This window comes from Camellia sinensis, chromosome 5, assembly GCF_055761805.1.
Source record: "Camellia sinensis isolate YWXY chromosome 5, ASM5576180v1, whole genome shotgun sequence".
Classification (NCBI taxonomy): Eukaryota; Viridiplantae; Streptophyta; class Magnoliopsida; order Ericales; family Theaceae; genus Camellia; species Camellia sinensis.
The window spans coordinates 87103568-87175656 of NC_138965.1; the positions used below are offsets into that span (position 1 = coordinate 87103568).

The following is a 72089-nucleotide window of genomic DNA, read 5'->3' on the forward strand; positions in this document are numbered from 1 at the left end:
GGCCACTTGAGGGGGTAGTCCCGCTGGATCTGATTGAGGACATGTTCCATGGGGGAGTTGAGAGGTGTGTACCGCTCAAACCGACCGGGCGGTCGGGTTGAAGTCGATCGGTCGGCTCGGAGGGGTCGGTCATTATAGTGGGGTGTTTGGCTATTATACTAGGCGGTTCTGGGTTCGGAGTCTTTCCTCTTGTCTCTGGGGGTCGGATTTTTAGGGGTCGGCTCTTGCCGAGCGGCCAGGGAATCTTCAGCATTCATGTATTTCTGGGCTTTGGATAGTAGGGCTGCCATGGTGGTTGGAGGGTTCTTGGAGAGGGAGAAAAGGAAATCCGACGACTGCAGGCTGGCCATGAAAGCTGTGAGGATGACCTTGTCGTCATTCTTCGCTACTTGAAGGGCCTCGGTGTTGAAGCGGGTGACGAAGCTGCGGAGCGACTCCCCCTCGATCTGACGAATGTTTAGGAGTTGGGTGGCTGGGCATCTCTGACGCTGGGCTCCGATAAAATGGCTCAGGAAAGAGTCACTAAGGTGTTGAAAGGTGGAAACAGAGTCCGCCGGTAACTGGCTAAACCACAGCCGAGCTGATCCCTTTAGTGTCACTGGAAAAGCCCGGCACATGATCTCGTCAGGGAAAGCATGGAGGATCATGAGGGTGCGGTAGGTTTCCAGATAGTCGACTGGGTCCGTCGTGCCATCGAAGGAGTCAATGGTAGGCATTTTGAACTTGGCGGGCAATGGTTTGTCGCGGATGGAGGCAACAAAAGACGAGTTTGCGGTGACTGAGGGCTTGTGCTGAATGTTCTGCATGACCCCTTGTAGTTGGAGTTTCATAGCTCGGAGTTCAGCGTCCCAGAGGGGAATGTTGTCGCTATGGTCAGTCAATGGGGGCTGGACACTGCCGGCTTCCCTCTCAGGGGCTAGTGGCACGACTGGCGGGCGTGGAGGTGGAGGTGGTAGGCTCATATGTGGAGGAGGAGGGGGTTGTAAACCTTCTGGGTTGAGGGGAGGGGGTTGTGGAGCAGTGTGGCCCGGGGTTCTTTCTTGGTTGGGTGGAATGTCTGGAGGTTGAGCAGGGAGGTTTCTTTGGAGTAAAGCATTGATCAGGGCCTGGTTTTGCTCGGCCATGCGGTTAATACTGTTAGTAAGTTCGATGATGTACTGTGGTGGGTTGTTTGGATGGGAAGGGTCTGTTTGATGATCGGTGGTATTATGGTGGGAGTCCATGGACCTAGTCGTGACCATACACCTGGACGGGTGAGAGGAAAAAGGTAATGGTGAGAAATGAGGGCTCCAGCGATAGTGAACACAACTAGCGCACGAATAAACCACAAGGTTCCCACAGACGGCGCCAACTGATAATGCTGTCCGTCCCGGGTGGATGGGTCGGGCTGGTCCAAGCTCTTCAAGTTCCGGTTCAGGGTGATGATTCCGCCAAATGACCTGCAAGCAAGTCCAAAGGGGAACGAGGCAGTCCCCCAGTGAACCCTCCGGCGAGAGAATCAGTAGAGGAAGAAGGAAATGTAGAGAGAGAGAGAGAGAGAGAGAGATAGAGAGATAAAAAGCTTAACCTCCCTCTTGTCTTTCTATTCTTGCTTATATCCTTTGGTAATCATTTCACTGTCCCTTGTGACGTGCCCCCTTCCGCCGAAAGCCTGTGTCGTAGCTTACCTTGTTCAGGGTGAGGGGGCTCTGTTCCGACGGGGAGGTGTTGTCGTAATAAATGCTGTGATGGGCTGCATTAATGGTGATGTGTTGTGGTAATAACTCTGCAGATCTTTGTCTGCTGATGTGGCTTGTGTTCCACCTGCCATGTGCCCGAATGCCATTGGCCCCCCATATCTAGATGGCCTCCAGCTGTCCTGGGCTTTGCCAACCGGGTTATGCTATTGGTCCCAAGCGATGGGTTTGGGGTGGTTTGCTGTGGGCCGTATGCCTTGTGGGCCTATCCGTGTCAAAGTCTATTTATTAGTGACATTTTCAAAATTTTGTCGCAAAAAATCTTATTTTTGACTTTTTGGGACGACTTTTTAGTGATTATTCTTGTGATGATGAAAATTGCTCCCTAACACTGTGTTTGGTTGGAAAATTTGGAAAAGGAAAAGAAAAATGTATGTGAAATGTGAATAAAATCTATATAATAAGGCACAAAGGTTTTTGAAAATATGTTAGAAACATTTGTCCTACTAGGACATTTTAATGGTCTTGATTCATTTCTATATTTAGATGGACAGTTGAAATGAAAACCTTCTCTCTCACCCTACCTGAATTTCCCGCCCAAGAGCCACAAACTTTGTAATCACCCATCCTTATCATATCTGTCGCACCTCACTTTCTACATTTTAAATTTCAAAACACACTCATCCACTCCCTACAAAAAAGGAATTTTGGATTAAGAGAAACCAAAAATGTCGTTTTCAAAACTCTCACCCTTCCTTGCTCTATTCATTCTTTTCTTTCTTTTCTTCCAAACGCCGATTTTTGCAGCCAAACTGGTAATTTGGCTTCCTCGAAATTTTGAAACCCAATATAGTTGAAAAGTTTTACCTCACAATTCAATGTATATCCCATAATTATATTTTTATTGTTTCTTTTAATATCCAATTTATGGACATTTTTTTTTCCCCTTCTTTTTTTCCATCTAATTGATGCTTATTAACATATCAAATACAATCATATATAGTGTACATGGGAGTGCATTCACATGGACTAGAAGATGCAGAGGCTACTGTTAGCAAGGTGAATGATTCACATTGCCAATTTCTTGCATCCTTCTTGGGAAGGTATGGAATTTGGTATATTATATCTCTACTTCTGTATATGGGAACAACTATACAAGTCACATTTTTTTTTTCAAATTTAAAAATAATAAAAAATACAATAATGACTTGGACCTTATTTTTTTCCCACCCCCTTGACCCCCTTTTCACCTGATTGGTCACTATTTTTTTTTTTTTATCCCTTCTCCTCCAATCACCACCCGTCACGTGTGTGTGGAGCGTGGTGGGGTGGTGATTGGAGGGGGTCTCAACCATCACATTAAAAAAAACTTACAATTTTTTTTGAATTCTTTATTTTTATTTTTAATGAATGCTTAAATACGTAATTTTTAAAAAAAATATTTTTGGTCAATCTTGTGTAGATGAATTTTTAAATAAAAAAAAAATTGAAAATGCCAAAATAATTAATTGTATTTTCTGAATTTTTAAAAAAATTTCAGTTCATCTCATCAAGTAAAATCTAAAAATTTAAAACTTTTTAAAAAATATGAAAAAAAAAATCACTAAAAAAAAATAATTAAAAAAAAAAAAACTAAACTAAACGAAACAACCCCTTATAATGTTGGTGCAGCAGTGAGAAGGCCAAAGAGGCAATATTTTACTCTTACTCTCGAGATATCAACAGTTTTGCTGCAATTCTTGAGGACGAGGAAGAAGCAGTAGCAATTGCAAATATGTACAAACATGATAAACTCTTGATGATGACGACGAGACAGATGTATTTGGAGGTTTTTTTTTATGATGATGATGGCTTTTGGTGAGAAAGAATGAGTGGCATCAGAGGCTTTTTGGGTTGTGTGTTTCTAACCTTAAGATGTGTTTTGTTTTTATTTTTTTATTTTTTATTTTTATTTTTTTAAGTTCTGTTTGTTCTTTATTTATATAGATTTTTTTTTTAATGTAGGGTTTGGATTTAATTTTTTAAAAAGTTTTGGATCTGAAATAATATTTGATTTTCATAAAATGGGTTTTGATTTTAGTTTGATTTATGAAATGGATTTAATTCCTTAATGGAAAATGAGTGTTGATTTTTTATGATTTTGAAATAGTTTTTGAAATGGGTGTTGAAAATATATTTGTTTGGTTTAATTTTTCAGAAATTATTTTTAGACTGGTTTTCGTTTGTTATTACTCAATTTTTTTTTTCCTCCATATTTTAGTCATTTTTTTAGGGGTACTTTTTAGATATATCAAAATTAGATGCATTTAAAAAGTAAAATACGAAAAAAATTCATTTAAAAAAAGAAAAATCCAAATAAAAATGCACAGATTTTTGTTTGAATTTTTTTTATTGTTATAATTTTTTAATATTTTAGTCAATTTGTTTTACTTTTCAAATATATTTAGATTAGGCGCATTTAAAAAGTACAAAAAAATGAGTAAAATACAAAAAAAAAAAAAATCCAATAAAATAAATGAAAATACCTTTAAAACAATTTTTGAAAAATCAAACTAAACAATTTATTTTTGTCAAATTAATTTCTATTTTTTCAAAAAAATCAAAAAATAATTTAAAAAATCAAACCAAACCGCTATATCATGTATTATTTTTAATATAAATTCAATAAAATTAATAATTTTAATAAAAAATATTCACTTTGATATTAGAATAATTTGAAGACATTTCATCATAAAATACTAACATTTAATTTTTTAATAAAAATTTAAATAAATTTAATACTAAACTAAACATCCCCTTATAATGTTGGTGCAGTAGTGAGAAGGCCAAAGATGCAATATTTTACTCTTACTCTCGAGATATCAACGGTTTTGCTGCAACTCTTGAGGATGAGGAAGAAGCAGTAGCAATTGTAAGTACGTACAAACATGATAAACTCTTGATGATGACGACAATGTAGATGTATTTGGAGGTTTTTTTTTTTATGATGACGATGGCTTTTGGTGAGAGAGAATGAGTGCTATCAGAGGCTTTTTGGGTTGTGTGTAATCTTAAGATGTGTTTTGTTTTTATTATTTATTTATTTTTTGTAAGTTCTGTTTATTCTTTATTTATATAGATTTTTTTTTTTTAGTGTAGGGTTTGGATTTAATTTTTTAAAAAGTTTTGGATCTGAAATAATATTTGATCTTCATAAAATGGATTTTGATTTTAGTTTGATTTATGAAGTGGATTTAATTCCTTAATGGAAAATGAGTGTTGATTTTTTATGATTTTGAAATAGTTTTTGAAATGGCTGTTGAAAATATATTTGTTTGGTCTAATTTTTCAGAAATTATTTTTAGATTGGTTTTCGTTTGTTATTACTCAATTTTTTTTCCCTCCATATTTTAGTCATTTTTTTGGGGGTACTTTTTAGATATATCAAAATTAGATGCATTTAAAAATTAAAATACGAAAAAAATTCATTTAAAAAAACAAATATCCAAATAAAAATGCCCAGATTTTTGTTTGAATTTTTTTTAGGGGGATGCACCAATAAATCCCACATTAATAACTTATGCACTGTTTAGTCCTAAAAGTTTTCTTATAGACTAAAATGTCCCATTACAATGTTAATAACATCAGATACAATGTTAATAACATCAGAGTCATGTTACAAACATTGGATTTCAAACATCTAATGTTCATCAAATTTCAATAATGTTTGAAAATATAGGATGAAAAACATCTAATGTTCATCAGATTTCAATAAATTTTGAAATTATAGAATGAAACATCAGATCATTTACATCATTCACATCATGTTGATGTAAAAATGGGACTAAATGGAGCATAAGAAAACTTTTAGGACTAAATGGTTCAACGTTTCAAAAACTAGGACTTATGGGTAAATTTTCCTTTTTTTTATTGTTAGAATTTTTTAATATTTTAGTCAATTTGTTTTACTTTTTAAATATATTTAGATTAGGTACATTTAAAAAGTGCAAAAAAATGAGTAAAATACAAAAAAAAAAAAAACCAATAAAATAAATGAAAATACCTTTAAAACAAATTTTGAAAAATCAAACCAAACAATTTATTTTTGTCAAATTAATTTCTATTTTTTCAAAAAAATCAAAAAATAATTTAAAAAATCAAACCAAACCGCTATATCATGTATTATTTTTAATATAAATTCAATAAAATTAATAATTTTAATAAAAAATATTCACTTAGAATAATTTGAAGACATTTCATCATAAAATACTAACATTTAATTTTTTAATAAAAATTTAAATAAATTTAATGAGCTGAATTTTTAATACATATAATAACATTATAGTAGATATTAAAATTTACTCATAAAACTTAAGAAAATTTGAAAAAGTTTTTGAAATAGGTGTTGAACTAAGGGACTCATCGCCACCTCCGATCTCTGGTTGTCCACCACCATTGAAAAGGAAAATCTTAACATTATGTTTTAATAATTTTATTTTGATTTATATTTTAATTCCATTATTAATTGCACCGTGCCTTCAGGCACGGGTATACACTAGTATGTTTATATTTCACCTAATTTCACATATCTTTTCCTTTTCTCTTTTCAAATCACTTCTCAAATCTCACAATCAGACACAACATAAATGTCTTTTGCAACCAAATTTTTACTTCTTTGGTCTCTAAAAACCCTTATATGTTATAGTGTATTTTTGTTTCATTTATGATTTTTGTGTGTGTGCATAGAACTCTCTTTCATTGTTTCCTTTGCTTTATTAGATGAATTTGAGAAGAAAACTGTATCCAATCATGCTTGTAATTTAGGAATTTAGTAACATAAATAACAATATAATAAGAATGATTTATACTTGAGAAACATTGGGGCACCAACAATAACAAGGTTAGAGCCTCATCTTTAGGTTCACAAACACAAATTCTAATTTCAAAATCAGATATAAAATATAAATGAATGAACAAAATTTTAGCCCACCCTAACATCATATTTAATTTAGTATACAAAGTCCAGTCCTAAACAAAATACAATTCTTAGACTTGTCCACGGAACCATTTATACAGCTTTATTATTATTATTATTTTTTTATTTTAATTTTAATTTTAGCCCAACCCAACCATTTAATTTTATTATTTTTACACTCGTCTACGGAACCATTCATATTTAATTTTTTTATTTTGTACTCTGATCGAACTCTGAGTTTGTCTATAGCGTATGGTTGAGCTTCGTTGGTGTCTCGGTGGTGGGTCCCTTCCTTTGGGTTGGGTTAAATTAAGCCGACAACCAGTTATCCCGAGGCCTGGGCCCACGCATACAGTGATGACACCTTAGAATATCTTTTTTTTTTTCTCATTCAAAAAAAAAAGAAAAAGATAAGGACTTAGGTTTATACATTTTTCTTATTTTTTAAATAAATACCAGGCTGGGCTAAAACAAAAGTTCCAAATTCAATCCAAAAAATTAAGGGAGACTTATTTATAAGTTCTATTTCGGACACTTATGCTATGTTAAGTTCTGTGTAATTTCTTATAGAGTTTCAAGTCCTATTTAGATAAGAATGTATTCCACAAAATCCTATGAGTTGTAAATAAATGGTATTAATATACTATTATACACTATAATTGCAAAACCATATATAGGAAATTGAATGTTATCATAAATCACATCTATATGAATGTGAATTTCAAAATACACGAACAAGTAACATTTTTACATTCAATTTAAAAAATCAAAAACCTAGTAAGTTTGCGAAACGTAACGTCACACGTTACGTTACGTTTATGTAGGTGTTACGTCATGGTCACGTTACGTTACGTTTATGTACTTTTCACGTTACGTTTCGCAAACTTAATCTATGGATCATATCCATAGATCATATCTATATGAATGTGAATTTCAAAATACACGATCAAGTAACATTTTCACAATCAATTTAAAAAATCAAAAAGCTAGCAAGTTTGCGAAATGTAATGTGACACGTTACGTTACGTTTATGTAAGTGTCAAGTTACATTTATGTAGGTGCCACGTTACGTTATGTTTATGTAGGTGTCAATCTATGGTAACATTCAATTTTCTATATATGGTTTTACCATTATTTATGATATTAACAACTAATATTGAGGGTAAATGTGTTAACAAACTTCACACAGGACTTATGGGAACATAAGTTTTTTAGTAGAACCATATGTAGCACAAGTCTCCCTAATAGGACTTATAAATAATTTTCCCAAAAATTAAACTAGCCTAAATAAACTACTCTACTCGGACCAATACACTAAAATCTTAATTCCAGACCTTGAAAAAAATAGGGCTGAGCTGAGTGAGCTGGGCCGCGCTGGGCTGGGCCTTTCCCACTCCTCTTTGCTTTTACTATACTTTCCTTCATTTTGGGTGGATGGCCGATAAGTAGATTGGTCCATAGGCCCAGAAACTTGAAAAAATGGGACTTAACTGAGTGAACTGGGCTCGACCGTGCTCGCTTCTATATGTTTTTTACTTTGTAAATTTCACGGGAGATTCTATTTACACAAAAAAAAAAAAAAATGTTTAAGCGAGCATAGTTTTTCAGTACATCATAATAAATTATTGAGGGTTACAATTATTTCTTAGTACATTCTATTTTTTTTTTCTTTCCAAATTACCCTTTTGAAGTCACCCAAATAAAACAAATTAGGAATAACTGGTGGGAAGCTCTAGTACCCTTTTCTTTCCAAACAATACTGGTGGGAAGCTCCAATAGACAAGCTTGGCTTGCATAAGCTTGAAAAACTTAGGAATTCAATGGTGGAGCTCAAGAAGAACGTAACCAATCAGGCGAACAAAATTCAAGTCGAGGGCACCACAAGCCCTTGGCCATTTTTCTTAGTAAATGGCACCGGAATGGTTGATCACTTTGACGCTGTGTTTGGTTGGGAGATTTGGGGAGGGATTTGGAAAGGGAAAGGGAAAAGGTGTGTGAAACTATGTGAAATGTAGGCATGCTTTTTTCACATTTCACCTACCTTTTCCATTTCTCTTTCCAAATTCCTACTCAAATCCTTCAACCAAACACAACATGAGAGTAAAGCATCTCATACCAATGCTTCTTCTTCAACCACTCCTAATGTGCACAACTTTGGCTATTATGGTCATGGATGTTTTTAAGGTTTTCTTGTCCATTTTCATGTTGGTTCCAAGCTGGCTAGTACCTTACTAGCCTTAAATGTCAATACATAAATCTTTTTTCAGTTATGTTTGTCCATGAATTGTGATAATGATTTTTCATCTAATATTCACTACAAGAAAACAGGATATATAACACGGAACTTTTTGCGATGGTATAGGTGCCGTCGCAAAAAATGGTTTTTTTGAGACGGCGTTTGTTGCCGTCGCCAAAAATGACTTTTTGCGACGGTAGTGACCCCGTCGCTAATAAATGTACAAGAAAAATTCAGGAGCATTTGCGACGCCTGGTGTACCGTCGCAAAAAAAATTTCTTGAGACGGGAAAAAGTTATTGTCGCAAATAATGGACATTTTGTGACGATAAAAGTCCATCGCAAACTATGCCGTGTTAAAACGACGTCGTTTTATTTGCTCATATTTATCATTTGCGACGGTTTAAATATGTCGTCGCAAAAAGTGAAAATTCCCTCACCCGCTCATTTATCCCATTCGTGGTGAAATTTTCCCCTAAATCCCTAAAATACTTTTGAAAGCAAAATCCCCCAATTCCCTAAAACTTTTGAAACCAAAATCCCCAAAATCCCGACCTCTGGGTTCCAGCATTCAGCATTGCTAGTGACGGTGAACGACGATGAGGGTAGACGAAGGTGAACGACGACGAGCAACGAGTGGCGGCTAGCAGCGAGGGTGAACGACGACGAGGGTGGACGAGGGTGAACGACGACGAGCAGCAGCGAGTGACGGCCTTCGCAAACCCTTCCACTCTCAACTCCCTCCTGGGTATAACCTCCAGAAGACTCAGGCCGTTCCATAGGGGCGAATGGCTACGGGATGAGCTTCCTAACTTCAACAAGAAGGTCTGTTTATTCTCTATTACTATTTCATATTAATTGATATTTACAAAAATAACTACTCACACAGAAAGGACCTCTCTCTCTCTCTCTCTCTCTCATACACACATTCTTGATGATGACGGAGAATAAATCTAAGTACACTACAAAGTACCACTGCTCACGTGAAAGTACCACTTCGTTTTTAATTTGGTGTTGAAGGTTGTTAGAATATTTTGTTTAATGTTCTCTATTTTGTTTCCATTGATGGTATACTTTATTGAGGACTTCTCTAGTTGATCTATCATTTACTTCTCTCACTTTGAGTAGGTATGCAACATCAAGTGCACGCTCTGATGGTCTTCTTCTGCTCTGTGGAAGGAGGGATGCTAATAGTGTGGTAAGTTAATGTATTCTTTGCATGCTCGATGGATTCAAAGTATTGAGATATTATAAGCCATGTACTTAAGCTAGCTTATTGCCATTCTGAAACGGTTTAGTTTTTCCAGGGCATTGATGGACTTTTTGCCTTTATATGTTTTCTCCGCTTAAGTTGGTTGTTGGCTTTCTTTTTTACTTTGGGGAGCCGGCAGTAGCACTCGTTGAAAGATCTGTATTCTCTTGTATTTTGGTTCCTTTCAAGGAGCAGAACCTGGAGTGTTCAAAATATTCATTTTAGTTTGTCTATGAATGGTTAATTTGGCATTGTTCTGTGTCTACTTGATGGTGTCTCAGTTATTTGACTTTCACGAGCTTTCATTTTGGGCCATGCAGCTATATATAAGAAAAAAATTGGTACAGTTCTGGTTTAATATGCATGTCCTACTAATTGGGATGGATTGTCAAGTTGAATGCATGCGAGATAGTTTATCCTTGGGGTTGCTTTGGGAAGAGACTGTTGTCCAAGTTACTCCCACGTTCTACCATTTGTGAAACTTAACATTTTCTTCATGGTTAAGATTAGTTAAAATTTGGTTAATGTAAATATGAAAAATGTTATAGTTGATATTGAATTGAATGGGTCTAACCCATTATTTCCATGTCGAGATCAGGTAAGATTTGGTTAAGGCTAATATGAAACAGTTGCTGAAATTGAATTGGAGTGTGTTTAGCCCATTAGACTCTATGCCACCAACAGATTGGGTGATGGTGGGTGAGACTTTTTAGCCAAGAGAGGGTTCCATATCTTGAGTGTGTAAGGTCATCACCCATCAGTCATCACCATCAGTCATCACTTCCTCTATTTGGGTTCTTGGGCTTGTATCTGTTGGGGTTTTTATTCTGTTTTTCAATTTGTTTTTTTCTTTTGGGAGTTAAGTTTTGTCCATTTTTTTACATGTTGACTTGACTTTTTGGAAGATGATGTCTAATACACGCATATATGTGTGGTTGTGCATGTGTGTGTGTTTTTGGTGGAGTTTTATGGCAGTATGTTTGCTCTGAACACACTGTTATAATCTGCTATGAACATTATCTTTCAATTTTATCTATATGATTTATTCTCTCTAATGATATCAAGATAAATCACTTCCATTGTTGTTAATGCTTAACCTTTTACGTCCTCTTTGAATATTTTTGCAGCCACTGGCAAGTGCATATGGACTTGCGAAACATAGAGATGGTCGGTGGGAATGGGCAATTGCTCCTGGTGTCTCACCATCTCCTAGATATCAACATGCTGCAGTGAGTTTTTCTTTTATGTAAAAAAAAATAATAAAAAAAACCACTGTTGACTTCTTTTATGTGGCTAGAAAACCAATCTTTCACATGTGCTCCACTCTTGTAGGTTTTTGTTAATGCGCGGCTCCATGTTTCTGGAGGTGCACTTGGTGGTGGACTTATGGTGGAGGACTCATCAAGTGTTGCAGGTATGTTCCTTGAAACCTTGCAAGTATGTTGACATCGTTGGTGTAAAAAAGCTACACTTTTATATGACAGTTTTTAAATCACAAGGATCTTTATTTAAGTACACAAGGGTTTACCTTTGAAAATCAAAGATGGAGTGCCTACCTAATTGTGGTAAGCAAGAACACCAGAAAGCTACTCAATGCATAACGTTCATTTGTTCCTTATATTTGCTCGTATACTTGCACTGAGATTGAGCTTTTGATGTGGGTATTATCTAACGGAAATAAGGTCTGCAAGTGAACTCTTATATGCTTTGATGGGTGAGGCTGATTGGTTTTTGACGAGAATGTAGCAAATGGCAATAAAATGGTTACTATATATACATTATTTAGAGAAAATCTGTCACATAATCAAGTGCAACTCTCATGCTTTATACATTTTATTTGCCACTCAATGATATGATAACTGATCAGAAGGTTGGCTAGAATATTTGGTTTATAGATTCAGTTGACCTCCTCTACATATGATTGTGCAGAGAAATCATTATATACTGGATTTGTTGCTGAACTATTGGAATTTTCACTTATGGATGTTAGCTTGAATTTTCTGGCTGAGATATAGATTGGTCATTTGGGTCGTAGGTGGGCTGTTGATTATTATGAGACAACTTATATATCTTGGGAAAGTTGTCTTGCAATTCAAAAGCATAATGAAGGATGATACTAGGCTTAGTAATTTTATGTTTAGGCATTTACCCCCCCTCCCCTTTTTTTTTCCCTTTGATAAGATTTTATTAGAAGAAAAGAAATAACTGACCAGTTTCTCATTGTCATTGAGTGAAACCAAATTTATGAGTGATTCAAGAATCTTCTATTTTTAACTTTCTAGAAACACGAGGGCACATCATATGGCCTAAATCATGGACGTACATCACATCAACAGCTGGGTAATGTGTCTCTGCCTGCTGCCAACAGTCGCTTCGGAATTATACTGTATGGGTCGATCCTCGTCTCTCGTTTGTTTTAGCAATTTATCCTAAGGTCTCCTTGCCAATAGCATTCCAAATGAGAACAATGAGAATTTTTTGAAAATTGCATACCAGGGTGCCACCTTCTAACAAAAATTTATCTTCTTCCAAAGATAGTGGACCCTCATCAAGAATTTAACCAAGAGCTTCTTCACTTCTGATCTTAAAAATGAAAAAGCCGTTGTCAAGTGTAACCACTTTATCCACTAGAAGCAGTTTCATTTATGATTTTTTATTGAAAGCTTCATGGCATCAATTTCTCTCATATCTCTTGTTTCTGTTTGTCTAGTCCTGGATATTGCAGCAGGAGTCTGGTGCGATACAAAATCTGTTGTTACTACTCCCAGGACAGGCAGATACAGTGCTGATGCTGCTGGTGGAGGTGCTGAAGTTGAGCTGACGAGACGCTGTAGGCATGCCACTGCTGCTGTGGGTGACCTGATATTTATCTATGGTGGTCTACGTGGTGGTAAGACATGAACATGTGATGGAATTTCAATTTGTTGCATTTTGTTTTAGATTTCAAGCTGGCAAGTACTTTCTAGCATCTGATATGGTTTTGCATTCTGATACCCCAGCATACTATGGTGGATCTGTTCTAATTCACATTGTCCCAGCACAATATTCATCTATCCTGATTTGCACGTAGTAAAGTGATATAGCCTTTCAAAGTGCTTGAAGTTGTTGTCTATGATGCTCAATTGATGGCTCATCCTTCTTTCGAAAAATGTTATATTTGATCATAGTTGTTAAATAAAATTAAGATTTGAATCATGAATCAGAGTGGGATATGTATGGTTTAGAAACTAAATAAAGTGATTGGATTGTTTTAGAAACTAAAATATGTATGGTTCAAAATATATATATTCTATTAAAAGTGTCTTTGCATTCTTCGAGAATAAGTAAAGAAATTTATGTTTTCAAAAAACTACAATCTGGGTCTCTGTATCGGATAAGTGGATCCATGCAAATTTACCCATCATTAATTCATTCAATGTCTTTTACATTTCCATCATCTATCAATTTTCGGAATGGAAAAAAGAAGACCATCTATATCTATATCTATAAAGTGTACATACAAAACTTGGCACACACGACCGCCTAGGCACGAAAATTGGCACACAGAAGTATTGCTTGTCCCTTTAACGACTCCTAATATTTAATTATTAACACCCTTGCTGTCATCTTTTGAATACTTGAGAAAAACATGCATACTAGAATTTTATCTTTATTGTTTCTACCCTCGACGACAATAAGGAAATTTCTTCATGTGCTGAATCAGGATGTGTTGATTGCAATTGAATGGAAAATATATGTTTTTAAAACCACAGATCGTCTTTGCGGTGTCCTTGGATGAGATGTTTAGTGGAGAGATATCTGTTTCCATGGTATTTTCTCTTTTTTTCATTGTTGTTATCTAAAAATATGTGATATAGCCTTCTGAAGTTTGTAAGTGGTTTTGTTTCTTCAATTTAAATTTTCATTTAAACTTGATCTGGACTCATTGATTGATGTTTAAGGCCATTTAAATTTGAAATTATCATTGCGTTCATTAGAGACATTACAAATTGATCTCATCAAAAGTGTTGTTGGGGGTTAGAAATCTTCCTTGCTTGTTCTTAGGTCTTTTATTTCATTTTTTTTAATTGTCATCTTATTTAAAGGTTGTATATTAACCTCTATTTGATGAATAAAGGGTTGTAGTTACAACATTAGAAAGAACTATGTTTTTAAGAAGTCCGTTTTGAGTAGTGTATAAAAATTTGATTCTTCCAAAAGAGCATTTGGAGCTTGCTTAACCACAAATTAACATAGTTATGGAACTCCACGAATAAAATACTTGTTGTATATAGGTCTAGAGGTTTACATTTTGTTGTGTAGCATATAGCTCAATCTAGGATATATTTACACCTTTATGTGTACAAACATAATATATGCTTATATGCCAATTAATTGAAGGATGATGAACTTTTGTATAGATACTAGAAGACTGACATTTCTTTAAAGGTGTTATAACTTATTTCCATTGCTTAATTTTCTCAAAATTGCATCTATTCTCTTTGTTGATTGAGATGTTTAATTATCTATGTGGGATTTGATGACTAACAAAAAAAATGTTGTATTTGATGTTGTTGGGAGTTAGAGTCAGATTTCAGATATAATTTTTATATTTTTTTGTATTTGATGTTATAGTAGTTAAATTTTTATTTTTGTATTTGATTGAGATGTTTAATTATCCATGTGAGATTTGATGACTAACCAAAAAAATGTTGTATTTGATGCCATAGTAGTTAAATTTTTATGTTTTTTTGTAATTAACGTTAACACATAATTATATTGTCATTAATTATTTTTATTTTTATTTTTCAGATATTTCCCATGCAGGAGTGTGCTTCTTGTGGAATGCATACCTGTGGATAATGTGGATAATTTTTATTTTTGTTATCTACGAAGAATGATGAGAAAAACAATTAATTTTGGTTTATGTTATTTTGAATTATGAACAAAATCATGTATTTAAACATTATATATGTACTATGGAACATTATGTAGTGAAATAATTTTGTTGATGTGTAATTCTGAATGGAAGAATATTTTATTATGGAGAAATTGCTATTTTTATATAGAAATTTTTATATTATTTTATTATGGAGAAATTGCTATTTTTATATAGAAATTTTTATATTATTATGCAATTATATGGAGAAATTTTAATATTTTTAATAATTTTATCGCATGATGTTTTTTTATTTTTGGTGACGGCATTACATCGTCGCAAAAACCAGAAAATTTTAATATTTTTATTAATTTTGTTACAGGTTTTACTTTTTGCGACAACACTAAATTGTCGCAAAAAATAGAAATTTTATTATTTTTTTAATACTTTTTGCGACGGTAGTACACTGTCGCAAAAAATAGAAATTTTTATATTTTTAATACTTTTTGCGACGGCACCACACCGTCGCAAAAACAATGTTCTTGTCGTTGCAAAAAAAAGACTATTAGCGACGGTATTTTTTGCCGTCTCAAATAACATTTTTAGTGACGGTAAAATAGTGCCGTCGCAAAAAAGTCAAGAAATTTCGAACATTTTTAGCGACTGTAAAGTGCCGTCGCAAAAGGCAAAAATGCCGTCGCAAAACATTAGCGACGGCACAAAAACTTTTTTGCAACGCCCCTAATTGCGACCCCCCTCTTACCGTCGCAAAAAGTCATTTGCCGTCGCAAAATGTTTTTTGCAACGGCATTCGGAGTATTAGCGACGACATTTTACCGTCGCAAAAAACTAAAATTTTAGTAGTGATTCCTTTAGTGCCATAATAAATATTAAATTAATTCGTCTTTGGCAAGTTATAATAATCATAACTTTATTAGTTAAAATTTTACCTTTGTATGGATAGAATGGATTTAAGATGGCTTTCCAAGATGTCACTTTCACACCATTGAATGATTTTCTTTGGAAAATTATGCTTAATTTATATTTTCCTAGAATAATAATGAGCTCAATCTTAGGATTAATACGGATGCTTCGATCCTATTGTTATGGTAAGAGAAAATTACATTTTACCCTTAAAGTATGACTAAATACCATTTTATCACTCTAACTATGAATTTATATCAACGTAAAACTTCTATTAAAAAGTTCATTACATTAATGAAAATAATCATATGGCATGCACATGATAACTCTAATATTGTGATATGCCTAAATGACCATATCTTGAAAAGAAAAAATAAAATTTAATGGCATCAAAATTTATATATCCTTTTTCTAATTTTCCCTGGCCTAAATTTTTCATTGAATTTTTATTCTCTCTAGCTGTCACAACAACCAAACGAACCCTAATTCATCACACAACTAAAATTTGATCGCTTTGGTTAGGTCAGTACCTAAAATTCAACAAATGTACAAAACAATGAGTTAATTCATCCCAAAGCATGCATGGAAAATCATGGAAGAAAACATATTAATTAAAAGAATTGATTCACAAAATAACAAACATTCAATTTCGTTGCCAATTGGTCGAAGATTCAATGGAATTTCACTACCCTTTGACCCTCAATGCATGTTTAATTTTAGATAAAGTGACCATAGTATTAGAGAGAGAGGTGGGGTGGGTTTGTGGTTAGTGACAGGAGATAAATTGGAAAGGGTGAAAGATGGGGAAATGGTGGATATGGGCTTTGATGGCCCGTTAAACTTGCTTGAACTTGTTATGATTTATAAGGTTTGGGATAACAGTTCAGATCCATATGACTAAGTTGAGAATTTTTTTGCGCCCGTTTATAATGTGGGTCAGATTGTAGAAAACGCATCAAGCCCCTTTTGTCTCGCTCACAAATTATATACATATTTATGTGTTTGTTTTATATTGGTGTCTTTATGTTTTTTATTAACATAATTTACGTATTAGAGCATCTCTAACGCTTAGTCTCTTTATTTCATTAAAAAATTTGAATAAAGATTTGGGTTAAAAATTTCATATAATACTAATCGTTTTAATGCTAATTTTTCAATTTTTATCAAACAACTAGTCGAGCAAGAGGACGACCGGAAGGATGTCCAGGCTATCAACCGACTTGTGTAAATTGATAGGCAATTTTGCAAGCACATGCCGGCCAGACAACCAGCTGGTTGTCTAGTGTATTGTGATGCCCCAACGGCTACCCGCGACAATAGCGACTACCTACAATAATTTGATAAAACACTAAAGTCTCCCTCAATTTGATAAAAGTTTTGAGTTTTTCCTCATTTGATATGAGTTTGATGTCATGGTTAGAGCAGCAAAACTGTACTTATTTTATCAAAATTAAATATAATAAAAAAAAGGAGTAAATGTTGAATGCGTTTATTAGTTAGGGCATCTCCAATGGTGCATCAATTTTTTCATTAAATTTGAGTAAAAATTTGAGGAAAAGCTCTCTTTGATACCAAGTGCTCCAACAGAGGGTTTTGCAATTTCGTTAAACCACCAGTCGACTAGGCAGATGTCTAACCGGTCGACCGGTTAGTCCAAATTTTTCTTCTTTAGGTGGTCATCTGAAGGGTTGACCGACCAGCATAATTTTTTCACAAACTTTTGCCTTCAAGTGGTCATTCAAGAGGACATTCGGGCGGACATCCAGTAGTGAAAATTAAATGGTTATGAACAGTAATTTGAGTAAAGGTATATTGGTCATCAAAAATCCTAAATTCGATATCGATTTGATGAAACCGTTGGAGTTGAAAAAGGAATCATTTTCCATCAAAGTCAAATTTGATAATAAATTTGATACACAATTGGACATGGTCATATGTAAAAAGATTTGATTAGATGCACATGCACACTTTATTTCGTAAATGTGTGTACTATATAAAGGCTAAATAGGATAAAGTGGTATTAAATTATACTTCAAGGAGATAAATCCTTATATTTTGTGGTCCTGTAATATATATTTTTTATACTAATTGTTATAGAATAATGCTATACAAATGTAAAAATTAATATAAAATATTATACGGAAGGATAGGACTGAATTGTTGGACTATTTCTCTATAACAAAGAGCTCATCCGAATACCACTATATTATTAAAATGAGATATTCTATATAAAACGTATGAAAAAAAATAACATTTTTATATAAGAAAATGATTGATACTATTAAAAGGTCTTTTCTAGTTTATCTTAAATGACATAGCAGATTACATGTTAATTTTTGATTTGTTACAAACTAAATCATATAGTTGAATTGTGAGTCTTAACATTTCTCTTTTATTTTTCACTTTTAATTTCTAAACTATTTTTAAAAAAATTATTTCATCTTTAAATTATTCATTTCATCTATTTAATTTAACAAAAATGCTAGAGATCCTAAAAACTCTACCAAAAATTTTATCAAATGTCTCACATGGGTGTGGGATCCAGGATCCACATTGTGTGGGTCCTATACCCATGTGAGACATTTAATAAAAATTTTAATAAAATATTTAGAATCTCTAACATTACTCTTAATTTAATTTCAATTAATATGGTTTAATTGTGGGTCTCTCCATTCTCTTTCACACATTTGTAAGGTAAATTGCATTTAATTTCATTACTACTGCCATTAGAAGAGTGTCTCGTTATGCATTGAGAAATATTATTTACACACAAAATTTGAGAACAAAATCTCTCAAATAAGAGTAGGTTTTATATAGGTCCCACATGGGTAGACCCAAACTTTCATATAAGAGCTTTTTGCACTAATTTTCTATTTTCTATTTCTCATATGGGTAATGTTAGAAATTTTAAAAATTCTATTGAAGTTTTTATCAAATAGCTTACATGAGTGTGTGACTCATACAATATGGGTCTCACATCACTACTAGAAAACAGGACTTTTGAGTCGGCAGCATGCCGTTGCAAATAGCATATTTGCAGATGCAAAAACTTTTTTCGACGGCGTTTCGACGGCAACTCAAGGGACGAAAATGGTGGGGTCGCAAAAAGTTTTTGAGTCGGCACTCTGCCGACGCAAAAAGTTTTTGAGTCGGCACTCTGCCGACGCAAAAAGTGGTTAAATGTTTTAAAAACATTTAACCCACAATTTTCTCATTGAGACTCCCAAGTTTCAAACACACTCCATTTGGACGATTTGACCCAAAGTCACCACACTAAGTCCACTTGACCACCATACCTCTTTCAGATATTAAATGAGATATATATTATTTATAGTATATACACTCAATATTAATATAAAAGTATATGTATAAATAAATATATTTATTAAATATAATCAAGTATATATATATATATATATCTTGGCTATAAAATTTTTTTTTTTGCTACGGCATCAGTTGCTGACACAAAAAGGTATAATTTTTTGCGTCGGCACAAATTTGCCGACGCAAAAGGTCTATGCCGACTCAAAAGGTCTATCTTTTGCATCGGTAAATTGAACCGACTCAAGTAATGCTATCAAATATTAATTTTTTGTGTCGGCCAACGGTGCCGACGCTAAAGGTTTGATATTTGAGTCAGTAACTCTGTACCGTCTCAAAAAGGCTACCTTTTACGACGGTAAAATTTGCCGACTCAAAAAACCGACTCAAAAGGCCCTTTCTTTAGTAGTGCATAGACATTTAGGAATTGACTATTTTAGCCTAAAAGTCAAAAAGTTATTAAAAAAATCAAAAAATCTATAACTTATGCAAAAAAGTCAAAGATTTCATTTTCTCTCTCATTTTTGCATATCTTTTTGTAAAAAATTAAAAAATAGTTCCAAACATATTTGTTCTTTTACCTCATATTTTAGCCAAAAAATCAAAAAATTACTAAAATAGCATGTTCTCAAACGAGACTTTAGTAAAAAATTTGGGATTTCTAACATTTATATTCTCTTATAAAATCTTTTTCATCTTATCCGCATTTATTGTACATTAAATTCTTAATAGTAGTAGACAGTGGTTTTTTGTTTTTTTTTTTGGGGGATCTAAAAGCCACTACAAGAAATTAAGATTTAAAAAATAAAAATTTAATGACAAAATCACTTTTTAAGGACAAAATATTTTTTTGCCAAAAATATTATTATTTTATTTTTAGCAACAAAATTAGACATTTAATGATGAATAAGTTGTCTCAAAAAATAAATATTTTTGGGATCAAACTATTTTATCCCTAGAAGTACTTTTTTTTTTTGATCGGCAAAAATTTTTTTTATTGATGGAAGCATATGGGGTATGATACAATGTATTAATAAAGAGGAGCTTGGAGCTAGCACTAAGCTCCAAGCGTCAACCGGTGAGAAACCAACAAATTAGCAAACAAAATACAATTCCAACAGCAAGAAAAAAAAAAAAACAGAAAACACACTGTTAGAAATTGGGCGCCCATGTGGCATGACCCTTAGAACCTTTTGAACCTCATCCAAATGGGTTTTTGAATTTGAATTCAAACCTATTTGGATAGCCACTCAGGATATATATCTATCATATCATGATATGGATAGATGATATAGATATAAGATATTATCTCATTTAACCAATGGATAAATGAGATAAATAGATTATATATATGATATATGGGATATGGGTGATTAAGTGGAAAAACAACGTATGTTTGTTTTTTTTTTTCCAAGATACTGACTCTCTCCCAAAATAACGATAAAAGCCATTTGCACTGTGGTTTGTGTGGGTGATATTCAATATTGTAATATCACTTCACTGCTGGGTTGATTGACTAGATTCAGGAAGCACGTGATTTATCCATGAGGTTTTAGATCAAAAAGGTATGATCTAAACATTTTATTCTGCTGCATGTTTTATACTTTGATTTACATTGGTATCAGAGCCATTGATGGATATTTTCGTGTTTCCTTTAATCATGTGTATATTTTTACATGTGTATGTTTACATTATATACATGAATGTTTGTAAAGGAGAAAAAAATCTACTTTGATTAGATTAAGAGCATAAATATTTTTTTTATGTTCATTAATGTTTTTTTTTTCATACCATAAACGGTTTTATTTTGAAAAAAGGAGTCAGGCAGTATAAAAATCGGACCAGTCAGTACCTTGGAAGGCGGCGCGTGGTATGCACGCGCCACCACGCCGAAGCCATGCGCGCCCACGCGCTGCCACGCGCCCACACGTGCCAGACGCCCTGCAGACGCGCCTGCGCGCGCCATCACGCGCACGTCAGCGGCGCTGTCCACGCGCACGCCGTCCGCGCCTCGCACGCGCGCCGCGTGCTGGAGCCGAGCACCGAGCCGCGGGCTGAGCCGCGCTCCGAGCCGCGTCGAGCCGCTCCTTGAGCCGACTCGCGCCGAGTTGCGTTGAGCGGCGGCGAGCCGAGCCGAGCCGTTTTCCCCGCCTGGCTTCTCTCTAAGGCTCTGTTTGTTTGTTTTTAATTCTGAATTGCGTTAATTGGCTATAATTTATTCGTTATAGCTTTGTTTTAAGCATGGTTGGTACCGTTACACTCAAAATTAAATTTTATATCTTCGGTAAAATTTTGAAAATTTTACGAAAATAAAAAATATTTTTTCTGTGTTAATAATTCATTTTTTATGCTTTAAAATGATTCTGGTATTGCATAAATAATTTTCTTGGGTTGAAATTTTTATTGTGGACTTCTGAAATGTTTTACTATCTACTGGTAATATTGTCTCAGTTTATCAGTTTCTGAATTTTTTATTTCTAATTTTATTTGTGTTTATTAGTTATTTAAAATTCTAGAATATTTCAGAAAAATTCCAGAAAATTCCAAAATGATGTACACTTTAATTATGGCATAATCTGAATATTGAATACAACATTTTTTTTTTTTTGGGTTTGTAATATGTTGTAATTAGAAGAGCATGATTATTTATTTATTTATTAGAATTCCATTATTAAATAAATATAGCATGAGTTATTTGTAGATTTACATTAAAATGCTATTGTATGGAATTTATCATGCTTTGTATATGCCATAGTCAGTGGGAGGTTATTCGGTTGAGAGAAATCTTTGTAGATTAACTCCCGAAAACCAATATTTTGCGCATAAATTAAACTAAATTTTGGATAATTGTCACTTGTGGCGCAAGAGATGATTACGAGCATAGCGGATTTTCGATCTTGCGACTTGTGTAATATTGTCACTATTTAATTTAGATTTTTGCGGCAAAATTATATTATGCTAATCAAATTAATCCCAATGCGAATTTCTCTCTAAATTGATTTAGCTTATGGAAGTTAATTTGGTTGACCTAGACTTAGTAGAGATGTTCAAATGTGAACAAACTAATCCCATTCTTTAGATGAGCAAAAGTCTTGGAGACTTTAGGTCAAACCTTAATTGAGCCAAAGTAAGGAAACATGACTCAAAATCGCCGTAGTTTTGGTGCCTTGTTTGGCACAATAAAAACTAATGTGTGCGCTATGGTTAGCGGCACGCTACGTAGTTTTGGTTGGCGAGTTTTGGAGTTATGAAATTAGTAAGCCCTCAATAGATCTGTATATGATCTTGACTAATGAGCTGCGCGGATTGACTTTGTAATTTGACTTGTAAATAATGTTACATCATTGGATGAAGTAACATTCAAGAGTCACGTCATCCAAGAAATGCGAGCTTAAATAAATTAGTCATTAAGTGTAAGACGAGTAGCCAGTATAAGCAGCATTTTTCTCTCTACCCAATTGTTGGGAGTGGATTGAGCAAAATTTCATGCACTATAATAGTGTGCGTTGAAGTATCACTTGAAGATTAAAAGATTAGCGCTTAGTAGCAGCAAAATCTATTAACACTAAGTGAAAAGATTAGCGCCAAGTGGCTGCAAAATCTATTAGCATTGCTTACTTGTCTAAGTTTGGACACTTTGTTTCCACACTTAAGTGTGAGACATGGATGAGGTGCTTCTTTGTGTGATTCCTTTACTAGGCTAACGTTTTGAATAACATTTACCACTAAGCGCAAACGTTGCAGCATAGTAATGAAAAGGTCAAGGCTGACAAGGTTGTTATGACTCTAAGAATTTGACGCATGGCTCGTGAGAGCAAGAGCATTGTGTTGAATTAGACTATTTAGCCTAATTCGCGCTTAAGTTACTTCAGGAGCTGTCATAGTTGATAGCTTATTCTCTCCTTCTTGTGGATAGTAGAATTAATTGCAAGTAACTATGAAGCGAGAAATAGATATGGCAAGAGGAGTATCGTCATCTTTCAACTAGATGTATTAAAGTGTATGGAGAATAAAATTGACTTGAAGGTGCAGGGGATTAGCACTTACTAGTTAAATTTGCGACTTAGGCGCAGTTGATATCTCCATGACATCTTTTTATGATCTAATGAAAATGAATTAGTCCTGAGTCATTACCTAGTTGGGCCTAAACCTTTTAAACTTATCTTTGAGAACTCACACATTAAGATGATTGGAATTACTTTATGACATTGGTCATGAACCAGTGGCTTATTATACTTAATCACATTAATGAGATGATGACACGATGGTTTGAGTAGGCCTTCTCGAGCCCACTCGCTTATGACATCCTGCTCTCATGTGAATGTGTAACTTTGTTCGCAATGGGTGCGCACAAGTAAGTAGGAAAGCCGTAGAAGGTCATTTGTTTTGGCGCATTTAGTCCACTATGATATTTGTGACTAGATATGAGTGAGGGTATGATAGCTAAGTCCCAATCTCGACATATTTATAGATCACGATACGCATCTGAGTCAAGACTATTTGATCTCCCATAAGTCAAAGGTTTTGAGATGATTTTTGACATTGCACATATGAGGTTGAGATCAATTAGATAAGAGCTTTTGTGCTTTTAGTTTTGACCAAGGTGGCGAGTATCTATTTGAGTTATTTTTAGAAAACTCTGTGAAGAGAGATGGATGCTTAGAAAATTGATTATTCCTAGTACTCAACAACACAATGGTGTAGTAGAGAATAAGGAATTAAATATTGTTAATGTTAGGTGGATAATGGCGCAAAATGTTTCCCAATTGGAAATTGCACTAGTTTGTTGCCTATATCCCTAACTAAGAGCCCTCCATATCAGATTTTACACTCCAATTTTGAGTAATAGGTTAGTGGAAAGCCATCTATGGGCGATCTGTAACCGTTAAGCAGCTTATCTTTATGTTACTTCTCATAAGATTGTGAAGTTATGACCTAGGGTTCTATAGCGCATTATTGTATGCTGTCTTGTAAACACAAAGGGTCGTATGGCGCATTATTGTATGCGGTCATGCAAACCCTCCGGGTCATGTGCATATAGGTAAGCAGCTTTGTGGTAGTGTAACTAAGTCACATAAAGTTTTATTAGTAAAGGTGACGTGAATAGAGTTTTTGGAACTCTATAAGATGGAGAATTCCAAGCATAGCGCTCTATGTAGCCTAGTTGAGAATGGAAAGAAATTTCTAATATCCTAGGGACAGTGGGAGCGATGTGCCTACTAATGGATTACTCCATTAGAGCAGAATACTCTATATTCTTAGTTGCGTGGTAGCAAATGTGAAAATTTTCCACGTCATCACTGGGTGATTGAGAGGGAAACATTCATGATTGCTCCGCAAGATGATAAAGAGCCTAGGATAATGCCAAAGGCTCTAGTCCCCTGTTTTTAGAAAGTGGATCAATGTTGCGCAGTTTAAGACAAAGTCTTTGAGGATTAACCATTTTTATAATTTGGTTGACTTTCCATTATGACGCAAAACTGTTATAAAGTTATGCGTAATTTGGATAGTCATTGTTGAGGCATAAGGCTCGCTAGATACCGAATGGTCGCACCATTGAGGAAAGTGTAGACCATGAGAAGACTTCCTCCTGGGGAGTGAGGGTGAGGTTATTTTGACTTTCTCCTTGACTTCCTCCTGGGGAGTGAGGTTATTTTGACTTAGGCTTTGATTGACATAAGTTCGGAACATTGATTTGTGGACATTGTGACCCAACTTCTCGTTGGAGAATTGGATAAGTAGATCCGTAGGGATTTACCTTATGTTTTTATGGTGAAAAGTTAGGAGCGCAAAAAGGTTGCTAGTTCCAATAAATCTTTTACAACCTAAAACAGTTATCCAAATAGTGGTTCTTAGATTTCGTCAAGCCATGATAGGCCAACGATGATCGATGAAGACCACTGAGGCATGATCAATGGTCCAAAAGAAGTTTTTCCTTACTTAGTCATTATGAGCCAGGAATTTATAAGGTTGTCACCACCTAGGGTGGGCAATCCTCTATTTTAGATATGATGGACATGGGTGATGTAATTTATATGCTCGGATGTACGATCCTTAGGGATTGCTTTGGGAGAATTCATGTTTTGTCTTCGATGACTTATATAAGGAATATCCTAGAACGATTCTAGATGCAAAATTACAAACCCATTGACTTATCTATCAGTAAAAGCCAGAGCCTTAGCTATTAAGTGAATCCTCGGATTGTCTTTGGGAGAAACAGATGACCTATATTCCTCGATCTTTTCTTTGTTGTGGGAGCCTAAAGTACGCTATGTGGGCGTATTCGGCATGATAAGTGTTATCTTTGGTAAATGATCAACTGAGTTGTTTAGACATTGACCTTGCTCATTAGACTGTGGATAAAATGCTGCACTAGTCGGGCGCATCTGTGCTAGTTGGGCGCACTAAGAATGAACACAAATTGGTCACCAAAATATCTTTAGAGAGGTTATTGTGCAACAGGTAGTGATCTTAAATCATTTCATGTGAGGTGCACATGGTGGATTCCGTTGTATATACTTATCGCAAGAGGTGCTGATAAGGCTTATGTTTGGAATCTATAATTGCGCAAGCTGTGGTCTTTTTTTTTAAATCGATCACTTATTTTGAGATGATGGGATGTTGACACTATTATGGTTTGTGTCATAATGATTAGCAAATGATGATGTCAGCAGACAAGATTGGCTCACTCACACGAGCAATCGCCCTTGGCGCTTGGGAGCGAGCAAGGATGAGACTGGTGGTTTATTTTTATTTGGAGCCAAGAGAGGCTTAAATCATCCACTATGTATGTCGCCTTGGTTATAACCAAGATGAGGTCGTGTTAAGGACCAAACATGGATGTTAGTACCCACTTTCCATGTTGTGCCTGTTATGATTAGCCAGATTCGAGATCTCATTTAGCGCCTAGAAGGCGAGCAAATAGAGAATTCGGGTTAGGCGCTAGAAAGCGACTAGACTAATATCTGTACGGTGTATCGAGTATGACGTCACTCTTTATGGAAGAGTTACTCCACCGTAGCATGTATTCATACTATATGTGCTTGGCGACCGAGTAATGAGGTGAGAGAATGGATCCCTGCTTCCTCACCGTGTGAGTCTTATGTGTCATTATTGATATGACTTTCATTTATGTACCCTTTTTGTGACTTTTGACTATGTCATAGGGTAAGGGGTTGATGTTCTGCTGCTTTGGTATGTTGCCTGCGGTCATGCATGATTCGGCCTTAAGGGACATTACTGGGAAAACGGTCAATCCTAAACTAAATGGCATGAGTGCAAAGGGAAGATCATCTAGTATTACACCACTGTTGTATATTCACTGCCGGCAACTCACATCGCTCTGTATGAGAGGCGAATTGAGTGTGAATATATTGCAAGAATTGAGAGGGTCAAACATGCTCTTTTTTTGAGGGATTAGAGATGTTTTTTGGACCGGTGTAATTAGATGGGTCTGGGGTATATGAGACACTATTTCTTTTCTTTTTTGGGTTGATGTCTCTATGCTGGCTCATTTTGAGTTTCTAGTATAGAGCTCCCACATGCAGGTGTTCTCAGCAGTCGCACGGTGCAGTGGCTAGTATGAGATTGTTTATTTTTGGGGAGATTGAGATTGAGACGTGGCAGTGTCATGCCAACTCATGTCCGAGTGGGAGATGTTAGAAATTGGGCGCCCATGTGGCATGACCCTTAGAACCTTTTGAACCTCATCCAAATGGGTTTTTGAATTTGAATTCAAACCTATTTGGATAGCCACTCAGGATATATATCTATCATATCATGATATGGATAGATGATATAGATATCAGATATTATCTCATTTAACCAATGGATAAATGAGATAAATAGATTATATATCTGATATATGGGATATGGGTGATTAAGTGGAAAAACAACGTATGTTTGTTTTTTTTTTTCCAAGATACTGACTCTCTCCCAAAATAACGATAAAAGCCATTTGCACTGTGGTTTGTGTGGGTGATATTCAATATTGTAATATCACTTCACTGCTGGGTTGATTGACTAGATTCAGGAAGCACGTGATTTATCCATGAGGTTTTAGATAAAAAAGGTATGATCTAAACATTTTATTCCGCTGCATGTTTTATACTTTGATTTACACACACAAAAAGAGCATAAAAAAAGTGCTAAGCAGCAGAGTCAGAGTGGAGAGCAAACTGCAGATCAGATGCAGAGCTACACACATCAGCAATCACACTTCAGAACTTCAACACAAAGGTGCAGAGCTTCACCCAAGCTATCACAACCCAAAAAACACTATAGTTGAGAGCAAAACTGCAAAACATATGACATCAGCATAACAACACAGATGTAAAGCTTCAGTACACGCAACAGTATTCATACTGCAGAAACACGAAGCGGCAAAGCTTCAGTACACACACCAGAAAGATGCAGAGCTTCACCCAAGCTAACACTACCCCACCAACACTACATATATACAACAGACCCAAACACAGCAGCAGATATTTTCAAAATTTTGTCCCTAAAAATTCTTTTTTTTAAAATTATTTTTCAAGGCGACTTTTTAGTGACTGTTCTTGCGATAATTGAAATTAATCCCTAAATATTTTTTATAATAAAATTTATACTTTTTAGAGACAAAAAATGGTCTTTAAAATTTTTATATGTTGTAGTGAGTTCCTAAAAATTTAAAAACTAAAAAAAATTGAAAATCTAATATAGACGAGAAATTTTGATTTAATTGAAAAGGTATATATTAAAGCACTTTCTAATTTTAGTGCATTTTTCTCATGTTTCATTTAATTTTTTTTAAAAAGGTTTTATCTTAAAAGTGCTTTAAATTAAATTAAGAATTGAACATTTTTTTTTAAAAAAATCACTACAAACACAAATTCAATTGAATAATATATGTTAGGTTAATGATGATGTGCTGATATATAAAAACTGTTGTTGTTTTTTCAAAAATTAAAGTAATTATTATGAGAAATAATATTTATTATTAAATTTATTTTACTTATTGTGTATTTATATAATAAAAGCCGTACATATATGATCCTTTGAATTTAAAAATAAAATAAAATTATCATGTCATATAAAAAAAACTAGGTGAAATGTGATAAAATATTATGGGAATATGATAAAGAATTTAATCATTTTTTGTTGTCTCGTGAATTACATGAAATTTTATATACAATTATATATCCCATTTTTTCTTCTCCACTACTAAAAACTTGACTTTTTGCGACGGTCTCAAACGTCGCAAAAGGTCCATATATCGTCGCAAAAGACTTTTTGCGACGGAGCAGCGACGGAAAATGGGGGGTGGCGGAAAGGGGCGTGACAAAAAGTATTTGCGACGGTTACAAACCGTCGCGTTCTTGTTGCGACGGCTAATCAATAGTTTTTGCGACGGTTTCGCCTGACACAAAAAAAGGGGAAAAAACGGCATTTTTAGTGACGATGTTGATTGCCGTCGCAAAAAACCTTTTTTAGCGATGGTATTTGCCGTTGCAAAAGGTATTATTAGCGACGGTCTAAAACGTCGCCAAAAAAGTAGTATGAAGTTAATACCGTATTGGCAACAGTTTAAACCGTCGCAAAAGATTGGAACTATTATGTATATGCGACAGGTTAACCCGTCGCTAATAAAATATAAGGAAATGAGAATTACATTAGCGACGGTTTACTATTGTCGCAACAAAATTATTTTTTATAAAATCATATTTTATTAAATATTTCCTATACAAATTATTAATATTTTTAAAAATACATCCACATCCACATTCACATCCACATCCACATCCAAATTCACATTCAAAAAATCATATATACCAAGAATAATATATGTACCTTGTAACAATTGTCAATCAAATATTATTTACAACATATATAAAATAACTTCTTACAATACTAATAATTTTTGAAATTCAAGAACTCAAATTTTTAGTATCGACAATAGAAATAAAAAAATAAAAACAAATATAATGTAGCTTGTTTTGATATCAATAGTAAGCTCCCATATCGATATGCGAATATATCACGTACTCAAAAGGTTTGCATCTGCAAAAAGAAACAAAAAAGAAAAAAAAATCATCATTTACAACATAATTATTTTCAAGCTTACAGAAAATGTAAAACATTTGATATTTTTTTCAAAAAATAAATAAATAAATAAGATTGTAAACTCTAATATCGATATGCGAAGATATCATCACGTACTCAAAAGGGTTGCACCTGCAAAAAAAAACCAAAAAAAAAAATCATTTACAATATAATTAATTTCAAATTTATAGAAAATGTAAAGCATTTGATATTTATTTCGATAAATAAATAAATAAGATTGTAACATATACATGAATCGAGCGCCACACAATGTATCTTCCCACAGCTTCTCCAACTGTTCTTAGACATCGGGAAGTTGTTTCCAAAACAGCGTTCGGCTTGTTCGCTTTTAAAACAAAAACTTTGCAAAATCCAGGTCCAATTGGAACTCCATCAATTTCACACAACGGATCAACACTAATAAGAAGTCCCTCCGCCAATTGGACTCTTGGTATTACAGAACTCTCCAAAGAAACTTTAATTACATCCTACAATGATGATAATACTATTAAAAATAGGCAATGATTGTACACAATGAGCTATAATCTATAACAATAATCGAATAAACACAAAAAGAGTTTGTAAAGAAGAAGTATTGATCGAGTTCCGTCTTCTCCTACAAGTCATGTGTGCCAAGTATGTTGTGCGTGTCAAGTTTCGTTCACATCCGAACCTGTTTGAGCATTTTAGTGTGTCAACCGGTTTGAAAAAGAGTTATTAAGTAACAACTTTTCACAAATGGAAATTAGGCTCTAGATTAAAAACCGGGAATCGGTTTCGAGTTCCGTCTTATCCTACAACTCATGTGTGCCTAGTATGTTGTGAGTGTCAAGTTTCGTTAACATCCGAACCCGTTTGAGCATTTTAGTGTGTCAACCGGTTTGAAAAAGAGTTATTAAGTAACAAATTTTCATTAACGGAAATTAGGCTTTAGATTCAAAACCGGGAATCGATTTTGAGTTCCGTCTTATCCTACAAGTCATGTGTGGCTAGTATGTTGTGCGTGTGAAGTTTCATTGACATCCGAACCCGTTTGAGCATTTTTGTGTGTCAACCGGTTTAGAGTTAATAAGTAACAAGTTTTTATAAACGGAAATTAGCCTCTAGATTGAAAACCGGGAATCGATTTCGAGTTCCGTCTTATCCTATAACTCATGTGTGCCTAGTATGTTGTGCGTGTCAAGTTTCGTTCACATCCGAACCCGTTTGAGCATTTTAGTGTGTCAACCGGTTTGAAAAAGAGTTATTAAGTAACAAGTTTTTATTAACGGAAATTAGGCTTTAGATTGAAAACCGGGAATCAGTTTCGAGTTCCGTCTAATCCTACAACTCATGTGTGCCTAGTATGTTGTGCGTGTCAAGTTTCGTTCACATCCGAACCTGTTTGAGCATTTTAGTGTGTCAACCGGTTTGAAAAAGAGTTATTAAGTAACAACTTTTCATTAACGGAAATTAGGCTCTAGATTAAAAACCGGGAATCGGTTTCAAGTTCCGTCTTATCCTACAACTCATGTGTGCCTAGTATGTTGTGCGTGTCAAGTTTCGTTAACATCCGAACCCGTTTGAGCATTTTAGTGTGTCAACCGGTTTGAAAAAGAGTTATTAAGTAACAAATTTTCATTAACGGAAATTAGGCTTTAGATTCAAAACCGGGAATCGATTTCGAGTTCCGTTTTATCCTACAAGTCATGTGTGGCTAGTATGTTGTGCGTGTGAAGTTTCGTTGACATCCGAACCCGTTTGAGCATTTTTGTGTGTCAACCGGTTTAGAGTTAATAAGTAACAAGTTTTTATAAACGGAAATTAGCCTCTAGATTGAAAACCGGGACTCGATTTCGAGTTCCGTCTTATCCTACAACTCATGTGTGCCTAGTATGTTGTGCGTGTTAAGTTTCGTTCACATCCGAACCCGTTTGAGCATTTTAGTGTGTCAAACGGTTTGAAAAAGAGTTATTAAGTAACAAGTTTTTATTAACGGAAATTAGGCTTTAGATTGAAAACCGGGAATCGGTTTCGAGTTCCGTCTTATCCTACAACTCATGTGTGCCTAGTATGTTGTGCGTGTCAAGTTTCGTTCACATCCGAACCCGTTTGAGCATTTTAGTGTGTCAACCGGTTTGAAAAAGAGTTATTAAGTAACAACTTTTCATTAACGGAAATTAGGCTCTAGATTAAAAACCAGGAATCGGTTTCGAGTTCCGTCTTATCCTACAACTCATGTGTGCCTAGTATGTTGTGCGTGTCAAGTTTCGTTAACATCCGAACCCGTTTGAGCATTTTAGTGTGTCAACCGGTTTGAAAAAGAGTTATTAAGTAACAAATTTTCATTAACGGAAATTAGGCTTTAGATTCAAAACCGGGAATCGATATCGAGTTCCGTATTATCCTACAAGTCATGTGTGGCTAGTATGTTGTGCGTGTGAAGTTTCGTTGACATCCGAACCCATTTGAGCATTTTTGTGTGTCAACCGGTTTAGAGTTAATAAGTAACAAGTTTTTATAAACAGAAATTAGCCTCTAGATTGAAAACCGGGAATCGATTTCGAGTTCCGTCTTATCCTACAACTCATGTGTGCCTAGTATGTTGTGCGTGTTAAGTTTCGTTCACATCCGAACCCGTTTGAGCATTTTAGTGTGTCAACCGGTTTGAAAAAGAGTTATTAAGTAACAAGTTTTTATTAACGGAAATTAGGCTTTAGATTGAAAACCGGGAATCGGTTTCGAGTTTCGTCTTATCCTACAACTCATGTGTGCCTAGTATGTTGTGCGTGTCAAGTTTCGTTCACATCCGAACCCGTTTGAGCATTTTAGTGTGTCAACCGGTTTGAAAAAGAGTTATTAAGTAACAACTTTTCATTAACGGAAATTAGGCTCTAGATTAAAAACCGGGAATCGGTTTCGAGTTCCGTCTTATCCTACAACTCATGTGTGCCTAGTATGTTGTGCGTGTCAAGTTTCGTTAACATCCGAACCCGTTTGAGCATTTTAGTGTGTCAACCGGTTTGAAAAAGAGTTATTAAGTAACAAATTTTCATTAACGGAAATTAGGCTTTAGATTCAAAACCGGGAATCGATTTCGAGTTCCGTCTTATCCTACAAGTCATGTGTGGCTAGTATGTTGTGCGTGTGAAGTTTCGTTGACATCCGAACCCGTTTGAGCATTTTTGTGTGTCAACCAATTTAGAGTTAATAAGTAACAAGTTTTTATAAACGGAAATTAGCCTCTAGATTGAAAACCGGGAATCGATTTCGAGTTCCGTCTTATCCTACAACTCATGTGTGCCTAGTATGTTGTGCGTGTCAAGTTTCGTTCACATCCGAACCCATTTGAGCATTTTAGTGTGTCAACCGGTTTGAAAAAGAGTTATTAAGTAACAGGTTTTTATTAACGGAAATTAGGCTTTAGATTGAAAACCGGGAATCGGTTTCGAGTTCCGTCTTATCCTACAACTCATGTGTGCCTAGTATGTTGTGCGTGTCAAGTTTCGTTCACATCCGAACCCGTTTGAGCATTTTAGTGTGTCAACTGGTTTGAAAAAGAGTTATTAAGTAACAACTTTTCATTAACGGAAATTAGGCTCTAGATTAAAAACCGGGAATCGGTTTCAAGTTCCGTCTTATCCTACAACTCATGTGTGCCTAGTATGTTGTGCGTGTCAAGTTTCGTTAACATCCGAACCCGTTTGAGCATTTTAGTGTGTCAACCGGTTTGAAAAAGAGTTATTAAGTAACAAATTTTCATTAACGGAAATTAGGCTTTAGATTCAAAACTGGGAATCGATTTCGAGTTCCGTCTTATCCTACAAGTCATGTGTGGCTAGTATGTTGTGCGTGTGAAGTTTCGTTGACATCCGAACCCGTTTGAGCATTTTTGTGTGTCAACCGGTTTAGAGTTAATAAGTAACAAGTTTTTATAAACGGAAATTAGCCTCTAGATTGAAAACCGGGAATCGATTTCGAGTTCCGTCTTATCCTAGAACTCATGTGTGCCTAGTATGTTGTGCGTGTCAAGTTTCGTTCACATCCGAACCCGTTTGAGCATTTTAGTGTGTCAACCGGTTTGAAAAAGAGTTATTAAGTAACAAGTTTTTATTAACGGAAATTAGGCTTTAGATTGAAAACCGGGAATCGGTTTCGAGTTCCGTCTTATCCTACAACTCATGTGTGCCTAGTATGTTGTGCGTGTCAAGTTTCGTTCACATCCGAACCCGTTTGAGCATTTTAGTGTGTCAACCGGTTTGAAAAAGAGTTATTAAGTAATAACTTTTCATTAACGGAAATTAGGCTCTAGATTAAAAACCGGGAATCGGTTTCGAGTTCCGTCTTATCCTACAACTCATGTGTGCCTAGTATGTTGTGCGTGTCAAGTTTGGTTAACATCCGAACCCGTTTGAGCATTTTAGTGTGTCAACCGGTTTGAAAAAGAGTTATTAAGTAACAAATTTTCATTAATGGAAATTAGGCTTTAGATTCAAAACCGGGAATCGATTTCGAGTTCCGTCTTATCCTACAAGTCATGTGTGGCTAGTATGTTGTGCGTGTGAAGTTTCGTTGACATCCGAACCCGTTTGAGCATTTTTGTGTGTCAACCGGTTTAGAGTTAATAAGTAACAAGTTTTTATTAACGGAAATTAGCCTATAGATTGAAAACCGGGAATCGATTTCGAGTTCCGTCTTATCCTACAACTCATGTGTGCCTAGTATGTTGTGCGTGTCAAGTTTCGTTCACATCCGAACCCGTTTGAGCATTTTAGTTTGTCAACCGGTTTGAAAAAGAGTTATTAATTAACAAGTTTTTATTAACGGAAATTAGGCTTTAGATTGAAAATCGGGAATCGGTTTCGAGTTTCGTCTTATCTTACAAGTCATGTGTGCCTAGTATGTTGATATCCGAACCCGTTTGAGCATTTTAGTGTGTCAACCAGTTTGGAAAAAAAGTTACAAAACGACAAATTTTGACAAACGACAAGTTTTCAAATTGTTTGAAAGTTTACCTCATCATTTGGTGGTGGTGTATGTGGGTTCTCATCGGCGTCATAATCCGTAGGTTCACGGTGTCCACTCAATGCATCCGGTACCTATGATATTCATGGTATTCTTTGTTAATCGTATTTATATTCAATGATGCAATTGTGCTATAATTAGATATTTATAAAACATTTATTTATACCGAACCTGTTTGTTGTGATTTGTACTCCCTTCGTGGGACACAATAGCCAACATTTGAGCTTTCATTTCTTGTATCTGTGTCGAAAGCTCTGTTCGCATCTCCTCCCTCAATTCCTCTCTAATCTCATCTCTCAGCTCTTGTCTCAACTCCGTACGAACCTGCTTTGTGATCTCGGCAACAATCGATGACTGAGATCCTGACTGTGATGACTTAGATTTATCTCCATACACCATGCTCCAAGGCACATCCTTGCCGTAAGTACGACAATATCCATGCCCATCTTCACCGACCACATCGTGGAAAACACTATCTCGAGCATCTTCGGTAGTGCGGTAATCTTCAGGCAACATGGACAATTGGCGCTCAAACTCATCCTATAAATTAAAATAACAAGTACATATAATTAAGTAGTTCTAACAAAATCAAATATAAATACAAATTTAAGGATTTGAAAATACCATGGTTTGCCTAACATCAGGGTCAGTTTGATTGCGTGTATATTTCCAAACACTCATTTTATCCGTGGGCAACCCTTCAGCAACCATCTGAAAATTCAAAAATTAATTATTATCGCAGTAATTTACATTCATATTGATATCTACCTAAATAATATATACCTTCCTTCGAATCTGAGTGAATGAAGTACGTCCTGTCGTATGATTAATATAATGAAAGGAACGACTTCTAGCATTGTGGATTGCAATGTCCTATAAAGTTTGCATAAATGTAAGTCGCAAGTATACAAAGTTAATCATTTTTCTATAGATACGTGCTTTGTAATTAACTTATTTTATATACCTCTACTTTCTTAGTCTTCCAATAATCAACAAGATCATACCACTGTTCTGGAACAATTTGCGGAGGCACCATGTCTTTGATATTAGTATGATCCTTGTTAGGCTTAAAATACTTATTCTTGATCTTGCTTTTGTGATCCTTCCACAACTCATTGCACTTTTTCAAGCAACGTGGTTTGTACCCCTCCGGACAAATTTGTAAATTATCCTACAGTACAATTTAAATCATTAGTTCAATTAATAATATAATTGAACAGTTTAGTAAATATGCTTTTACCTTAACATCCGCCCATATTGACTCAAGAACATCAATAGGCACTTCGGTCCAATCAACGTACGTAAGAGAAACAATGTTCCCATTACGTACCATGAACCCAAGTTGGCTAGTTAACTTAGACTCATTATCTCCAGTAGGATTGAAGTCGGCGTCGAAATCAATGGCCAACTTCTTGCCCATACCCCAATCTTTAATGCCTTTTGCAAATCCTCGACCTCGGGGGGAAGATAAAGAACCTGTAGGGCATGTGAGGAGTAATGGAAAAAAAACACATATTACAAAAATTGATAATAAATAACTTGTAGTTAAATTAACGTAATTAGATACATAGCCATTTGTTATACCTGAGTTGACTTGTGAATCAGTCGCTGGATTTGGAACACATTATAAGAATAAACAAATTATATCAGAATATAATAAATAACATATAAATAAAAGCATAAATTAAATACATGAAAACAAACCTGTACCTGAGGTGGGATATGAAGAAGTCGTCGGTCCTAGCATATGAAATTAGAAAGCTTATGTATAGTGAAAATGAAATAATTTAATTAATATAATTTAAGTACATAACAAATTTGTATACCTGTGGTGGCCTGTGAAGACAACGTTGGTCGAGACAATTGTGATGATGGTGGTGGTTGTATCGGTGGCTGTGATGGTAGTGGTGGTGGCTGTATCGGTGGCTGTGATGGTGGTGGTGGCTGTATCGGTGGCTGTAATGGTGGCGGTGGCTGTATCGGTGGCTGTGATGGCAGTGGTGGTTGTATCGATGGCTGTGATGGTGGTGGTGATTGTGTCTGCATACGCAAAACATCAGCCATAGTGCGAGAGGGGTTATTAAGCTTCCTCTTCCGTGTACCAGAGGTGGGATATGAAGAAGTCGTCGGTCCTAGCATATGAAATTAGAAAGCTTATGTATAGTGAAAATGAAATAATTTAAGTACATAACAAATTTGTATACCTGTGGTGGCCTGTGAAGACAACGTTGGTCGAGACAATTGTGATGATGGTGGTGGTTGTATCGGTGGCTGTGATGGTAGTGGTGGTGGCTGTATCGGTGGCTGTGATGGTGGTGGTGATTGTGTCTGCATATGCAAAACATCAGCCATAGTGCGAGAGGGATTATTAAGCTTCCTCTTCCGTGCCATAACAAGCTGTAACAAATATAATTGAAAATATAGAGAATAGTTTGGAGTTAATAATGTAAATACAAAACAAACATAATAAATAAATTGGAAGCACATAAAATTGTTAAATAAAGTAACATGCCCAAATATGCAAGTCATTAAAGCATGAAAATTTACTGTGCCATTACAGAATCCAAAAATTATTACAAAATATCTTAATTCTCTCTTATTTCAACATCAACAGTTTCTCCTTCTACGACTTCCCTCACCCAGCCAACTTCTTCATCACGGACCATTATATTTTCTTCTAATTGTTGACTCATATATAGCTCAGTTTCTGGATCAGTAGAATACATATCAAATAAACCCCTTTGAGACATCTTCACAACCACTTGCCAATCTGATTCTATAGGGTCTGCAACATACCAAACTTGCTCAGCTTGGGATACCAAGATGAAAGGTTCGTTGGCGATTTGATCATCTCGATACAACAAATGGTTGAACTTAATCAATGTGAACTTGAAATTATCTTCTTTCTTACCCCGAACATTGTCTATCCAGTCACACTTGAACAATACATACTTCATTGCATTGGTGTACCGGATTTCAATGATATCTGTCACTTGTCCATAATAGTACACAGCCCCCACACGAGGATTTTTGTCCTTCCGGCTTGCATAACTAATAGTATCTGCTTTCAAAGCTACACCAGAATTTTGACTGGCTCGACGGTCATCCATAGACTTGACCCGAAAATGGAACCCATTAGTTATGTAACCGGTGAACCTTCTTGCTCCGGTATGAGGACCATTTGCCAATGTATGAATCTCTTCGGAAAATATGGCATTATCAGTCCTTCGCAAAGTGTGAACCTATTTAAAACATGAAAGCAAATTCAAAACGCAAATCGACCTAAGTTGTAACCTATAGCTAGATTTGTCCATACATACATGTTCTTTAAACCAAGTGTGAAAAGTTTTGAAATGTTCATTTCGGAGTTGATGATCATCAGCACGAGGCATTTTCATCTTAAGTTCTTCAAGGTGTTTCCTATATACGTTGAAAAATTATCAATTACAAATTAATATTTGAAATGTAATAAAAAACAAAAAAAAACTTGTCAAATATTGAATAAGAGGGGTACCTACTTTAGGAATGGTTCAACTGCTTTCGTATTGAACAAGATATATCAATGACACTGTACATAAGAAGTATGACCAAGGTTGAAAGTTGTGGTTTCACCAACAGCACGACCCATATTAGCTGCACCATTGTAGTTCCTTACAGGCCGATTCAATTTAGTTTCCACATCATTCAGATATTGAGAGCAAAAATTCATGCATTCTTCCATGAGATAACCTTTAGCCATTGAACCTTCTGGATGAGCCCGATTACGTACATATTGCTTTAAAGTAAGAAGATATCTCTCGATTGGATACATCCATCGAAATTGAACCGCTCCAGCCACCAATGCTTCATCACCTAGGTGTATAGGCAGATGCTCCATTATATCAAAAAAAGCTGGTGGAAATATTTTCTCCAAATGACAAAGTGTTAGTGCTATACGACCTTGGATATTTGCTACATCTGTTTGACGACTTACTTTGGAACACAATTGTCTGAAGAAATTACTTAATTCAATCAAGGCTTGAACAACATTCTTAGGCAACAATCCTCATACACCCAAAGGAATAAGTTGTTGCATCAGAATATGACTATCGTGGCTCTTTAGACCCGAAATGCTTTTATCCTGTAATCGTACACGACGAGAGATATTTGATGAATACCCGTCAGGAACTCTAACGTCCTTAAGCATTTTCAAGAACAAATATTTCTCATCCTTGGTCATTGTGTATTGTGCTGGTGGCAAATAAGCTTTATTCATCCCTCTTGGCTGCAAGTGTAGGGGTTTTCTAATATTCATTTCTTGCAAATCACGCCGAGCATTGACATTATCCTTGGATTTCCCTACAACCCCCAGTATTGTCCACAATACATTGTCACACACATTCTTCTCTATATGCATCACATCAAGGTTATGTCTTATTAGATTGTGCTCCCAATATGGCAATTCAAAAAAAATACTCTTTTTTTTCCAACTATGAGTGCGAGGTCCAGCTTTCTCCCTTTCCACTTGTCTCCTATGCCTCTCTTTAAGGTCATCCAGCCTGTATTGGGTTAAGATACCCTCAGATTCTACTTGTAGCAAAATCTCTGATCCAGATAACAATCTCGGTTTGAGACTCAATTCCCGAGTACCATCAAATGATACTTTATCCTTTCGAAATTTATGACCATTAGATAGGAATCTGCGATGACCTAAATATGAATGTTTCCTACCATGTTTCAACCAACACGATCTAGTTTCCTTATTGCAACATGGACATGCATATTCTCCTTTCGTGCTCCATCCGGACAAGTTTGCATATGCTGGAAAATCACTAATTGTCCATAACAAAGCTGTATGCATTTGAAACATTTGATTTGTTGCTGCATCGAATGTAGAGACACCATCAGTCCATAGTTCCTTTAACTCCTCAATCAACGGTTGCATATACACATCAATTTTGTCACCAGGTCCTTTTGGGCCATCGATAAGTGTAGACAAAATCAAAAATGGTTGTTTCATGCACATCCATGGCGGTAAGTTGTATGGAATGAGAACAACAGGCCAGGTGCTGTGAACTATGTTCATCGATCTGAATGGGTTAAAACCATCAGATGCTAACCCAAGCCTTACACTTCGACAATCATCAGCAAAGTCAGTATTTCGACGGTCAAAATCTTTCCATGCAAGGGAGTCAGCAGGATGTCTTAAGACACCATCATCTTGCCGTTCCTCTGCATGCCATTTCATGAGCGTGGCCGTTTTCGATTACATATACAACCTCTGCAATCTTTGTTTCAAAGGGAAATACCTCATTTGTTTAGAGGGTATCTGTTTACTGCCTCCACGAGGAACATTTAAACTATCAACTCCATTTTGTTTCCACCTAGAACTTTTGCATATGACACATTCATCAAGATTGATGTATTCATTTCGGAACAACATACAACTATTGGGGCATACATCCCACGTTTCATATGTGAAGCCCAAATCTGTAGTGATCTTTTGAGCTTTATAGTAAGAATCAGGAAGTTTCGCACCCTCAGGGAAAGCTTCATTCAACAACTCAAGTAACATGGTAACAGAAGTGTCACTCCACTGATTTAGCACCTTCATATGTAAAAGTCGAACAATGAACGACAAAGATGTGAACTTCTGACAACCCGGATACAATTCACTCTGAGCATCCTTTAAAAGTTTGAAGTAATTTTCAGTCTCTACATCTGGACCTAACTGCGGATCAGTTGCAAGTGGTTCTGCTACATTGGGATTAGTTGGTGCCTGTGGTTCATCACCTACAACACTTGTACTAGGAACTGAAATACCAGTAACATCGTGTATCATTCCCACCATATCATCCCTAATGTTTTCATTCACTAAGGCTTCATTATCTCGGTTACCATGCACAGAAGTATACGACTCTCCATGATTAATCCAATGTTTGTATTTGTTTAAAAAGCCATTTGAAATCAAGTGCTCTCGCACACTATCTCGGACAAGATGATAGCGATTCTCGCATTTCCTACATGGACAACAAATCATCGAACTTGTAGCCCTATTGGTGTATGCAAACACTAGAAATCGATCGATCCCATTCATGTATTCTCTCGACATCCTATTTGGCAAATCAATCCAACTCTTGTCCATTTTGTTTACTTCTCCTAAATATATATTCTGTATACATGAACATGCATATTAATTAACCATAACAACAATTCTAATATTTTATACATCATAAATGCACACATTCCAATAGGTGAGCAAATATATCATGGACAAAAATGCAAACATTCCAATAGGTGAGCAAATATATCATGGACAGAAATGGAAGTTAAAGATGGAAATTTTCATTATGATTAGATTGTATCATTACCAATAAAAACCAGACCACGTAACAATTCAATGCATCAGTCACCAAAAAATAATCTTAAAAGTCACAAACCTATATGTAAGAAGGTGATTCACATTAACAACATTTCTTATCTCAAGGTGATTAGGTTACTATTGTACAAATATTAAAAAATTCTATTTGAAATTTTTTTTGGGGAGACACACATGTCGATCACTTAAACACATAAGAAACACATATTAAGTTTGGACAAAATAACTTGGGATTCAATGATAAAAAGAAAACCTATGTATGTTAATATATTTATAACTATTATTCTATTGGAATGCTTGTATTTAACAAACAATGTGAATGTTGTTTTACCAACTTTCCAAGACACCCTTAGCCTAATTCCTTGGCTTGACCACAATCTTAAGTTAATGTTGTGTTTTATAATGTATAATGAACTCTGTATATCACTTAACTAAATGATATGAAATTATTGGTGGCATTCATGGACCAAAACAACCCAAACCACACAAAGAAAGTGCTGCTGGAGTTTTTCTCCTTGCTAATAAATATAACATATTGTCTGTAATTTGGTTTTTAGCATTTAATCAAAACTGATCAGTCAAGATTTATTTATATTACTTTGGCTACAGTTTTAGTACCTAAATTGAATAGTGCAGCACTTGAAACATAATTTTTCAGCATATATATTATAGTTTTCAGCACTCAGAGTCACTTCCAGCACTTAAACACAACATTCCAGATGCCGTGAGGATTTCATCAGCATACAAAAAAGTCAATATTTCAGGGGTGCTTCTAGTTACACCCAATTAATATCTCATTACATCCATATGTACAACACTTACTTCATAAAATACAACTTTAACAATGCATAAAATGAGTGTAATGAGAGATTTTTATTGTGTAAATAGAAGCTCCCGTATTTCAGCTTTGACCAGCGTATAAGCTATAAGTTCAGCAACTAGTCAATTTATTGTAGCTTTTGAATAAATTTATCACTATACTGTTTCAGCTTGTAAACTTTGTTCCTGCAAATATAATCAAGGTATTAACATACAAAGACTATTTCAGCATTTAACAATAATTTTGTACAGAAAATTTCTGGGCTTTTAGTTTTAAATTCACAATTTCAGCATCTACTTTCAGTTCAACAATTTAGGCACTTGACCCAACTTTCAAATAAACACTAATCACTATTTAGAGAAGTTGTTATAGGTTCTGAATGACTGTTCGACAGCTAAAAATCATGGTTTTTAATCCATAGAGAAATTACAGGTTTTTTTTTTTAGCAACTTGATCATAAAAGAACAAAATACCAAAACTTTAACTTACAACAACCTCGTACTTATAAACAAAACATGCACAAACCATATTATTCATCTTACCCAAACATCCACTCATGCTACTATATAACAAAAGCAATCAAACAATATAAAATAGAACCAAATATTAACCTTAGCTTTACAATTTAAAAATATAATATGAACTATTAGCAAGAACTCCTCTTAACTCAAACCAATTTCAAAGTTGAATTCCAAGCAACAACAGTTCCTTTACTCATGGCTTGGTAACATTCAGATTTCTTGGAAGTATTTAGATTTTACTCCAAAATCCAGTGGGTTGCTCAAGAATTAACCCTTATAGTCTTAACCAAAGCTTAAAGCATGTGCCAGAACAAGGCTAAAGCCTAAGGAATTTAAAACAAAATAGGGGTTTTTGTGCACTGCCTTCACCTCTCTTGTTTGTTTTGGCCAGCTGTATCCATTTCAACACCAAAAGACAAGTTTCACACATTTTGTACCCATTTAACAGTTAACACATTAACTTGTTGAATGAAAAATGCCTATCACTACATTTTTCTGAAGTTGTGAGAAGAATTAGGAAATTCACAATTCTAGTTTTCACCAGGGCTGGCCCATTTGTAAAGCGGTTGAGATAGTTGCCAAAGGCCTTAATTTTAAAAAGGCACCAAAATTTTCAAGTTACTTGCTAAATGCTCCCCAAAAAAAATTCTAATAGAAAATATTTGTCAAAAAGAACAAAAAAAAAAACCTTACTCAAAGGTCAAGGGAAAAAAAAAAAAAAATGAGCTTGCCCAAAGGCCCCTAATAGTAAAGTCTGGTAAACATCATTCTTTCCAAAGGCCCTCAATATTAAATCATGAAATTAAACATAAAAAAAATGCGTAGGATATGCGTTGTGTGATTTAGATTTATTTTAAGTATGATCCGTGTTGCCATCTTCATGATGAGAATGGTTTTTGAAGACATTTCACAGGGATCATATTCATATGCAAGCATGTATCGACTTATGCCTAGCTTTTAATGGACATGGGATATGCAGTCTTACAAATGTGCAGATTTAAAAAAAAAAAATGTGATCTTGGCGTACGATTGTCTACTTTCCAAGCTGTTAACGGATGGGGTGGCATTGGGTTTGTCTTTAGGCTTGTTCGCTTAAGAAATGTGATGAGAACATGTGCTCTTTGACCAAGCTCATAAGACAACAAACAAGTCGAGCTTCAAAATAGCTGAGCTCAACTCATTAAGCTCACAATTTTTTATTTATTTATTATAACAGCCAACTTGTTGAATCTCGTGTTCCTTCAACGTCATTGAGGCTATGATACTTGCAACTTATCACAGCGTTATTATTCTATGAAACTATGACCTGTGAACCTGGGCACCTAAGCTTGCTATGATTGTTGACATAGTATGTGTAATTGCAGTATTTGTTTCCCCTTATATGTCGGGCCTGGGTCCCCTAATCTGTCACCCTAGGGTGGCTGATCACGTTCCAAAATGAGAAGCAACGAATTGAATGTCAATTCTTCCTCAATCCAGTGGATTTACATTTGTAAATTTGCGAATTCACTGCAAAAACAACGAATCTGGACTTATTTCAGTTAAAATTGCCACAGGTCTCAGCTTTTAAGCCTTTAACTTTAATAAAAGCAATTAAAGTCTATGTTAATGTTTCACAATATTGACCACGTAAAAGACAAACTCACCGAGGCAACGAGCACAGCTGCCAGTGGCTGGAGCTTTTATAAACAAAAGCCTTCAATACTTTTACAACTCACTCGATAGTCTAAATATGCAACAGTTGAGTTTGGGTTTAAAAGGCCGCTGAACGCCTCAAAAGTTTTTTGCTTCCCACCGATGTGGGACTGCACAAATTGAAAATTTTGTGTATGGCTTGTATCAATGTGTATGGCTTATGTCAAGAGCTATCAAGTGATACAAGTCTCTGGTTCATAAATTGAAATTTATCTGAATACCTTACCTTTCTTATCAATGATGAGGGTGTTACAAATTGCACCTGATATGAGTGATCCATTTATACTGTCTATTGGGTTCCAGTGCATACGTCAAGTTTTATTGAATGTTGTCAGACTTGTCATATTGAGATGCTATAGTTTTGTACATTTTGTTCAACAACTTTAATGGTGTATAATTTCATACTTCCCATCATGTTTATTGTTTGCAATAAAGGATTTATTTGCATTTTGTTATTGTGCATTCTTGTCAAGATATGGCAAATGTGATTTGCACTTCCTAATTGCTTACCCCTAATAACAAAAGTGTTTCAACTATTTCAAGGATTAGGAGGATAGAGACTAACCACACCAGTTATCCTGTGCACAGTGGCATAGAGAGTTTCAAAGATATCAAAAATTATTTATTAGGTGAATTTAATTGTTGAAATTCTTTATATTGGTCTATTTAGGGTAGTTACCGTTGATCAATTTCTAAAATGACATTCACTTGTTAAGAATTTACTTTGGGTTGAGGTAGACTCTAGGGGTGTCCGCGGTTTGGTTTGGGACGGTTTGCGGTTAGGTTTGGCCCCGCCCGTATCTATGCGGTTTGGGGAAAAGTCAACCCGCAACCGCCCGCAATGCGGATTGCGGTTTGTGCGGATAGGGTTCGCGGATGTGCGAGCGGTTGCGGGCGGTTTGCGGATTGAACTTTTTTTCCAAAAATTTATTTTTAAACCTTTTTTGAAAACCATAAGCACTTTACTTGATAGGGGATGGGATTCATCCACTTTCCTGCTACGACTACAGAAAGCTCTTTCCTACACTGTAATGAATGGAACCAATGCTAGAATTTTTTTTTAAATTATGTATAGGATGAAACAATGGAGCACATTAGGTACATCAAATCAACTTCAAGACTTCAAATAAGTTTGTAGACATTTAAACTAGCACTTACAATTGAAATAATCCTTATGCACAAGCCTAGAACTTTTAACTAGAATGAAATGTGGTCGAAGGAACCATTCATTCGTTGCTTTAAATTACCTTGGTTTCAGAGTTCAGAATGATAAAATTAAAAAAAATTTAAAAAAAAATTGTGTAAAGCAGCTATAGAACAGCTAGAGAATCATAGAAGTCCCAACCCATACAACTTGAAATACATTGCACACAGAAGAGCAGCAACATCTAAGGAACTCTCAAAAACATGGAATTTTTATCATATGCTACAAACATTTGAAATTTTAAATTTCAGGTCATTGGACCCAAATTCAACACAGATTCAACTAAGACAGATTCTGATTCAACACATATTTACACAGATTCAACTAAGACAGATTCAACACATATTTACAGATTAATAACAGATTCAACTAAGACAGATTCTGATTCAACACATATTTACACAGATTCAACTAAGACAGATTCAACACATATTTACAGATTAATAACAGATTCAACTAAGACAGATTCTGATTCAACACATATTTACACAGATTCAACTAAGACAGATTCAACACATATTTACAGATTAATAACAGATTCTGCTTCAACTAAGACATAACTAAGATCAAAAAAGATTCATATTTACATTCCAAATAGAGGCCAAAACAGATTCATATTTACAGATTAATAACAGATTCATATCGGTCGATTGGAGGGACGATCAGCCAGTCGACCGACTAGTATAATTTTTTTATAAATTTTTTCCTTGAAGTGGTCATCCAGAGGACAACAGGGCGAACATTCGGAGAGACTTATGGGGTACATACGGCAACGGCAATGAACAGTAATTTGATAAAAGACACATTAGTTCTTAGTTTGATAAAAGAAAAGTAAAATCCTGATTTTGATATGTATTTGATAAAACCGTCGGAACAAGTTTAGAAATTATTTTTCATTAAATTTAAATTTGAGAATAGTTTTAAGTAACCATTGGAAATGATCAAAAAGTTATGTAAAATCCTCAATTGCTTGAATATTCTCTTTTTTTAGGGGTGTTTGGAAACTATGGGGGGTTTTGAGAAAATAGTTAAAAATTGACCTTTTGATTTTTTTTTTTTTGAACAAATGTGTAAAAAAAGTGAGAGATGATGTAATCCAAAATAGGTTAAAAGCTGGGAAGTGACTTTTAATCCACTTCCCAAAATAGGCCTATATAAACCACATTTTTTATTGATTTTTTTTGTCTTTAGTATTTTTTTTTCAAAATTATATTAATAATATTTTTCTGATCCGTTTGGTAAAGGTGAACTTATATATATATATATATATATATATATTTAAAACAATTCTAAAAAAATTAAAATTTTATAAAAGTCAAAATCTAGTTCGCTGCGACCCACCAAATATTCTAAGCTAAATTCAAAGTTTTATATATAAAACAAAACAATTAGAGGGAGAGAGAGAGAGAGAGACTAAGAGTGTTTGAGGAAAGATGATACAGCTCATATTGATTAGCCTATCTATATATATTGTGAAAAAGCGTGGGCGGCAAGACACTTTCTGGGCATGTCTTTTGTTGTACAGAAAATATTATATTTTAGTGTATTTTAGTCTCAGAAAAATATAATAAAAATATCATAATACTTAGAAAATAATATCAAATAATAATATAAAGTTAAAATTATTTTTTAAAATCATTTATAATTAAATAATACTAATATAAAATTTAAGGAATAATTTAAATTTTCAGGTTGTTATATTAATGGTGACGTTTCACTTTAAAATAAAACACCCATTAATATGATTTATATTTACGACATCACTATCACAATATTTTTATGATATTTTTTGTATAATTTTTTATATATGAATGGAATTTTTTCGGATAGAGGTTATCTTGCTGAATTGAACGACATGAGGTCGGCAATATCACCCATAAATTCCTTTGGTAAAAGTGTGGTGGAAACATCATGGGGTTGAGGAAGCAATTTGGAAACGTGAGGCGGAAGTCCATAAGAAGTATCCGGACCTATTTGTCGATGTCTAAACTTGTATTGAAAATCTTGTCATGTTAGTGGAATATAAACATTATATATGTTTTGAAAATATGAATTGTATACTCAGTGATGGGAGCGCATTTATTATGGTGATGAGAATGAATGACTGGTGGATGGCTTATGGTGAAGAAGTTGAATTGCTGTCATTGTTGTAATTAGTTTAAACATGGCTTTGTTGTTGATTTAAAATTTCGGGGACAAAATTTCTTAAGAAGGGGAGGTTATAGCGATATGGGCTTAGACCTGACCCATTTATTGCTTTCGAATCCGGGAAACCATATTTGTAGCAGTCGTCCTCCCTTTTCTCTTGTTGGATTATGCCTTGGGAGTCAACACCATCCTTGGTGGTGTCGACACTGCCTTCTTTTCCTTGTTTTGTTCTACTCCAGGGGTTGACACCAAGCCTGGTGGTGTCGACACCACCTTGTTGCTGTGCTCTTGGTGTAGCTACTAAAATTTAGGGTCGACACCAATCTTGGTGGTGTCGACAATTACCTTGTTATTGGCCTATGGGGTCAACACCAGTCTTGGTGGGCTTGACCCTTCCATCGTTACTTTGTCCTGGGTTATATACTGAAATATAGGGTTGACTGTAAACATAAATTTTAGAACATAAACCTTACACTTTGGATCATTTACCATGTGTATTATCAAGAAATCAAGACAAAATGACATACCTGAATCCATTGATGAACGGTTAAACGGAAGCGTGATTATCAATGAACTCTTTGTTATTGATTATGTTATTGCCTTCTAATCCTTTCCCCTTTGGTGTCTTATGTTTCTCCTTGAGAGGATTTAGAAAGAAAAATGGCAATGTTCTTATTTTTCCACTTGGGAAGGAATAGGGACCATAACCTTTTAAAGGTTGTAATTGGTTTTCAAAACTGAAAGGTTGTGGAAGTTCAAAAGGAATGAAAACCAACTTTAACCAATATGTTTTAATTTCTATTTCTGCCCCTCATAGAAATAGAAATTATACAACTAGTATCTACACATTAGGTCCATAACACATATACCCTTAAGCCTATTAACTAAATTGAATCACTTAAATTGTAGGCTTCTTATAAATGATAACACCACATTTAATTATGTGGTCCCATTGAGACATTATCTAACAATCTCCCACTGGACCACATATGTATCCTGAAAAATGTGCTTAACTTTAGTGAGCTCAGAAATTTGTTATCATAACTTGAGGGTATCCAAACAATCTTGTCCATTAACTATATTAATATAGGATCAAAGCGGTCTTCGTTACATCAATCGTAACTCGACCCACCAATGGTCACGTATACTAATACAGCTAAATGACATAGATCAATCATGGATGCGTAGCATGGAAATATGCTTATTTCCAACTGGTCCTACTTAACTTTATTGAGATCAATACTTCACAATACGTAACAGAGCATAATAAACTGAATATTTCAGTTCTGCAGAAATTAATCTAATTACATAGATAAAACTCAAGGCTGACATAAAGCAGCAATATAAATACAAACTCCCACTAAACCAGAATGTTCTCAAATCGAACAACACCCATCTGAGCAGTGTGCTCATGAAAGACCTTGGGTGGTAGTCCCTTCGTAAGTGGATCCGCTATCATGGAGTTTGTCTCAATGTGCTCTATGGAAATCTGTCCACTTTGCACTCTTTCTTTTACAACTAGGAACTTGATATCAATATGCTTTGATTTTGTCGAGCTCCTGTTGTTATTGGAATATAAAACTGCAGACTTATTGTCACAATATAACTTAAGTGGTCTTGCAGTGCCTTCCAAAATACGCAACCCAGTGACAAAATTCCGCAGCCATATCCCTTGGTTTGATGCCTCATAACATGCTACAAATTCTGCGGCCATGGTGGATGAAGCTATAAGCGTCTGCTTTGCAGACCTCCAAGAAATTGCTCCGCCAGCTAACAGATAAATATAGCCTGATGTGGATTTCCTACTGTCTTGGCATCCAGCAAAATCGGAGTCGGAATGTCCAATGACCTCTAACTTATCCGATCTCCTATATGTAAGCATATATTCCTTTGTTCTCTGTAAATATCGCATAACACGCTTGACTGCTTTCCAATGATCCATGCCAGGATTACTTAAATATCTGCCTAACATGCCAACTATAAACGCAATATCCGGACGCGTACATACTTGAGCATACATTAGACTCCCTACAGCCGAGGCATAAGGAATCTTCTGCATTTCTTGAATTTCAAGACTGTTCTTCGGGCATTGGCTGAGACTAAACTTGTCTCCCTTAGCAACCGGGGTTTCACCTGATTTACAATTTTGCATGCCAAATCTATTGAGTACTTTTTCGATATAGCTCCTTTGTGATAATCCCAGAATACCCCGAGAACGATCTCGGAGTATTTCGATTCCTAATACAAAGGAAGCATCACCAAGATCTTTCATTTCAAAATTCTTAGATAGAAATCTCTTGGTGTCATGCAATAAGTTTATATCGTTTGTGGCAAGCAATATGTCGTCAACATATAAAATCAAAAATATGTGTTTACTCCCACTGAACTTGTGATACACACATTCATCAACAACATTAGTTTCAAAACCATACGAAGTGAGAATTTGATGAAATTTGAAGTACCACTGACGAGAAGCTTGTTTGAGTCCATAGATGGATTTAGTCAATTTGCAAACCATATTCTTTGGGTCTCCTGACACAAAATTTTCTGGCTGTACCATATAAATTGTTTCTTTAATGTCACCATTAAGAAAAGCTGTTTTGACATCCATCTGATGCAACTCAAGATCAAAATATGCAACAAGCGCCATAATTGTCCTAAAAGAATCTTTCGAAGAAACTGGAGAGAAAGTTTCTTTAAAGTCAATTCCTTATTTTTGAGTAAAGCTTTTGGCTACAAGACGTGCCTTATACCTCTCCACATTACCATTTGAATCCCTTTTGGTTTTAAATATCCATTTACAACCTACGGGCTTCGCACCAACTGGTAATGAGACAAGTTCCCAAACTTTATTGTCTTGCATAGACTTATATTCTTCATTCATGGCTTCTATCCACTTATGAGAGTTGGAACTTTCCATGGCTTGACGAAAGTTGATTGGATCATCTTTCGACATTCCATTTTCTACCTCATGTTAGTGGAGATATACAATATAATCATCTGAAAATGCAAATCTCCTTTCTCTGGTGGATCGCCTTAATGGCACAGATTCTTGAGGTTGAGGTTGTAGAGTTTGTTCCTCAGGAACAATTACCTCATCTTGAATGGGGGTTTGAACTATATTATCTTGAACAACATTGTCTGGTTGAGGATCCGAAATTATTTCTCGAGCAATGACAGGTATAGGAACCTGTGATTGGTCAAAAGTAGTAGTAGGAAGTGGGATTACTCATGCTTCCTCCTCAAAGACAATGTCTCTAACTGGATTTCTCCCCCCAAACTCAACATCCTCAAAAAATGTTGCAATTCCCGTCTCAAATATTGGCCTATTTGTGGGATCATAAACAATTATGCTCACATTAAGTTACCAAACAGATAATCTCTAAATAAATTAATTTAATGACAACATCTCAAGATACCTAGCACAACATTAATACCAAGCCTTTGGGTAGTGATATTAACTGTAAGTGGTATTCTTGTTGTAATGATCAAACATTGACAATAAGTTATGTCAAATAACAAATCTATCTTTTGATGGATTTATTATTCACATTAGGTTTTCTTGACAATTGGCACATGTTTATCACCACAAAATGTGTGTGTAATTCTGCCAAGTCTTAATCATGTCTTTGGACCGATAAATACCCGCATGAGATACACAGACATGAACTTCAAAACATTCCATATAAAACAATCTAGACAAGAGAGATCACTTTTGTGACATCTTGTTTGAATTGACTTATATTGAGAGTGTTAAAAAATTAAATTTCTGTAGACGTTGTATGAAATTACATTAAATTTAAAGATTTCTAAATTTGTGACCCCGTATATGTTATATAATCTGCAGCAATTCCAATTATATATATACATATATAAATAGAATTGACGGGTCCAAAAAACAAATAGTTTTTTTTTTTTTTTTATGATGTTCAAAATTAAACCGATCAAATCGCAAGATATATCTATATATATATAAATACATGATGTTCATTCGTTTGAGAGAAAAAAAAAAAAAAATGTCCACCGAATCATTTTACAATTCCAGAAAATAGATTGCCATTTTCACAGAACAAAACAGGAAAAAAACATAATTTACATCCATAAGAAAATTCAGAATCTGATTCCAGGAAACTAAATAGAATGAATAAAGCATATCAATTCTGATAAGACACATGATATGCATGCTCTGATACCAATTGTAAACATAAATTTCAGAACATAAACCTTACACTTTGGATCATTTACCATGTGTATTATCAAGAAATCAAGACAAAATGACATACCTGAATCCATTGATGAACGGTTAAACGGAAGCGTGATTATCAATGAACTCTTTGTTATTGATTATGTTATTGCCTTCTAATCCTTTCCCCTTTGGTGCCTTATGTTTCTCCTTGAGAGGATTTAGAAAGAAAAATGACAGTATTCTTATTTTTCCACTTGGGAAGGAATAGGGACCATAACCTTTTAAAGGTTGTAATTGGTTTTCAAAACTGAAAGGTTGTGGAAGTTCAAAAGGAATGAAAACCAACTTTAACCAATATGTTTTAATTTCTATTTCTGCCCCTCATAGAAATAGAAATTATACAACTAGTATCTACACATTAGGTCCATAACACATATACCCTTAAGCCTATTAACTAAATTGAATCACTTAAATTGTAGGCTTCTTATAAATGATAACACCACATTTAATTATGTAGTCCCATTGAGACATTATCTAACATTGACACCTCAAGTTCTTAGGGTCGACCCTCCATTTGTTGTATTGTTTTGGGTTGCATTCTAAAAATATAGGATGCACATCACTATCTCCTAGGGTTGACCCTCGTTTGCTGCAAAACTTTAGTGTCTTAATTTTTCTTTCTAAGGATAGACACCACTACTTAAGGGTCGACTCCTGTGAGTTATTTCCAGATTTTTGGTTTAGTTTTGGGCACCACTTTTTGGGGGGTTTGACTTATTCTTTCCTTTGATTTTAAGACTATTATTCTACCACTATAAATAGACCTCAAGCATACTTTTCTCACTCACTCTCTCTCTCTCTCTCCCCCTCTCTCTTCTCTCTTTAAACAGTGACTTCTCTTTTTTCAATCCCAAAACTCAACTTTTCTCACCTAGATGTTCAGATCTACTCGCTTAGAGATACCTTCTCATCTTGGTCCTTTGAAATAGAATGTAGATCGTCTCAACGGCTTCCTTTTGATCCGAGTGGCTTGTGGTTTCATTGACGTTGAGTTTTTCCAAGTTCTTCTCTTCCACCTTCTAAGCTTGAGGTAGGGATTCTTTGCATTTTTTTATGAGTTTTAACTTAGTTATTTGTTTTTATTAAATCATTTTGTGAAAGAAATGAATTTTTGAACAATCTTGAGTTTTTGTTCGAAATCAAGAGGAGAGGTTTTCAATTGGGAATGGTTGTGGATTGATGTGTATAAATGAGATATGTTGTCACGTTTTGGCTTTTATTACCCAAGTTCATTACCAAATTCTTTATAATAATAATTTTCATTTTAAATAATTCCTTCCATATGAGAATAAGAACAAGAATAAATAATGACATTCTCTCATGACAATGATAATGATACATAATTGAAACATGAAACGATGCCTTTAGGCTTACATTAAATGACAATAATTAAAACAAAAGGGATTTACCCCTATATAATACGTGGCACTCTGCCTACAAGCAAAGGGCCTCGTGGCCAATAGTTAGGAGACTTCGAGTCATTAATAATCCCCCAGCCTTGTACCTGAAAAAGATTGTCAATATGTGGGATGAGCACTAAGCCCAGTAGAGATCTCGAAGATCCTAATCAATCACAACATATAGATAAAAATGATCATGAATGCATCTTGACATACCATATAAGTAGTGTGGCATTCAATATCCACAATATACACATATAACTGTGTTTTCTCAAAACGTTCCTCTTGATACAATTTTCTATAAAATCATTTCTTCTCTTTTATATTCCCTCCCAAAGGAAAAAGTTTTAAAACCTCATTCTTTTTTTGATAAAACTTCTCACGTTAACAGAAAAGAATCTCACTCGAACAACCGTTCTAAAAATATAACCCCACATGCAAATCATAATCCCTATCCTACCTCTCAACACACCATAAGCATTTACACCCCAATATATATATCTACAACCTTCCCTAACTATAGGCCCAAGGATTTAAAAAGGTGACTGGTATGAAACTGTTAACACATATATATACATTCACACGAGATAACCGAAGTAATACATACTACCAATCTCACCTCCACAATATGAAAACCGACAACAAGTATATATATATATCCAAGTGAGATAACTAAAGTAATACATACTACCAATCTCATCTCCATTGGCCTACAACACGGATGGCAGATCCAACAATACTAATAGCAAACAACACTTTACTGGCCTAACCCGAAAGGAGGCGCTCCTCAGGTCATACTTTACCGGGTGCAAATTGGAAAGGAACGAAGAACCTATCACAATGCGGCACGCTTTGCTAGCTAAGATACATCGAGAAACGGACCCTCTTTTCACACTTTACCGGGTGCAAACCGGAAGGGACGAGGAAGCCTCTGTCAAGGCGCCATGCTTTGCTGGCTCAACACGGGAAACGGACCCCCAATCACCATCACAATAAAAACATAATCACGCTAATCGACACCAATAATACACGGTGTAATACATACACCTAGTCCGATCTCCACCATAACAATCACAATCAGTTAATTACATTAACTCATTCTTTTAAAATATACTCCACGAACCACAATTCCACACAGGTTTTCCTTTATTTCAAACATTCCCAAAACACATCATGGGATACTAAACATCAAGACCATAACTATATAACAATAGTCTCTCAATGGAAACAACACTTACAAACGTTCCAATTACCTCTTTAATAACATAATTCATAACTCAACAATGGAATTTTCTATTCACAAAGTCCACTTCTAACCAACAACATATCATCTCATATCACACAGTACATCCTACACTAGTACACATGACATATATCTAACAACAATCAATACCATCCTCCATCGATGGCCAAGGGCAAACTCTAGATGCCAATTACATAATCTGAAATAATAGATACACCCTTCGGCAATTCCACATCCCCGTTCATCACAAACTCTCAAGTTTTATAAAAAAAGGGGTAATTAGTTCCATTTTATTTTGAAAATAAAAGCTTACTACTCCAAATCCCAACAAACACCACAATGGCCATGTCCTTCAACATTAATCCAAAACCCCAATTATTCCTAAACAACCACATCATAACCCATTCTATTTAACAATAAACGTCTCTATATTATCCCAAATTAATAAACAAAATAACAAACCTTTCCAATTTATATCCTAAACATGATTTATAACCCACAACCAATTATACACCTAACCCATAAGCTCACCAATATAAACCCAAATCCACCTATATGCTTTTTAACAAAAACCAACAATAAACTATGTTTTTAAATGCCATAAAAATTACCACAAGTCTATCTATAGTGAGGTATTGAAAAGAAGCTCAAGAATCCCTACCTCTTGAAGTGAAGGGGAGAGAAGTTGAAAATCTACTGACGATGAAAACACGATCCACTCAGATCGAAAGGAAGCCCTCGCAACCCTCTGCGTTTTGATCTATAGGACTTGGGGTAGAAAATGGGTGTAACTAGATGAAACCTGAGCTTTTAGGTCCAAGAAATCGTAAAATGGCAAAAAGAGAGAGAGAGAGAAGAGAGAGAAAGCAAAAAGTGACTTTTCTAGTGCACTACAGCCTTACGTAGACGCACAGACTGCTCGAGCGCAAGAAGTGACGCTGGAGCATCCAGACACAAAAGTGTGACCGCTTGAGTACATGAAGTGTCGCTCGAGAGTAGAATACAAACTCTCAGAAGTTTTATAGACAACTGACCACCGCTCAAGCACAAGAAGTACCGCTCGAGCGAACATTGCTCGAGCACAAGAATGGCCGCTCGAGCGAAGAATGACAATTCCCAGTATCTCTACAGACCTACAAAAGTGATAGAAGTTCACAATGACCACTTGAGCACAGGAAGTGCCGCTTGAGCACAGAAACAAAATTCTGAACAACAATAGTTTGAGAAATAAGTTATCAACTTGTTCGTAACGTAACCAAGACACTCCAATAACCAAACCCAATAAACAATGAGTAGAAGCAAGACATGAACAACCAAAAAAGACAATGAAACCCGAATCCAAAACATCAACGAGTCAGATTCAAACCAAGGTCTCTTTATATGTTGAGATGATGTGTTTTACCTTAAAAAGTGATTTATAAAAGGAAAAGGGTTTTTGTCCTAGAAATCTCAAAAGTTGATTTTGTATTGATAAATGAAAATGATGTTAAAATTGTGAAATTGGATTAATGTTTATGAGGATGGTGGAGTTCGGTATGTATTACCACTCGCATCTTGGAAATTTGGAAGGTTTATTTCTATGGAAATTATTTATTGTCTAGAGATATCTATTTTGGACTATTGGTGGAGGATTACTATGATTGTTGTAGAAATTGCATGAGAATTAGGAGAATTGAAAACTAATTTCTCATACATTTGCATTCAGCATTGTTGCATAATTATTTCATTGAAAATGTGTCTTGTGTTGAAAAAGGGGTGAACCTGGGAAGGAGTCGTTGTTACATCAAATAAGTTGGCCTGTGTGCTGAAGGTGAAAGTCCTAAAAACCATGCGTATACATGGGTGCTGATCCCACGGACGAAATATCCGTAAAATGGCAATAGTAGTGCTTATATAGCCTACGTTTAAATGCGTACCGAATTACAGTTTCCCACGGATGAAATTTTCGTGAAATGTGATACCTATCTTGAGATTCCCAGAGTTGTGACTCACTTCCCTGTTTTTTAATGTAAAGGAAATGATTCATGAATTATGGTACGAACATGGCAATTGCATGGTTTCGGGAAGGGATATAAAATGTTTTGTCACAAGCATTACATTTGTATTTCACCCTTATATCTTTGTTAAGATTCATATACTGTGTTGGATTATTTCTACTGAGTTTTGGCTCACCCTATATGGGAAAACCATTTTCAAGTGCTGATAGGGATGGCAATTTGAAATCGGCCCGACAGGGACTCGACCCCCCGACCCCGAATGGAACGGTTTTTCCCTAAAAAATACTCCCGACGGGCTAGGGATGGTATTCAAAAATAAATCCCTAATCATTTTCGGGCCGGGGATGATGATACCTTCCCCGGCCCTGGACCCGCCCTGGCCCTGGCCCTGGCCCCGGCTCCGCCCTCGTTCACTCCGATATGAAATTACCGTTCTACCCCTCCATATATATATATGTTTCCCTATTATTTTGAGTCAGTTTAGGCTCTCATCTCTCACTCTCAGTTTCTCTCTCTCTCTCTTTCTCTCTCTCTCTCTAAAACCCACCTCTCCTTCCGATTTCCCTCATTTCCTCTGATCTCCATCACTGCCTCTGCCTCCCTTCCTCCGATCTCCATTGTTGTGCTGTCTCACGCGGATCTCCCTCCCTCCGATCTCACTGCCTCATGCCGATCTCCCTCTCTCCTTCTCTCCGATCCCCATCACTAGCTCTCGTCACTCTTTCTCTCCTCTCCATCACAGCCAATCGTTGTTGTCCTTCCATTGTCAGAGTTCTATTGTCTCACCAACGCTTCTGAGCTCAAATTTTTATTGAATGTGTTGAATGTGTATGTGTTAGATTTTTATTTTTTATTTTTTACATTTGATGAATATATATGCTTGCTCAGATCTATTTGATGAATATATATGCTTGCTCAGATTTGTTGGTGATGATTTTTTGATGAATAGAATATATATGCTCAGATTTGTGGTTGAATGTTTATGTTGTTGTTATTGTTTTTTTATTTTGGCTGAGGAATTTTCGGGGTCGGGGAAATCCGATCCCCGTTAGGGGACGGGAACGGGGGCGGGGGCGGGGGCGGGGCCGGGGGTGGTGATAGGCTCTTCGTCGGGGATTGGGGTCGGGGACGGGGAAATTTCTACTATCGGGGATCGGGGACGGGGAGGGTGATCCCTGGCCCTGCCCCGGCCCCGGCCCGTTGCCATTCCTAAGTACTGATGATATGCCTCTACCGAGGCAATAATTTGGGAGGACTTGGAAACAAGAGCTTTATTTTGTTTATTTTGTTATATTTAATTTTACAAATCTAGGGCTTTAACTGTATTGGATTTAAATCTATTTTGTTGTAACCAAGTATTGTCTTGGAAAACTATAAGCCCTTAGGGTATTTTTTATTCACTTGTTGTTCATTTTATTATGTAACATATGCTATAGATTTAGAGATAGGCTTGTGAATGTATATCTGCATATGTTACTCTTTTGTAAACTTAATTGGAAACTAATGGAAGATAATTACTCATATGTATGTCGTTATTTAATGAATATGATGGATGATTTATTGTCTTTTATTTCAGGGCGTTACAGTGGCTCACAATTGTACTATGGGGTCATATTTGTACAACAATGAAATAAATTTAAAAAAATAAAAAATATTCAAAATTGTAAATTTATGTTCAAGATTTATTTAATAAGTGACCTAATAACAACTTTAAATACATACCATTGATTTATCATTTTGAATAATTTCTATTTCTTTTTATTTTTTATTTTTTATTTTTTTGATACTATAGACTTACTGCATACTAGTATATACTATTACTTCAAGAATTCAATTTATTGGATAGTGACAGTTTTTGTCATAATTTTGCAAAAGAATAAAGTTATACGCACCAATTAGTATATCAATTAGTGTACTAACAGATGATATAGCATAATTTTAGAGGTTTTGGGTCTTTATAGTTGTATAATATGTTAGATTCATAATTTTAAAGTGATAATATCGTAACATATGTTGGTATATTAATTGATATACTAACTAATACATATAGCATCACTGTTTGCAAAATTCATAGAGCGATTTATTGGCAAAAAATAACTCAAGTGGTTTTGAAGTTTGACCGGATCATTTTCTTTTCCTATGTTTACTTGAAGTAATAATGAGTCAAACTACAGAGTTTGAAATTAGGATTGAGTTTTTCTTATGTTGAGATCTCAATATGAGAGAATTTGAAGGGTCCATAGGGCTTATTACAGGTCACATTTTGATGATCTAAACTGTTCTTTTGTAGGGCCCTCAATGTATATCATTTATGAAAAAATTTAGGTCAATCCGATAATGGTAACCATTTCATTTTATCGCATCTATTTCAAAAAAAATGAATGATCTATTTCAAAAATATATTTGTCATCAATTTTTTCAGAGACAAATGCGATAAAATAAAAAACTTTTGATTATTGGATCGAACTAATTTTTTTATGGATAATATGCATTGAAGGCCCTATAAATGAATGGTCCGGATTATCGAAACGGGACATGAATGGTCCGGATTATCGAAAAAATGAATGATCCTGATTTTCCCTTCTTTGTTTATTGTATTCCGGACTCGGTTCCGTGACTGTGTTGTTGACATAGTCTCATTTTCATCCTTTACTCTTTGTATTTGAGTCTTGGATTGTGCTGGGCAGGTTTGGAATAGGTTGGTTGTATTTAGAAACCAAAAAGTTGTTGCCCAGATTTTGGCCTTCACGCTCGAGCGGGGATTTTAATGCTCGAGCGGGCCTTTTGTTGTTGCTTCTCCGCTCGAGCAGGCATTTTGACGCTCGAGCGTGATTATTCATCTCTCAGTATTTTGTTCTGCAGGTCGTCGGACGCTCGAGCATCCACTTTGACGCTCGAGCATCCACTTTGACACTCGAGGGGGGGTCCATCGACTGCAAAACTTCTGGAAATGTGCATTCGGTGCTCGAGCGGCGCTTTTGACGCTTGAGCGTGAGTCTGTGTCTGACGCTCAAGCGGGGAGTTCCACACTCGAGCGGACCTGTTTTTATCTCAGTTCGGGATTTCACTTTCTGGATCACTTTTCAACTTTCTCTCTCTCTCTTACTTTTCAAAACCTCCATTAGAGAGCTCCTCACTCTAGATTTCAACTTCTCTCTAGGGTTTGATCTAGTTTGAGTGATCTTCCACCCTTGTCCCTTTGTAAAAAGTGTGGAGTTTGGCTTGCTCTTCATTTTGATCCGAAAATCTTGAAGTTTGGAGCACTTTGGAAATTCTTCATCATCTCCACTTGGTCTCATCTCTTGAGGTAGGGATAACTACTCACCTTTATGAGGTTTGACATAGATTTTGGACATTTTGTATAAATGGTATGATTTGGGTGTTAGGGTTTGAATTTTGAAATATTGAAAAGAGGGATTTTGTTATTTTAACCCATACATGTGTATTTTGGGTCTTAGAATGAGATTAGAGATGTTTATTGTTGATACTTAGACCATTGGGTTAATATTGAAAAAGAATGGGAATAATGTCATATTTGGATTTTATTGGTTCATTAGTGAAATTAATGACTTCCATAGTGAAATGATGAAATTTGCATAATATGAGATTGAATGGTGGAGTTGGATTTATAAATCGCTCACTTTTTGAAAATATTGATAATTTATCAATTGATGCATTTATTATCTGTTTAGAAATAATTGCTTTGGGCTATCGGTAGAGGATAGTCTTGATTGTTGTAGACACTGCATGACAATTAGGTGACGTATAACTAATCGATTGAATATGTCATTAAATGTGACGGTTGGAATAATACATCGAATTTGTGTATTGGTTGATCGTGTATATAATAAATGTTTATATACATTGTATTGTATGGGAGGAGATAGGGGATGTACTCCACAGTTTGGGAGGAGATAGAGGATGGACTCCTAAACCGGATATTATTTGGGAGGAGATAGGGGATGGACTCTATTGATACAGCAAATCTGTGTATCATTTGTGAAGTATAGAAGTGTTTGTTATGAGTTGTTATCTCATTTGAAATTGAAGTATTGTTGATATGAGTGTAATCTCGTTTAATTGTTTGGCCAGGTTCTGAGCCATGGTTCTGAAATGAAAATTGGTTAAGTAAAGGAAAGTAAAATGAACATGGACATATTTGTCATGAAAATTGGATTGTGTTGTAAGTTGGTTGACTAGTGTTAACATTTATCGAATGCTCATGTTTTAGTTACTGCTCATATTATGTTTAGCATATCTCTACTGGGCGTTGGCTCACCCTATATGGGACATCATTTTTCAGGTTCAGGTGATATGCCACCTCCAAGGACGTAGCTTGGGAGGCTTGAGGCTGATAGCTCTTTTTGTTGATTCTCTTTTGTATATTACATGTATATCAAGCCATGGGCTTATTTTGTGTAAAGAGTTAGAACTCTACTTTTGTTGGACCCAAGTGTTGACTTGGGAAGTTGTAAGCCTATAGGGCATTTACTTTTGTTGTCAACATGTAATATCTTTTGTAAGAATATTCTGATGAATGGCAATATGTTTTACTCTCTTAAGTTTATGGATGAAATGAATGCATGATTTATGGGTTTATTTTGAGGGCGTCACAGTTGAGGTCCATGGGGCTCACTACGGGTCATTTCTCAATAATTTAAACCGTTTATTTTTTAGACTATAATGTGCAAATCATTCAAGGAAAAAAAATGTGGATCCCATAACCATAACCACGTTAGTTTATTACATTTGCCTCCAAAAAACAAATGAATGGCCTAGTTATATATAAGTGACACTCCTTATAGTGTTGTGAAGCCTTGGCAATGAAAGAAGTGGGACTGAAACCTCATATATTGAGTCGAATGAAAAAAACTCTTACCACTTTAGTGGCACACATTATATCATAAATATGTATTTTTTTTTAATTTTTACTTATTTAAATTACCATTAATGTTTCATAAAACTAAATTAACATACTTTTTGTGAAACTTATGAAATTATTAATCCAATTTTATATATATATATATATATATTTTGGTCGAGAAAATAGTAATATTAAAAAGGAAGCTTCTATTTGCACCCTGAAAAGTAGGTTGGGCACCCTATTACTTTGAGCACCCCAATAATAAATTTGAAATTTTATTTATTTGTTCGAATGCCCCAAATAATACCTATCCTAACCCTAATAACCTTAAAACCCTATACAAATCTACTTTGTACACCCTATTACCCATAAACAAAGAAACAAAATCAAACCACATTTGAGGTCTCTAGAATTCCAAGCGACAAAGAGAGATTCCGAGTTCATACAAGATAGAGAGGCATTCTGAGACAAACGTCTCCCATCCAGTGAATCAAAATATATTTGTCCAGATACTTAATTCCGAGCTTATGAAGTTTGTTCGGATACTTGGTGCCAAACACAAGAAAATTGGTTCAAGTTATTTCATATGGATACTTAATACCAAACAAAATATATTTGTCCGGATACTTAATTCCGAACTTATGAAGTTTGTTCGGATACTCAGTGTTAAACGTAAGAAAATTGATTATAATTATGTCATATGGATACTCAGTGCCGAACAAAATATATTTGTCCGGATTCTTAATTCCGAACCCATGAAATTTGTTCAGATACTCAATTCCGAATCAATTTAGAAACCAATCTACGAAAAATGATGAACAACAATTAAAAATTTACTTTCTCTATAGAAAATTGCTTGGAAGCATCTTTTTTATTGTTCATTGTTGATTTCAATATGAAATAGAATGCAATAATGATGGATTAAAGCAAATAGGGTTAGGTATGAAGATGCAAAATGATGAATGTAGGAAGAGAAAAGAAAAAAGGAATATTGAGGTTGATGATGAATGAGATGTCCAAAATACTTTTATGTACACTTTTTCCAAAGTCAAGTATTTTTTGATCATTTTAAATAGGAATTAAATAGTAACAAAAAATATATCATCAAATTAAGGTATTGAACCTACGATTTGAGGTGCAAATAGAAGCTCCTATTATAAAGCATTATATAAGGTTAATGTTTACAGACCTAACCAACCTTGGGTTGATTGATGACAAACTTCGATGCTTCAGAAATACATAGAGTCTTCAAATATTTACTTTAATATCTATAATAATTATAGCAACTGAGAGGGTAATTTATATGTAAATTGGGCCGAGCTGGGTAATGGGCCGTTATATAGGCCACAGTAAGAAGAGCCTTGTAAGTTAGCCCAGTCCGTAAGAGCCTTATAAGTTAGCCCGGTCCAAAAGAGCCTTGTTGTTGTTAGCATGGTTAACACTGACAGAGCGATAGCAGTTAGCTCGGCCAGACCCTTCTGAGCCAAGGAATTTTAAACTTTTCTCAGGACCTTGCTACGAGTTAGCTCGGTCCAGGCTCATTATGGTTAGCATGGTCTCAGCAAGAGAAGCCGATATACACGCAATAAAGAAAAGAACCGACCTAGGTAAAGGCTCGGTTATTTCAGCCAGTTTAGCACGACTATGATAGCTCTGTCGTTTTGTCATACTACCGAGATAAAACCATCTCACTTGGTTTAAGTAGTGAGGGGGGTGTTGAAGGATAAGCATTATCTTTCAGGAATATAACTCCTAGGAGGACTCTACATGGAGGAATAAAGAGCCCTACTAGGATTGTACCACGCAGAACCTATAAAAGCTCACAACGTCACCTATGGAGAGGTAACACAACTTTGATTCTCGAATACACAGAGCTTTTGTCTATTTATCTATTTTGCTGACTTAGGCAACGGAGAGGTATCCAGCACACACCCGCCGGCTAGCTCACGTTTGTGTTTTTAGGGAGTAAAGCGACAACGTACGAAAGAGTACAGACTTGATCAACAGGATTATACGAGAAGAATATTTCTTGCTCGTACAATTGGCACCGTCTGTGGGAACACTAGAACGAACAAAACCTCTTGATCGAGTTTTCCTCGCTAGTTGAAAGTAATGATGCACAACGAAGATTTGCTACAGTCCGCCATCGACGGTCAAACCCCAGAGAGGGGTGGGAGGCGCGAAGGTTTGCCTTCTATCCCTCCCATGGCGGATTTGGAGCCCCAACGACAGAACCCCTAGAGGGTTGCAAGGGGAAGGCAGACTAACAGCCCCCGTCGCTCTCAAAGTCCAAAAAGACAGAGGCAGAGGATCGATCCTCAAGTTCTGGAGGATCGCGTAAAGAAACAAGAGGAGTTAATAAGGAAGATGGCGGCAGACATGGAGTCTATGAAACACCAGATCAAAGGAAAAGGGGTGGCGACAGGAGAGGGGCGCAAAAGTAACACGCCCCTCGCCACTCAGAAGATCGTGGTAGGCATACCACGCCATCGCAAGCAGAGAGTAGGAGCCTGAGAACAGGCGACACTCAGTCAAGAACTCCCAGGACTCGTTATCCCAGGTCTGAGAGAACGAGAATTGAGAGGTCACATACTGAGGGAAGCACCTATCGGCCCTCGCGCACACACCAGACGTCATCCAGGTAGACGGAGTTGCCTAGATCATCCGATTTGCGAACTGTGCTAGAAGAGAGGACATGATGAAAGGAAGATAATAGGGCGCGCGACCCGCGCAGAGTTTCAGCCCTTCAGCGGTTGGCTCCTCGGTCGCATGGGAGCATCGAGATAGGAATGCCAATACCGCGCCTTGCTTACGAACCGACGGATAAAGCATTAGCAAGGCTGCAGACCTCGCCATTCGTTCCGGTGATTGAGAACGCGCCCCTACCTTCAGGCTTCCTTCAGCCCAAATTCACCACGTATGAGGGGAAGACAGACCCCTACATGCACCTTAGCCACTTTCGCCAAGTCATGGCAGTATACCGACGAAGCGAGGCTTTGATGTGCATTCTATTCCCTTCCAGCCTTGGCGACCTAGGTTTAACCTGGTTCGAAAGGCTACCAGAAGGCAGCATAGCCTCTTGGGCGCAATTGGTAGAGGCGTTCGTGACAAGGTTCAGAATGAACACTAGGATGCCAATGGAAATCGATCAGCTACTCTCCATTGACATGGGCGACAAGGAGACGTTGAGATCCTACAACAGTCGTTATTGGGAGACCTTCAACCAGATAGGAGATTGCCACACAAATCTCGCCATCGCGGAGTACAAAAAAGGTCTTCCAGTCGGAAACAGGTTGAGGGACTCAATCACCATGACACCACCCCTCACGATAGAGGCCTTAATGGAGAGAGTGCACCAACATATTCGGGTAGAGGAGGCTGGTGCCTGCGTTAAAGCCAAATCTGGTGCATCAGTAGTGCCAGATAAAAAGACTACGGCAAAAGTCAACGCGGTACAACGTCCAAGCAGGAACGGGCGAGGCAGGCGGGACAACAGAGAGGACCAAGATAAAAGGTGGTTGAGAGTTCGCACTGCCATCACCACTGTGTTCAAAAAATCGATCTATCGGATTCTCAGTGAGATATGTGATGAACCTTTCGTCCGATGGCCAGCTAAGTTGGGAGAAGCGCAAAAGGACTATGATAAAAGATCTTGGTGCACCTTCCATAAGGAAAAGGGCACCGCACAGAAAATTGCACGCCGTTGAGATAGCACCTGGAGAAATTAGTGGCAGTAGGGCACCTGGACCAGTACATAGAAGGAGGGACACAGCTAGCCCCTCAGAACCATGATCACCCAGATGGAATACCGATCGACGCCTCACCTCAAGGCGTGATTAACGTAATACATGGGGTATTCGAACCTGAGCGAGTATGTGAGCTCAAGGGAATGATCAAGAAGGCTGAGCACTTAAGGGAAGTATTAAGTGCACAACCTACCATTAAAAAAGGAAGAACAGAGGCCACGAATGTCATGTCTTTTTCAAATAGAGACCTGGCAAGGATATATTGCCCTCACAATGATGCACTGGTCGTCACTCTCCGCGTCAAGGATTACGACATCAAGCGAATTTTGATTGACCAAGGGAGCTCATGTGAGATAATGTATTACGAAACCTTCAAACAATTGAAACTAGAGGACAAAGACTTGGCACCTGCCGTATCTCCCATGATCGGATTCAACTCAATGCCAGAGTGGCCAGTTGGCAAGATAATCCTCTCAGTCAGAGCAGGAAGCATGACGAAATAAGTGGAATTCTGGGTATTAAAAGTCCCTTCCACTTACAACATAATCTTGGGAAGGACATGGCTACATGCCATGCGATCGGTAGCGTCAACCTACCATCAAGTAATGCGATTCCCTAATGAAGCCGAAATAATTGAAGAGGTCTTTGGAGACCAGATCATGTCCAAACAATGGTTTGTCACCATAAATGGCAGCCGCGCTGCCAAAGGGTTTGTTCAGATGGTGGAAGAACCTGAGAGCAATGAATTGTTTGCGGATGTCGGCAAAGTCGCTGAATAGAAGGCAGTGGAAGACCTGGTACAGGTAAGAATAGATGAAAAGAACTCGAAAAAGTTCTTTTTGCTTGGCTCATCTATGTCCAGCACTGAGAGAACAGAGGTCATGGAATTCTTGACCTTTAACATCGAAGTATTTGCCTAGACGCCATATGACATGCCTGGCATTGACCCAAGCTTCATCTGTCACCAATTGAACGTCCACCCAACTGCCAGACCAATTATATAGCGCACTCGCAGATCAGCACTCCACCACGCCGAGATAGTGGCAGAAGAAGTGGGAAATCTTCTAGAGGCAGGAGCTATCAGAGAAGTACACTATCCCAGGTGGATATCCAATACAGTAGTGGTGCCCAAGAAGAATGAAAAATGGCGTATCTGCGTGGACTACAAAACAGTCAACAAGGCGTACCCAAAAGATAGCTTTCCCTTACCACGGATAGACCAACTGGTAGACTTAACGGCAGGACACAATCGACTTAGCTTTCTTGATGCGTACAAAGGTTACCATCAGATCGCTATGTACGAACCAGACCAGGAGGTCACATCCTTTACAACGCCAAGAGGACTATATTGCTACAAGGTCATGCCTTTTGGCCTAAAAAACGCAGGGGCAACATTCCAGCGGATGGTCACCAAGATGTTTGAACCATTGTTAGGTAGAACAATGGAGGCTTACATTGATGATATGGCAGTCAAAAGCAAGGATAAGAAGGACCATCTCAGGGACCTAGGTAAGATGTTTCAGATCTTGAAGAAGCACAAGTTGCGCCTTAATGCATCTAAGTGTGCATTCGGCGTAGGATCAGGCAAATTCCTAGGCTTCCTGGTAACCAACCGAGGTATAGAGGTAGACCCCTCTCAGATCAAAGCAATTCAGAATCTAGAGAGGCCCAACTTAGTAAAAGAAGTACAGCATCTCACCGGTATGGCAGCCGCACTCAACCGGTTCATAAGTCGGTCGTCAGACAAATGTTGACCATTTTTTCAAGCATTAAAGGCCAAGTTTGAGTGGGATGAAGAATGCGACCGTGCCCTAGAAAGTTTGAAAGAATACATGTCTTCTCCACCGTTGCTAGTGACCCCAATACCTCGGGAAGAACTATTTTTGCACCTGGCAGTTTCACAGCACGCAATTAGCGCAGTGTTGGTCCGAGCGGAAGTAATCCAACATCTGCCCATCTTTTATGTCAGCAAGATATTGCTGGGCGCAGAAACCAGGTACTTACCATTGGAAAAACTGGCCTTAGTCTTGATGATGGCCTCAAGGAAGTTGTCGCATTACTTTCACGCCCACACCATAATTGTCCTCATAACTTTTCCATTAAAAGCTTTGTTTGAGAGGACGAACTTTTCTGGGCGAATCTTGAAGTGGGCAGTAGAGTTGGGACAGTTTGATGTCAAGTTTCAACCTAGAATCGCGATAAAAGCCCAAGCTTTGGCAGACTTTGTCGCATAATTCACACCAGGAAGTCATCACATCTGCCCAATTGACTTAACGGGTACAACCGAAATGGGAATGAAAAGTGTCGCTGGAATAGCGCAACCCCTGATCCAAGATACCCAGCCACATCCCAGGACAGACCAGAGTGAACGTAGGGAGGAAGAAGCAAACCATGCTACACCAAGCAAAGACTCATTAACAAGTAAAAACTTGGTACAATCAGATAGTCTGCAAACAGAAAATGCGGACTTGGAAGAAAATACCAGCAACACTCATGACCCCAACACATCATCCGATCCCTCTACTTATTGGAAGTTGTTCGTCGGAGAAATGTGGAAGCTTTTCGTGGATGGAGCATCCAACAGGCACAGTGCAGGACTTGGTATAGTCCTTATCTCGCCAGATGGCCTAACAGTGGAACAGGCAGTTAACCTTGGCTTTCCAGCATCAAACAACGAAGCGGAGTATGAAGCGCTTCTAGCAGGACTAAAATCAGCACTCTACATGAAAGCCACCGAGCTAATGGTATACAGTGGCTCACAGCTGGTGGCAAACCAAATTTCAGGCGACTACAAGGCAAAAGATGAAAGAATGGCTAAGTACCAAGAGTTAGTCAGAAAAGAGATCAAGAAATTTGAAGTAATGCGGATAGAGCAGATAGGTAGGGAAGAAAACAGTAGAGCGAACGAACTAGCAAGCTTTACTTCGATGGCAGATACATCCATCCCACATCCATTATTAATCGACTTCTTGCCAAGGCCAAGCATTGAAGAGCCCAAAGTAGCGGAAGTGTGTTGCGCCGAGCTAGGCCCTTCATGGATGGATCCCATCATTGTATTTTTAAAAGACGGCGTCCTACCTGAAGAAAAGAAAGAAGCCAACAAGATTAGAGCGAAGTCACAACGATTTTGGCTCTTCCCATCAATGGCCCTGCACAAGAAATCCTTCACAGGACCTTACTTGAAGTGCGTCCATCCCAGCAAGGTCGAGGCATTCCTGTTTGAGATTCACGAAGGCGTATGCAGAAGCCACCAAGGGGGAAGATCATTGGCCTACAAAGCAATTTCGCAGGGATACTGGTGGCCCTACATGCAAGCAGATTTAGAGAAGTATGTCAAGAAGTACGCGAAATGTCAGAAGTTCGCACACCAAATACATCAACCAGCCAGAGAGCTCCTACCATTAACTAGCCCGTGGCCCTTCGCAATGTGGGGCTTGGACATAGTAGGACCACTTCCAACGACACCCGGCAACAGAAAGTTCTTTCTAGTAGCAACAAACTACTTCACAAATGGATGGAGGCAGAGGCGCTAGCATTTATAAAGGAGAAAGATATGAAGAAGTTCATTTGGCAGAATATCATCACTCGGTTCGGCATACCAAAAGCTCTAATATCTGACAACGACACTCAGTTCGATGGAAAAATCTTTAAAGGCTTTTGTGAAGAGTACAAGATAGAATTCTACAATTCTACACCGGTATACCCCCAAGCAAATGGCCAAGTAGAAGTATCAAACAAAGTCGTCTTGGATGGATTGAAGAAAAGGTTAGAGAAAACAAAAGGCAAGTGGGCACAGGAGCTCCCTCATGTTTTATGGGCTTACCGTATCACACCTCGGCGGTCTACTGGAGAAACACCTTTTTCCTTGGCCTATGGCATGGAAGTAGTAATCCCACTAGAAATTGGCCTCCCCACAATTAAAAGTGAAAATTTTGATCCGAACTTAAACGGAGAAGCTATAACATTGGAACTCGACCTTGCAGAAAAAAGAAGAGAAAGAGCACTGGTTCACATTACCTCGTACCAGCAAGAGTTATCCAGAAAGTATAACAAAACAGTACATCCACGACAATTTAAGATTAGAGATTGGGTGCTGTGCAAAGTAATGGGAAACACCCTGGTACTAGGAGATGGCAAGTTAGGGCCCAACTGGAAAGGACCTTACAAAGTGGTTAGATTAGTAGGAAAAGGGGCATACCACTTAGAAGATGAAGACAACAAAGCCATTCCCAGGCCATGGAACACTGCCAATCTTAAACTATTTGATTTTTAGCTTTTCTTTAAACTCAGTTGTAGTTTTCCTTTCTCAATCAAACAAGTAGTTTTCTTTTCAGCATAGTTGTTTCCTTCTGTAAAAAATTGTTTTAGTGAGCTAGGGGCATTAAAAGCATAGTTGGTTGGAATAACCAACACCCCTACTAAGCCCAGGATAAGGATCCAGGCTGCAAGACGTTTGGCAGAAATAACCAAACACTTTAATCTAGGTTGGCAGGAATAACCAACTTAGAGATTGGCTGGAATAACCAACATCCCTCCTAAGCCCAGGATAAGGATCCAGGCTGCAGGACGTTTGGCAGGAATAACCAAACGCTTTACTCTAGGTTGGCAGGAATAACCAACTTAGAGGTTGGCTGGAATAACGAACACCCCTCCTAAGCCCAGGATAAGGATCCAGGCTGCAGGACTTTTGGTAGGAATAACCAAACACTTTACTCTAGGTTGGCAGAAATAACCAACTTAGAGGTTGGCTGGAATAACCAACACCCCTCCTAAGTCCAGGATAAGGATCTAGGCTGCAGGACGTTTGGCAGGAATAACCAAACACTTTACTCTAGGTTGGCAAGAATAACCAACTTAGAGGTTGGCTGGAATAACTAACACCCCTCCTAAGCCCAGGATAAGTATCTAGGTTGCAGGACGTTTGGCAGGAATAACCAAACACTTCATTCAGGGTTGGCAGGAAAAATCAACTTTAAGCTCTCTTCAGCTAAGATTAGGATCTAGGTTGAAGAGGTTGGCTGGAAAAACCAACACTTATTGTTCTTCAGCCGAGATAAGGATCTAGGCTGAAGAGGTTGGCTGGAAAAATCAACATTTATTGTTCTTCAACTGAGATAAGGATCTAGGCTGAAAAGGTTGGCTGGAAAAACCAAACACTTATTGTTCTTCAGTCAAGATAAAGATCTAGGCTGAAGAGGTTGGCAGGTATGGCCAGTTAGATTACAAAGTTAAGACCGGGATAAATATCTCGGCCAGAGAATTTACTTCATTCAAATTATATCAGGACAGTAAATACAAGCATAGAAGTAAACCGAACAGACAGTTGAGAAAAACAAAAGATGATTTCATTGATAATGCAAAGTCAAAGTACAAAAGATAGGGCCATAACCCGGTTACAAAATCCTTTGTTAAAACAAAGAAAAGAAAAATCAGGAGAAGAGGTCGTCCAAATCAGCATCCCTAGCAACTCGGTCTTCACCCAGAGGTAGCTCGATTGTGGCAAGCACTTCTAGGTCAAGCTCGGTTGAAGGCACCGCATCAGACACAGCAGGCAAAGGTGGGATGGAGACCACTGGAGTTGGGGAGGTAGAATGGCGACCGGGTTGGGTGTTGTCTTCTAAAGCAGAATCTTCGTCATCCTCTTGCAGAAATTTTTGCTGTATGGCAGCAGCGTACTCCGCCATAGAGCTCGGTATAAAATACCGGTCTCTGGGCCATGACCGAGCTGTACCGTAGCCGCCGTCCATCCATATTTGAAGAAAAGATCTTTTGCGGCTTCGCATTGCTTGATGCAAGTGGCCTTCCCCTCGTTGTAACCGCGGTCTTCCGCGTCCTTAACCTTCTTCTCAAGCTCGGTTATCTCGGCGTTCTTTTTTCCCTTGAGCTTAGCCAGCTCGCGCAAATATTTATCTTTTATCACGGCCGTGCCTTTTTCTTGTCTGCTTCAGCCGAGCTAACGAGACCGGTCAGACGAACCCTCTCGGTTTGTAGCTCGGCAATTTGCTTTTTCGCCTCTTCTAGCTCGGCGGTTTTGGCGGTGACCTCTGCCAAGGCCTGCCTTGTTGACTTGCGCAGTTCCAACACACACTTATGAGCGATGTGGTTTTTCTGCATGGCCTGTAAAAGGGTAGTAAGAAACTTTTTAGTAAAACCGAGCAGAAAGGTGAACAAATTGAAAAGATAAGCAAAGGGGCAACCTACCAGCACCATTGATTTTGTGGCCGAGCGAATGGCCTTCAGCTCGGTCAGATGGTCGTGGTGCTCTATATCGGCTGGAAGGCAAACGCTTTTGGCAAGGTTGAATGCCATCAGGTGGTCTTTTTCGGTGACCACTGAATCAGAGTCAGTGATAGCACGGTTCTGGAATGTAATATTTGGTGCCCACTTAGAAGAGCTAGCTCGTTGGGAGCGCTCAGGTTGTGGGCTCGGTGGAATGGTTTGGGGAAGCACTGTTTCATCCTCGTCAACAAGACGTGGCTCGGTTGTAGAAGTCCGAGCACGCTTGCTTGCCCGAGATGATGAAGATTGATGAGTTGGCAGAGCTACCACGGTCTCTTGAGTTTGGGTAGCTGGTGGTACCTCAGCCTGGTTTGTTTCGGTAAGGAGGGCCCTTACTGCTCTCTTCTTGGCCATCTCTTGCTCCGCTGTCAATGGGATCAAGTTGACTTGAGGAAGTGTTGGATCAGGTTCAGAGGAGGGCTCCAATAAGAAATCGGTCACCCTGGTCTTCCTGCGGCTGCTGTATCAGTATGTCGGTTCAAAATTTAGTAGCTCGGCCCAACTTCTGTTCGGATATCGTAGTGCGACGCAAAGAGCGTTCAAGTTGGGGTAGCTGTACTAGGACTTGAGAAAATTCAAATCTGTATAAAGTAAAAAAGACAACAGCGAGCACGATTCAAGATAAGAAAACTGAGGTAAAAAGCAGAAGACTGAGCCGAGGTAATTATACCGGCGACTCCTTTATTCCAGTTTATTCGGTCGCCCGGGATCTGGGCTTGATGGTATTCAAAATTTCCAAAAACCCAGAGGAAATCATCGTCGTTTACGTCCTTATCTGGGGTATTCTTTATTATCTTTTCACGCGGTGCCTTATTCTTAAATAGTAAACCTAGCCATCTTCATTTGTCCCTATGGAATATTGGTGGAAGAGCTCGGCTAAACCGAGGTTAAGGCCAGCCTGGTGGTTTAGCTCGGCGATGCCATTTATTACACGGTATGAATTTGTGGAAAGTTGGGTAGGGCAGAGGTTGGTTTGTCTAAGGAACTTGCAAAGAAGAGGTTGTACAGGGAATCTTAGTCTGGTTTCTACAATGGAAATGAGGGTAAAGGGAACAAAGCCGGGGTTTCCCCATGGTGTGGTATCTAGATCGGCTAAGGTGAGATGGACATCATCAGGGATATGGTAGTCCCTTCGGAACTCGGCCATAGAGTCTGGTGAGTTTACTAAAAACCTATATTTACCCATGTGGAAATAAATTATGTATAAATTAGCCTCAAGTGCTAGCTCGGTGTTGAGATGAGGTCGGTTATCGCGGTTGGA

The 72089-nt window shown here is 36.7% G+C and overlaps 2 protein-coding genes across 4 annotated transcripts; one reads left to right on the forward strand and one right to left on the reverse strand.

Annotated features, from left to right (window-relative positions):
* Nucleotides 1-8948: 8948 nt before the first annotated feature.
* On the forward strand, nucleotides 8949-13951 carry LOC145790138 (serine/threonine-protein phosphatase BSL2 homolog). 3 transcript variants are annotated; one of them, XM_082867969.1, is made up of 6 exons: nucleotides 8949-9690; nucleotides 9994-10063; nucleotides 11245-11346; nucleotides 11450-11531; nucleotides 12828-13007; nucleotides 13821-13951. In XM_082867969.1, exons 1-6 carry the CDS (start codon nucleotides 9665-9667, stop codon nucleotides 13838-13840), a joined length of 480 nt encoding a protein of 159 aa, XP_082724095.1. In that variant the 5' UTR covers nucleotides 8949-9664; the 3' UTR covers nucleotides 13841-13951. The 3 variants fall into 3 exon arrangements, with proteins under 3 accessions (XP_082724095.1, XP_082724097.1, XP_082724096.1); XM_082867971.1 differs by lacking the exons at nucleotides 12828-13007; nucleotides 13821-13951 and adding an exon at nucleotides 12047-12173; XM_082867970.1 differs by lacking the exons at nucleotides 8949-9690; nucleotides 13821-13951 and adding an exon at nucleotides 12400-12503 and having other exon boundaries at nucleotides 9704-10063; nucleotides 12828-12920.
* A 15138-nt stretch (nucleotides 13952-29089) lies between these two features.
* Nucleotides 29090-36412, reverse strand: LOC145790139 (uncharacterized). Its single transcript, XM_082867972.1, has 12 exons — nucleotides 36134-36412; nucleotides 36018-36047; nucleotides 35892-35915; nucleotides 35548-35783; nucleotides 35272-35478; nucleotides 35091-35180; nucleotides 34932-35018; nucleotides 34479-34847; nucleotides 34298-34381; nucleotides 29555-29791; nucleotides 29421-29435; nucleotides 29090-29261 (listed from the first exon to the last, which is right to left on the reverse strand). The coding sequence occupies exons 1-11, from the start codon at nucleotides 36369-36371 to the stop codon at nucleotides 29421-29423; spliced, it is 1617 nt and encodes a 538-aa protein (XP_082724098.1). The 5' UTR covers nucleotides 36372-36412; the 3' UTR covers nucleotides 29090-29261.
* Nucleotides 36413-72089: the final 35677 nt, after the last annotated feature.

Bases quoted from the DNA above. Each gene is read 5' to 3' on its own strand.
- LOC145790139 (XM_082867972.1), bottom strand. From the start codon at position 36,371: ATGGCTGATGTTTTGCGTATGCAGACACAATCACCACCACCATCACAG. The intron at 35,916-36,017 runs GTACAGGTTTGT...TTCCAAATCCAG, and splicing joins TTCTTCATATCCCACCTCAG to CGACTGATTCACAAGTCAAC. The intron at 35,181-35,271 runs GTATATAAAATA...CAAACTTTATAG, and splicing joins GGAAGACTAAGAAAGTAGAG to GACATTGCAATCCACAATGC.
- LOC145790138 (XM_082867969.1), top strand. From the start codon at position 9,665: ATGAGCTTCCTAACTTCAACAAGAAG. The intron at 11,347-11,449 runs GTGAGTTTTTCT...CCACTCTTGTAG, and splicing joins CTAGATATCAACATGCTGCA to GTTTTTGTTAATGCGCGGCT. The intron at 13,008-13,820 runs GTAAGACATGAA...GTGCTGAATCAG, and splicing joins CTATGGTGGTCTACGTGGTG to GATGTGTTGATTGCAATTGA.